Source organism: Cyprinus carpio, unplaced genomic scaffold (genome assembly GCF_018340385.1).
Source record: "Cyprinus carpio isolate SPL01 unplaced genomic scaffold, ASM1834038v1 S000006585, whole genome shotgun sequence".
In the NCBI taxonomy this organism is placed as follows: domain Eukaryota; kingdom Metazoa; phylum Chordata; class Actinopteri; order Cypriniformes; family Cyprinidae; genus Cyprinus; species Cyprinus carpio.
The window spans coordinates 2,722,070-2,789,438 of NW_024879238.1; the positions used below are offsets into that span (position 1 = coordinate 2,722,070).

The following is a 67,369-nucleotide window of genomic DNA, read 5'->3' on the forward strand; positions in this document are numbered from 1 at the left end:
CACAGCATATTTTTCCGGTTGGGCGAGCGCTTCGCAGACAGCTTACCTCACGCATTAAATAAGCCGCAGGCCAGCAAACCAATGAGAACGCGCTACAATCCTGACAAGGCACAGCGACAGAGCGGAGGCGAGAAAGCTGGAGAATCCACTCGCCCGGAAGCAACCGCAACTGATGTAGATTTACAGAAAATTACTGCTGTTTGGCAAATAAATAATTTTACGTCCTTATTCCTAACTCTTTAAGCATTAAGTTACATTTCAAATAACGGGATCAATTTATAATCATGTTTTATATGAATTTTCCTGTGAACTTATTCTCTCAAATGGCCTGGGCATGCAGAGCATTCGCAGCTTATATGGATGGAACGCCACTGATATATTCTAACAAATAAATAACGGTAATCACTTCAGCTTTTGAAAGTCATATTATGTAATTACAATTTTACAATTAATTTGTACAAATAAATATATTTGGTACACAAAATGTCATGTCAAATCTCATGCACCATTTAATTAGCCAAATTAAAAATTAACTGAATGACATCATTCTGCCTATCATCTCCTTTTGTAAGTCATATAAATGAGAAACAAAATAAAGGTAAGTGGTAAGACGCTTCATTTTTGTATAAACTTTTATTCACAACATAATTTCTCTTAAAATACACTATAGGGTAATGATAATCAAAAACACTCCTGAGCTATATCAAGCTTTTGCAAATCATACCATTAATTAAATAATTTTTTCCACTAATAAAAAGATTTTATCATTAGCTAGCTCCAGACTGGAGAGCTGCTTTAGAACAGAAAATCAGGTTGTAATTCTAACTGAAAGTGACACACTTGTTTTTCATGTTTAAAACTGTAAAGATGCTTGATTCAAGGCAATCTATTGCATAAAGTACTATATAAATATACGTGACGTGACTGGACTTTACTGGAGTACTAAACTGCACAGCTCATGCAAACATCCACATTGCTATGATCAGATGCTTTCTTAACTGCTGCTTTCTCAACTCTGTCATTTTTTGCTGTGTTTATTTCATTATGAGAGGAAAACATGCAGCACATATTTACATATTCATCTAAATGCCACTCAGCAGCTTCAGGTTTGGCTGCGTTTGCGCTGAAGCGGTGTATCTTCTTCTCTTGAATTGCATCTGGGAGAGAATTACTGGGAATTACTGTCTTGCGCTACAGAGCCACACTGGTCAAACCACATTATTATATGCTAGTACATTAGGTCATATGAGATCAAAAGACTACTGTACTCAACAACAAAAATATTTGTTGGCAATTGTTTATTGTCGACGTTGTGTCGATAATGTTGACTAATCGTTTCAACCCTAGTCATTACGTCACATCTGTAAACATAAAGAAGTTGTCCCGGGTAGTAGGCTATATTGCATTTGAGGATCCTGCAGGTAGCGGATCGTTTATAGCCTCTTCTCACAGCAGCTGGAATAATTAAATTTATCATTTTGATGGCGGATTGTAATCCAGTAAGGATTATTTGTTTATGAAACAAAAACTGGGACGCCATGTCATCCGGACTAAAGAGGAACAAGGACAATCCAAGTTGTTATCAGCGCTCAGTTCAGAAGCCTGCAACTCTGATGGTATGGGGTTGCATGAGTGCGTGTGGCATGGGCAGCTTACACATCTGGAAAGGCACCATCAATGCTGAAAGGTATATCCAATTTCTCCAACATGACAATGCCAGACCACATACTGCATCAATTACAACATCATGGCTGCGTAGAAGAAGGATCCGGGTACTGAAATGGCCAGCCTGCAGTCCACATCTTTCACCCATAGAAAACATTTGGTGCATCATAAAGAGGAAGATGTGACAAAGAAGACCTAAGACAGTTGAGCAACTAGAAGCCTGTATTAGACAAGAATGGGACAACATTCCTATTCCTAACTTAAACAAATTGTCTCCTCAGTCCCCAGACGTTTGCTGTTCAATCGATGACTATTTTATTCAAGTTAAGCTATGAAATTCATGTTGTTTGGAAGCAGTAACTTGTTTTAATTGTTATTGTTTGTCCAGTATAAGTAGCCTAAATGTAACAAGAATTTGGCAAATTTTAGCTAAGTGCCAATGGAAAAACCAAAATTGGTCAAAATTGGTAAAATTAGCAAATTGGTAAAATTAGCCTACTGTCCTCCAATAATTTGAGTAGACTCAGCTTATTTACAACACTCAGTTTAGGTTCAAGGCTGTGTCTGTCTATGTGTTCATATTTACCCAATCAATAACAACAGCATCTGTTGGTTTGGGGAGATCTTTCAGGCCTCAGGTACTGCAGAACTCTTCTTTGGATTCTAATATTGAAATGAAAGAGAAAATTCTTCAAATCTACATTTGTGTTCAATGAAGAAAGTCATACACAATCTATTGCATAAGGGTGAGTAGCCTATATGATCAGATAAATTGAATGTAAGACTTTTCTGAATATACCCAATATGCTTTGCTGATTATCTCTCTCTCTCTCTCTCTCTCTCAACAATATCAAATCACTTAAGGCAAAGAAACAGCTCTGGAGCATTTACCAACAATCATCTAAAACAGAAGACTGCAAGGTAACCTTAAGAAAACTCAGTGTTGTGACAGGTAAGTTGCTGTTCACACAGAACATGTTTTTTTTTGTGTTCACTTGCTCTTTCAAAATCTTTGCATTTATTTATTTTTCCCAAACCACTGTTGACCAAAAAGACAGGAGATTTACAATGGAGAATTGTTCATGGTGTTATTGTAGTTAATGCTTTTATTTCTTTAAATAATAAGTGCCCTTTTTTGTGATGACAGAGAGTCCATTTTTCATGCTTTATTAAGATGTGATTAAACTACTGTTTTCTGCTTTAAAGGATGTTTTTTTTTAAATTGCTAAATTTTGCAATTTCATTTTAGGTAGCAAATATGTTTCTAAGAAAAAAAAAATCTGTTTATCAAATGCTTAATTTTGTGGCGGGACAACCAAAAATGGGCATCTATTTGAGCAGCAGAAAGAAAATTGAACAGGATATACAGTACAAAATTTTGTTGCTTGTTTTTTTTATCCTGGTGCAATCTAGATTTTAAATAGGTTTTTATTACTATACATGTATTGATGATCTGCTTTCTTGGGAAAATATTTGGTGCTTTATGATGCTCTGTGTGCCATTTCTTGAAGACTAATTTTTACACTTTATTGAATTGTATTGAGTTGCAACTTGATATTTCACTTGTTACTTGTAATTGTAAATAGGTGATTTTTTGTAAATAAAAGCTTTTGTAAATTAAAAATAAATAAATAAATAAAAATAAGATAAACATGCTTACCTTTAATTTTGTTAGACAAACCCAGAAGAGAGAGAAAGCTAATAATAGTTTTGTTAATTGGGCTGACAGTAGGCCTAAATTAAAAGTACTAAAGACTGTGTTCAGCTTCATAATTTTTGGTATAATTGAAAAAAGTAAAATTAATTGTATTAAATAAAATGCATTTTTATTAAAAAATTTACACTGGGCCCCCCAATAACATGGCCTTATATCATAAATGTATTGTACTAGTAGTAGATCTTTAAAATACCTGTAGCTACAAACACTCCACAGCTGGTTGCATCTTGTTGAACTGTGTGCTCTATTTGGCCAGTTTTCCAATGAATATTGACCAGTTGTTCTTTTCCTTTTTTTGGCGATTCAACCTTATTCTGAAGTACTGTCTGTGTGACAACAGTTTCATGCAGACATCCTGTGAAATTGTTCTAATTTCTCATTTTTTATTCATTAATGTGGTGAAAAAAGACTTACTGGAATTTTTGGGATGCATTCTTCAGCGTCTCAACATCGGTTTCAGCACCTGCTGGATCCACAACAAAAATTTGTTTGGACAGAACATGAAGGTACTAACAGAACACAACACATCCAACTGAATATTCATTTAAAACATCTTGTTGACTTTTTTTAAATGCCAGTATGTTCTGTTAAAATGAAATATTGATTAAAAAAAAAAAAATTAATATGGACAGATATGACATCACTGTAGGCTTTCCTGAGCACTTTGGTGAACAGGGAGCAGCCAACAATTGTTTTTAATGTGGTCTTGTCTATCTCCCACTTGGCTTGGACCTCATCTTCAAAGATGTGGCATCTTTGTCCATGATAAGATTCTCCAAAAAAGGTGAGACTTTTTGCCACACTCTTGCTGGCATGTTTTGCAAGCAAAACCATACACAGGTGCCTAAAAATAGCAAGAGCTTCATCAAGGGAGACAGAATTTTGCAACCTGGCAAAAACATAGGTAGCAAATTTTTCCAGACCCTCATCTGCTGTCTTTTTTTTTTTAAATTGTGGATGATACAGATTTGATAACGTGGGCTGAACACAGGTGTAACAATATCATCCCAGGTTTTTTGGGTTTTGGCAGATGGCAAAGGCTTTTTCCAGATATGCAGGCACACTTTCTTTATTGAAGGCTAAAAAGTACTGCCTGCATAATAGCCCAGCTGTGGTCAGTCTCAATCTGATGAATGTTGGTGCTTTTTTTACTGCATCAACCAGAATGTGATCGGTGGAATGGAATGTTCACTAGAAAGCATTTCACAGACTGGCAGTGGTGCAGCATCTCTTCCTTCACCTGGCAAGGTTAGTGTCTAGTATAGGATTTTTTTTTTATGTGGAATTTGTGAAATCACACTTCCCTGTTGCATCTAAGTAAAGTGCAATTGGGGATTTTTGTTTTAACCTGTTAACCAATATGCTGATTCCTGTCTCCGTGTACAAAAGGATCCACTTGGAAATGCTGGACATATCCTGGTGTACAATAGGATGCAGTGTCACACTCTCTTTATTATTGACTGTGTTAGCTGTGTCTCAAGCAGAATGTTGTCATGAAGTTGTATGGCTTTTTTAATTTCATGTCAAATCACTTTGAGGATGTTTTTATTGAGGCTATGAGTGATGTTAACAGGAATCAGTTCTTCAGCAGGTGTGTTTTTTAAGTCATAGTACTCTGTGCTCACTCCTCGAAGCACACCTTTTGCAATTCTCCTCCCCCTTCTGACATTACTGGCAGGTTGCAAGAGTTTATCTGTTTTTTTGATGCAAAATCTGGCCAGCACAGCATACAGTCACAGGTATGACTGCTTGATATTTGATGGTTTATTTTTCATTGTAAATGAAAAACCTTGCACAACAGCTTGGAAAAACACATCTCTAGCACGTACAGAAAGATAAGCACAAAGATGCTTTCTGCTCCCTACAGATCGTACGTGCTGGTATGTGAATCGAAGAGGACAGCATGGATTTTTCTTCCGAAACTGCTTATGCATATAGTGAGTCCATGGCGGTCTTCGTTTATTTAAACCTTTAAGGGGTTGAATTTTCCTCCAAACAGTAGGGTGAAGTATGATTTGAAATTTGGTTGGGATCTGTGGCATGTTGCTATATGATTTTTCCCCCTGTTCTGTTTCTGTTTGCCCTGTTTTTTGTCTTTTGTGTTGTCAGTTCAGAGTGATAGTGGCTCTCACTTGAAGGCATTTCAGCAATATTTTCTATCACCTGAAAGCTCTCAGACTCTGTGTCTGTCTGTCCACATCCCTTAAAAATAAATGCACCCCCCTCTCCATCTTTAACTACTACTTTGTTCTTCTTTGTACTTCTTTGATTGTTTGTGGGCTTGATTTGTGTTTTTTTTTCCTGTGGTTTATTTTCATTTTTGTTTGCTTTCTCGTCCCAGTTCTAATATTTCTTCTGTTGTATGTCCATATAATGAAAAGCCATTGTCTGTTCTTAGGAGTGTTTTTCTCCGAAGATACTGTTAGCTAATCAATGCCATATTTGGGAGTTGTATGTAGTGTATGAAGTATGAAGTATGTTTTCAGTTTGGAAAAAGGTTTCAATTATCTCTTTTTCCTCCAGCAGTGTTCCACAGATCTTTTCGAGAAGCTCCTTTACCTCTTTAAGATTTTGTCATCATAGAGTGTTTTTTTTTTCAGCATTGGTGTGTCTAGACCACACTGTGACAGTTAAAATATAGATGTAGCAGTCATTAAAAAAAGATTGAAAATTAGCAAAAGCATGCAAGCGTTTGTGTTAATCCTGTCACCTGTAATGCTTTAACACAAAACACTTACAGGCCTTTGCTAATTTTCTATCATGAACACCAATTTTTCTACCTGAATAACAATGCTGACATATTGGTGAAAAAACCTGGATTTAGTTCAATTTAAAAAATTTATGTATTTTTGAATGTATGTGTGTGTGTGTGTGTGTGTGTGTATATATATATATATATATATCTATATAAAGTGACGTGACATACAGCCAAGTATGGTGACCCATACTCAGAGTTCATGCTCTGCATTTAACCCATCCAAAGTGCACACACACCACACACACACACACACACACCGTGAACAGCCAATTTTTTTTGCTGCTGTGCCCGGGCAGCAGTTGGGGGTTTGGTGCCTTGCTCAAGGGCACATCAGTCGTGGTATTGCCGGCCCGAGACTCAAACCCACAACCTTAGGGTTAGGAGTCAAACTCTCTCTCACACACACACATTATTTGTTTTTTAAATTTATTATATTATTTTATTATTATTATGTATGTAGTCGTTGTTGTCTTTGTATGTGAAAGATGTGACGTCCGTGAAGTTTGCACCCCAATAAAAAGAAATAATCACCAAAACTATGCCATTCGTTTGTGCTGCGTTTGTGCTGATTTGTGCCGCAAAAACGAACGTTTGTGCTGGTTTGGTGTTTGAGATATTAAACATTCTTTTTTTGACCATGTGACATCACTCTCCACCCTACGTTGCCCAAATCGTTCCAAACCAGCGCAGTTTGTTTGTGCTCGATTTGTGCCCGTTTGTGCCGTTAAAACGAACACTGTATCTATTTTCCTTCCGTAGATATAACCAAAATATTTTCGGAGGCTGTGACGTCACTCTCCACCCCAGTTCGTCTAAATCACACAAACTGGTGTCATTCGTTTGTGCTCGATTTGTAAACCCTTTAACTATTAAAACAAACCCTATAAAAAAAACCTAAACTTTTAAATAACATCTACCCCAATCTCCAAACCAACAGTGAATCCAAACCCCACCAAAATCTGTCCCAATCCCTCCAAACTGGTGCCATTCGTTTGTGCTCGATTTGTGCTGTGCGAATAATTCAACGGCCCGGAGTCAATTATTCCGCTTATACTACGGTTACCAAACCTCAAGACATCGATAAGATGATATATTTAAAGGGATTCATCTGGTTTTTGTACTTAAATCGCTATTGTGAGTAGGATTATTTCTTCCGCATCTCATCCAACGCCTCTTTTGCTAATTCCAAAACATAATTTTAAAGCTGGTAACGGAGGCTTGAGCTGTTGATAGCATTCTAATGCCGTTATTAATAAAGTTATTAGAAAGAGAGCGAGAGACAGAGACACCACACAGAGAGAGAGAGCTTGTTTGAATTAGGCTAACTTACCTCTTTGTGTCTCTAAACAGCGCTATCTCCTTGCTAGTGAGAAATGTCATGTGTAGCCTTTAAGTTGCTACACTATATAGGCTAACTGATAAAAATCGTCAAGGAAGCGCTGACAACACCTTTTTGTGCAAACTGCGTGACCGTTATTACAGTTAACTATGCGAAGTGATATGGAACTGCGATGCAGTCAAGAGAGACTCCTGGAACTACGTTTGCCGTGCGTTTCCCAGAAAATAATTTAAAACCACAGAACTTTCCCCAACAAGTAATAACCAAGCATTAAAATACCTCATAGCATAAAAGAAGTTATTATTGAACAATTGCAATTAGCATCTTAGTTTGATGTGTGCACTGCTAGGCCTACCTCTGTCCATCTCTCTCCTCTCCAGGTTGATGTGCTGCTTTGCTGGCTAGCTGTTCAGTGGTTTCTTATTTTTGTGTAGTTTTATGTTAAAAAAATAGAAATAGTAAATTAAATACATAAAAAAAACCTGTAATTGTGCAACATTAATGTCTATATAAAATACCAAAAATATAATGCACCAATCATGTTAATACATTGCCAATTCAGAATATTTATTTATTTATTTAACAAGAATTGGGTGATTCCGATGTTTTAAAGCAAATGAAATTAATAGTTTAATTAGCTCTATAACATGATAAAGATCTACCAGTTGTTCACGATTGAAGGGTTAGCGACCATTTAAGCCACAAAAATCCTGTATAGCGCTACAAATAAATATGTGCCTACAGTTTTGTGTACAGTTTTTTTTCCACAATCTAATACTTTTAGTAGGTTATATATTTGAATGTATGTATAAACATTATCACATAATAATTACTGTTATAATTACCTAGGCTTACTGTGGTGCAATATCAGTCACCTGAAGAAAGCAAACTTACAACTAAAACTTTCATTTAAAACAACTATTTTAGTAAACATTTTTTTAATTATAAATTACTCATAAAATTAAACAAAAAAATAAATAAATGTAAGAATGAATTATTGTGTTTTTTATGTGAATGGATTTATCTATTTTGCTGTTGATATTTTAGTGTTTACTCTTTCATGTGTGCTTATTTCAGCTTTGTGATTGGTGTGCGAAGATATTACAGCTGGTGTGACATCATCTGGTCACATGACCAGGAAGTGATATAGATTTGCATATTTGACAAATTCACCAAAAATAGGCAAAATCATATTTCCAAATTCCAAGTCGTGTAAGATGTGTGTCAGGTGTGTGTGAGGATATTACAGCTGGTGTGACATCATCTGGTCACATGACCATGAAGTTATATAGATTTGCAGATTTGGAAAATTCACCAAAAATCGTCAAAATCATATTTTCACATTCCAAGTCATGTATGATGTGTCAAAAGTATTAATGAATGTTTTACAGCTGCTATAAAATCACCTGTTTTTATCAGTTAAAAGAAAATATCGGAGTACTATGTAATAACAATGTAACAATGCATCATGAATATCCCATTCACAGCCTAAAATGATGTATTAATGATTTTCCACTAAATTCACAGCTTTACATTTGTATGTTGCTTTGCATGTTTTTGAATCTTGGAATGCATATCTTTTGTATTATTTTTTATGCACTTTTGAGACAGTCCCTTAATTCGATCTGCGAATGTCTAACGAATGTCCAACATAAAACCAACTTTACCACAGTACCTTCAGTCAGCGCGCGGTCACAGCGTCCAGAGAGATTTAATCAGAAGAACGTAAGGAAGAATGTACAGAAACATTTTATGTTAAATATTGTAATGGATGTATTTGAGTGGGTTTATGTTGTAATGTAATGGATGTATTTGAGTGGGTTTATGTTGTAAAATTAGTCTAGATATCTTGATAAAGTGCTAACTGCTACGTAACGTTACATTTTTAAAAGTTAGCTTTTAGTACAATGTACATGTTTATTAATTAATGTTAGTTTAGCTAGCGTGCTTTAGTTGTTAACATATTCCCTATTGACAAATCTGCAGACAAATTCTGCTGATCTGATTTCAGAGTCTCCAAACACTGCAGCTGACTTCTGATTCACTGGAGACAGCCTTGGAGGAGAAATGGTGTGTCTTCATTTGTTAATAGATCATGATTTTCAAAGTGCAGCGTAAATTTCACTGTTCATAATTTTTATAAATCTATAATGTATTTTGTTTTATTTTGAGGTGATTTAATGTATATGTTTTAATGTGTATATATATTTAATTACTAAATCACATATACCAAATTTTGCCATTCTTCTGGAAAACTGCTGGTCTTTAAAGAACAGTCATCAATCAGGTAACTTGAATACCATTCTATTACTAAAGTTATATTTTATTTAGTTACTAAATCACTTTGACTAGCTTTGTTTAGTTTTTTCTCAATTATTAATGAAGTTTATTTTATCAGATAATCCAACCAATTAGCATCAGAGGAAGTCTATATGTCACCCCTTTTCTCACCTCCCATTCCCAGGCGACAGCAGGCCAAATATGCTTATTCTGTATATTATATATATATATATATATATATATCTATATATATAGATATATATATATATAATATATATATATATATATATATATAAATATATTGTGACGCATGTCCCGAAGCCTCGCTCTCATCAGCGCCCCACTGGAAACAGAGCAGGCACACCTGCACCTGCTCATCACGGGCTGAGCGGCCACACATACACCCCACCGCAAGACTCGCTTATAAACCCTGCTACCCGGAACAGAGGTGAGAGATGTCTCCATAAGACTTGGCTAAACTTGTCTTTCCCTTTGCCCGCAGAGAGCAGCGTGTGACTGCCAGCCCCAACACCACGGGAGAGCACGGACCCACACTGCACCAGCGCATTGACAAGCCAAGACGCAGAGCACTGAGCACCAAACCGCCTCACAGCAACGCCTATCACCACCCGTCCTATTAATAAAATCCACCCTTTGGGGAACTTACCCTCATCCTCGAGTCGTGTCCTCCTTCACCCCGCCACACTGGTGGAGAATGTGGGCAGGACAGTGAAGAGGACACCGATCCCTCCCCACACTGCGTGCTATGAATTGGACTGGTTTGGATTGGTTTTTGTTTATTTTTTTTCCCCCACGTTCCTTACCTCACATATTTTCTCTGGTTCCCCAGGTGGCGCTCCTCCCCCAACGATGGAAGAGCTGTTGAAGCAGCATCCGCCAGCAGCAAATCGTGGAGCACATGGCCGCCCAGCAGGGGGGGAAACCGAACCGTGAGTTGGCCGCGCTCCGCCTCGCCACAGCCATAACTTCTCCTCCTTAGCTTCTCCCCTAACAGACCTGACCAGGAAGGGGCAGCCGGAGAATGTCTCGTGGACCTCCGAGACGGAGGAAGCAGCGTTCCACCGGATCAAGGCGGCCTCACCACCGAACCGGTCCTCCGTGCCCCCGACTTCACCGCCCCTTCCTGCTGCAGACTGATGCATCCGACACCGGGTTGGGAGCTGTTCTGTCGCAGGGCCACGACGGTGAGGAACACCCGGTGATGTTCATCAGCCGAAAGCTGACCCCTGCAGAACAGCGGTACGCCACGGTAGAGAGGGAACCGTTGGCCGTCAAGTGGGCAGTCCTGGAGCTCAGGTACTATCTCCTCGCCACCCAACCCACCTAACATGACCGACCACGCTCCCCTGCAGTGGATGGCCCGGGCTAAGGAGACCAATGCCAGGGTGACACAGTGGTTCCTCGCACTCCAGGACTTTAAACTTCACCGTACAACACCGAGCGGGGACGGCCAATGCCAACACCAACGCCAACGGACTCTCCCGCCTGTGGTCAGCTTTCGCAGGTCTGTCAGGCTCCACTCCCCGCCCTCCCCCAATCTCCCCGCTTCTCCAGAGGGCTAGTCAGCGTCGCCCTGGAAACAGAGCATGAACACCTTCACCAGCTCTCATCAGCGTCGCCCTGGAAACAGAGCAGGCACACCTGCACCTGCTCATCAAGGGGCTGAGCGGCCACACCTCTGCGCCCCATCAGCCGCTGGGCTTTATAACCCTGCAACCCGACACAGAGGTGAGAGATGTCTCCACAAGACTCGGCTAAACTTGTCTTTCCCTTTGCCCGCAGAGAGCAGTGTGTGACCGCCAGCCCCAATGACCACGCGAGAGAGCACGCACCCACACTGCACCAGCGCACCGACAAGCCAAGACGCCGAGCACCGAGCACCAAACCGCCTCACAGCAACGCCTATCACCACCCTTCGGGGAACTTACCCTCATCCTCGAGTCGTGTCCTCCTTCACCCCGCCACAATATATATATATATATATATATATATATACACACATATGTGACCTTGTGAATTTCTGTATAGTTCAGCTAACAAAATAACCGCCTTTTTTCATTACATTTGTATTATCATGTTATGTTTCTTCATTCTAACTTGTGTTTAAACAATGAAAAACTGTAAAATGTATTTAGAGAAAGTGTGATTTATTATATTTTTTTTACAGGATCCTCTGTTCTTAGACCCAACCATTCATCTGAAGGACTGTGAAAATATTAACCTATTGAACCACCGGTGACAGTTTCCCCATGATAAATAGAAAGGACATGGCAAAAGATGACAGGGGTATTGATATTTCACTGAAATTAAATATCATTTATTTAAATTTAGTCTGCTAGTCAGAATTATAGCTGATTAAATAACAATAAATAATGTTTAATGTTTGTTTTTGGATAGTGTTCCATGAGTCCTTTGTCCTGAACAGTTCAAATGATCCTCCAGATCCTTCACTTTCTCAGGTTTTCCAGCAACTTTTGCATATTTGAACCCTTTCCAGCAATGAATGTCTGATTTCATATCTATTTTTTTATACTGAGTACAGTTGAGTGACTCATACACAACTATTTCAAAAGGTAAACGCATTTATTGATTTTCAAGAAAGCAACAAAATTTATTAAGAGAGACAGGGTGTGAACTCCTTGAATTGGATGATCAGGGAAAACTACTCATTTTTTCTGAAAATCAGTATTAAAAAAGTATGTAGCTTCTGAAGGGCAGTACTAAATGAACAGATATGATCTTTAAACAAAACAAGAAAAATGTACTTATCATCCTGTTCAAAATGTACACCCCCAACTCTTAATGCATTGTGTTACCTTCTGGAGCATCAGTGAACAATGTTTTCACCTTTTATAATAGTTGTGTTTGAGTCCTTCAGTTTTCCTCAGAGTGAAAAGATAGATCTCAAAATTATTAGTCATATGACAAATATGCAGAAGATGCTGGAAAAACCAAGAGAATTTGCGGGGACTTGGAGGATTTTTCTGAAGAACAGCAGACAGCTGAAACGCTCTGGACTCATGAAAAAACTATCCCAAAACATAAACAGCAGCTGTGGGTCATCCAGTGTATTTAAACTTTTTAACATTTTTATAAATTATACATTTTCATTTTTAAAAAAATCAGTAAATGTAAATATCTATTATGTAAAATTGCTTATTCATGACGTTACTAAATAAAAATAGCATACATTATGATCCCTCTTATTTTGTTAAAATGATTGTATATTCTGCTAGGGCAGAGATAGGCAAACTCAGTCCTGGAGGGCTACTGTCCTGCAGAGTTTCGCTCCAACCCTAATTAAACTGACCTGAAGCTAATCAAGGTCTTCAGGATTACAGGAGCTTTTAGGTGATGGTCCTTCATCCAGCAAGAAATGTCTGTTAGACAAGCTGAGATGCGAGCAGCTACCGATGGATCATCAGGATGGAATGAGAGGTAGAGCTGAGTGTCATCAGCATAGCAATGATATGAAAAGCCATGTTTCTGAATGACAGAACCTAATGATGCCATGTAGACAGAGAAGAGAAGTGGTCCAAGAACTGAGCCCTGAGGCACCCCAGTAGTTAGATGTTGCGACTTGGACACCTCACCTCTCCAAGATACTTTGAAGGACCTATCTGATACGTAAGACTCAAACCACTGGAGTGCGGTTCCAGAGATTTGCCAGTAGGGTTGACAGGAGGATCTGGTGATTAACCGTGTCAAAAGCAGCGGACAGATCAAGCAAAATAAGTATTGAAGTTTTGGATTCCGCTCTTGCCAGTCTTAGGGCTTCAACAACTGAGAGCAAGGCAGTCTCAGTTGAATGTCCACTTCTGAAGCCAGATTGGTTGCTGTCAAGGAGGTTGTTCTGTGTGAGAAAAGGTAGAGACTTGGTTGAATACAGCTCGTTCAAGTGTTTTTGGCAATGAAAGGAAGAAGGGAAACACGTTTACATTTAATCTTTCATTGACAAGATATAACCTTATAGAACCAAGTTACAGTTCGTTACAGCTCTTTAGAGACAGAACCTTTTTTGTTTTTTTATAAAAAGTCCCAAAAAAATTACACAACTCATCACATAATGTAAATCATATAAGAATGTGTGAATAACTAAATTTTGACAAAATTGTCAGATAGAACCTTATAATTCCAAGGTGGCAAAATGTTCATAATGATGGACTTAAATCATTTGAACAAATAAGAAATTAATTTATGCTCCCAAGGTCTGATTTATTTTTATAATATATTTGCAACTGAGACATTTCTTACAATGCATAAAGAATTAGAAAGTGTCAAAAAACCCTCCCCAATAGAGCTCTTTTATTATTATTATTATTATTATTTAAATTATTAAGAAATAGAAACAAAAAAAAACTAATTTCTAAGGTATAGCTGTTATTCCTGTCAAAAGATTTCAAATAAACACTTTACAGAAAAAGGCGAAATGGGAGGTCGAAATGAATAGAAAAATTCCTCTGGAGACTTGGGATGAAGCGTGCGGTGAGGCACATCTTGTGACAAACTCTAATATCTGGAGGGAATTCAGAAGGAAGATTATAACTAGATTTTTTTTTTCGAATCCCACAGATAATAGCAAAATGGGATCCTTCCTGCTCTGAGAAGTCTTGGAGAAACTGTGGACAACATGTTGGTAACCACCAATATTGCCTTTATTGCAATGTTACATTTACGTTTACATTTAATCTTTCAGCAGACGCTTTTATCCAAAGCAACTTACAAATGAGGACAATACAAGTCAAACACAACAAAAAGAGCAACAATATGTAAGTGCTGTGACAAATCCCTGTTAGTCTAACACAGTACACATAGCAAGATTTTGTATTTTTTTTATAATAAATATAGAGGGAATAAAAAGTAGATATAAAAGAAATAGAATAGATAGAGCTAGGTTTAGAAGGTCTATTTTATTTTTATTTTTTTTTTACATTTGACTATTCAACCACACTACAAACCTGCATACTAACACTAAAGACATATTTATTTTTTATTACCAGAATGTGAACGAGGAAAACAATTATCAATATCACAAATAAAAATCACAATATTCTGTAAAAGAATGGCAGTGTGATATTTTGTCCATATTGCACAGGTCTAACACACACACACACACACACACACACATACACACACACTAGTACATGCACAGCTGTTCAGATGTTGCTGTTTTTTAAACAGGGATTATTCAGATGATCACAACTATGACATCACAGTCAGCATTCCAGAAGCTTTAGACCAGCTGAACCTTACAGACTCATAGCAGCAGCAGAGACAGAATATCAGACTTCCTCTGATAAACTGCCATCTTGTGCTTAACCAGTAGATTACCAGAATACCAGTAGATTAGAAACAGCTCCGGCTTTTCTTCTACAGCATCACTTGGAGACACGTCCAGTTCTGGCCTGAACACAGGTCATCAGGTTGAGATGAGACGGGGTGTTAAAAGAAAAAGAGGGAATTCTAGCTGATCAGAGAGCAGAGAACGAAAAATGAGTAGATCAGACCACCGCTCTGCTTCTGATTATTCAGTGGATTCCCTCAGCTCAGGCTTTTCTTCTCTAGCACTACTTGGAGACACGTCCAGTTCTGGCCTGAGCTCAGGCAGTCAGGTTGAGATGAGACGGGGCAGATCAGAGAGCATAGAGCGGGGGGGGAAAACCGAGGAAGATCGGACCTCCAGTCTGATCTTCGATTGATTCCCTCACCTCTGCCATGTCTTGCAGGTGTATTAGTACCCCACCAGCAGCATGTGGGGAGACAAATATGAAAAACACCATCAAATATCAATAACAACCTACACTGAGGTCAGATCTGGAGTATCACCTGTGAAAGGCTCCAGCAAAGATGAAGAACAGCCTGGACTGTCTCTCCTCAGTGACAGTGAGGTACCCCAATAATATTAAGGTCACATCTGGATGATCAGCAATGAAAATGTACATGATAGATGATGATAAGGCTGGGCCATCTTGCTGGTTAAACTGGATCAGGGTGTTAAAAGAAAAAGGGGAGAATTATGGCAGGACAGTGAGCAGCAAACGGAAAAAAAAGATTAAAATTAGACCTGACTGCCACCTGACTTATCCTCCTGCATCACATGGAGACGCATCCAGTTCAGACCTAAGTGCAGGAGGACAGATTGAGAGAAAACAGAGCAGCAAAAGAAAAAGAAAGACTGACAAAAGAAGCAGATCAGAGATCACCAGTCTGATTCTTCGATTGATTCCCTCACCTCTGAGTTCTCTCACCTGTACATTAGTGGTACACTATTAGCATGTGTGAAGACACATAAAGTCTTCTAAAATGAAATGGATAAGGTTTGCACAATGTCTTGATCAGAATGATACACATGTAGCTGTTCCACTGTCGCAGGAGCCCTCAGTTGTTTTGCTCCAATAACACTTTAATTAAAAACAAATTACAAAAATGTATATTGTACATTTCTGTACTGTTTCACTTATTTGATGAAAGACTTTTGTCCTATTCAGACGGTCCAGATAATGATTGATCTGCTGACTCTCCTGTTTGGCATTGTGTCTCCAGGAGAGGCTACATGTATCATCCATCTTTGTTCTTACTGGTATTCCTTACTGGGAATCTATCACTGTACAAATATTATACAATTTAGTGTTCTGTCTTTTATAATACAAGCTAAATATTTAAAAAGAATACTCAATTTTGGTCTTTCTCTTTCCTCTCGGTACATTATCGGAGGATCAGTCTGCATTGCTGCAGAAAACAAACTTCAGTTGCTAGCTGAATGATTCTGACAGGCTGCAGTCTAAGAAATCGTATCTGACACTGATTTCATCCACTGTCCACTAGAGCCTGACATTTTTTTAGGAATCCCACAGGAATTCCACGGGATGGAAAACAAAATCATTATTAATCACGTGATTGGGACGGGACAGGAAAAAATGTCAGCGTGAGTGGGCAGGACCGGGAATCATTATAACACTGATAAGATTACGTGGAGGATCTTCTCTTGAAGATCATCTCCTGCAGACTGGACACTTCTGAGACTGTTGAAAACACTCTTCACAGACGCTATGACTATATGACAGAACAACAGGAGAACTGAAGATTTCATGACAAAACAGGAACAAGAAAAGGTCTTCTAAGATAGTGAATCAATTTTCACGTTGAGCTCCAGCAATCTAAACTTTGCTTTCACTCACTGAATGATGTTTTAAAAGTGAATCACAATGAGAAACTGCACATCTGCTGCCTGTTCAGAAACAAACTCTCAAAAATCCTGTAGTGTTTCCATTCAATTTTCAAAGATCATTGATATTGTTTTGATTTGTCCACAAATTCAGGAGAGATAGTCATAAGTGGAATAACGAGCCATTTCCTTGTGTCTGGAGCTGTAAAGAGGATAAAGTTTTTGTTTGTCTATTGTCTTTTCTGAATGTGCCCCATGTTCTTTGACCCTTTGTTCTGGAGTATGAATGATTGTCTGTCATCAGATGTATGCTCATAAAAAATCATAAAAAGTCCAAGGATTCCTATTCTTCATAAACTTTGTGATTCATTTTTTGACGAATCTGCATGTTTACATATCACATCTTTATTATCTCATAACATCTCTCTTATTTTTAAAAAGAGATGAAGCCTCCACCTTTCACTTTCTAAGAAGAGCTTTCAACCCAAGTGTTAAGAGTCCCCAGTGGAAAGTTTTGAAATATAGTCTACAAGGCCATATTAACAGTTTATCAACACATGATTGAACGGAAACAGTTTTCGAAAGATTAAGCTTAAGGTTTCAGTTTATTGATAGAATTGATAGAAAACTCAGCATCCGTCAGCTCCACGAGGTCTCCATCACTGCTGGATCCTCCGGGTGTCACCATATCATTCAATTTGTTTTATTTTTTCTTTTGCACCATTTCTGTTCTTTGAGTTAATTGTGTCAATCCGGTTCAGTTGTCTGTCATTAATTAATAATTAATCTAGTCTGCATCTTCAATTTCACAACTCCAAATTACCGAAACACTCAAACATATGAAATACAGAGAGTGATTCAAATCATCATTATAAATGGGGCTCTTCAGTTATATCATACATTTGGAGTGAGATTACATCGAGAGGGGGTTCGGCGAAAAAATTGTCAGCTGTCTGCAGGAAGTAGCTGCCACTAAAACCGGACGGCAGCTGTCACTTAAATCGGAAATCGGAGGAGGCTGCCAGCGGCAGCAGGACAAACAAATACTTATTTAAAAAAGTATTACAAATTATTATAAATTTATATAAGTATAAAAGTCTGTATGTTTATTTATGAATGCATGTGTGTACATCAATGTTTGTGTGAAATAATGAAAGATATGCACACACACAAACATACACACAAACATATATATATTTATGAGAGAGGCACTTATTACTAGGTGAATGTTGTATATTTATTATATAGGCTATACACACACACACACACACACACACACACCTGCCTAAATGACCAAAAAGAGACCGTCTCAGCAATGACCTTTATTTAAAATCATATTTTGCTGTTATATTTTTTTTTTTACATTTTTATTATTTTCAAGAAACAAAAAAATTTATTTATATATAATAAATAGTAGCAGTTCAATTTGTAACAGGCTTGGTATGTTGTCAAAGTCAGTGCTATACAATGTAAACAGTAATAAAATACATCCAGTAAGCAAGTAGACGAAACTGTCAATCAGAAATCAGAACCACTAACAACAATCCTGAGGTATTTACAAGACTTTTAGATCGGAAAACTGATGAGTTATACGAGTTACTCCCTCCAGCATCTTGCACCAGTCACTGCGGAAACCCTGGATGGGTGTTTTCAGAGAGTAAAAGCCTTGCATCTCTCCTCGTTTTCCTCTTCCAACATAGTCAAGTCAAGTCTCCTTTATTTATATAGTGCTTTTAACAATACAGATTGTGTCAAAGCAAATTTACAGCATTAAATAGTCAATAATGCAAAAGGACAATAGTAAACACTCATTTTTCAGTTAACCCTCTGGGGTCTGAGGGTGTTTTGGGGGCCTGGAGAAGTTTTGTCATGCCCTGATATTTGTGCTTTTTTCAGTTGCTCATAAACATATAAATGGCTAAAGTCTAATAACACTGTAATCAGCACAAACTGGGCTACAATAATATGTGAGCACCATGTATGTACATGATTGTGTTTTTGATGAACCGAACGCAGCATTTATGTGTGGTTAGTGAAAAAACTAAAATTTTGAAAGTCACTGAAATAAGGTCATAAAACACATACAGAACATTTGTTCACAAGACTGTCCAAACCTGGAGCTTGTAGTCTAGAAATTTTTGCCTTCAAAAATTATGTGAAAACCATCTTGTTTACTCATCTCACAGAAAAACAATATATTGATTTTAATTCTTCTAAGATACTACTTTTGTTTTGAAAGGGCAGGGCATATGCGAGTAGGCATGATTCATGGACTATCAAATTTTTGTGATTCACACCTGAGAAGACAAAGCCCGCATAATGAGCCTTTCAGCCAGGTGTGTGGACTGAGAGAGAAGAGAGTTACAAGAAGGAATCTATGAGGACAAAATAAATTTTGTGTGTATGTATATATCTATATATATATATTTTTTTTTAGTTTATTAAGAATATATTTAGCTATCACACAAACTTGAGATTCACTGCGAGTGCAGTTAAAACAGTTTATTATTAGGAACAATCAAAGCTGACTTTTTAGCACATTACTCCAGTCACATTTATCCTTCAGAAATCATTTAATATTCTGATTTGCTGCTCAAAAAAGAAAAAAAGGTTTTTTGATGATTATTATTATTATTATGTTGAAAAGAGCTGAGAAGATTTTATTTTCAGGGGTTTTTTTTAATGAAAAGAAAGTTCAGAAGAACAGCATCATTTGTAACATGATAGATGTGTTTATTATCACTTGTGTGCTGAATAAAAGTTTTAATTTCTATATATCCTGCCTCCCAGTAATGATGCTGAAAAATGTAGCTTTGATCACAGGAAATCAATATACATTTTTAAAAAATATATTCAAATAGGAAAGCAGCAGTTATTTTAAATAGTAAACATATTTCACAATATTACTGCTTTAGCAAATTGACATTTTTCACCTTCCCCCATCCCCCCGGAGCTCAGTGCATTCGACCATTTTGCACAGCATGGGGTCACATATTGATTGTTGTGTTGCTGGTTCTGTTCTGAAGATGTCAGGTCTCTTTTATTCAGGAAAAATAGAGGTGATGTGGCTCTTTTGGTCCTTCCCCTTCTTCTTCCTCCACGGGTATACAGAACTAGAAAAAAAAAGTTTGTTGGAGCAAACTTTAAGTTGGTTGAGATAGCCTGACCAGAAAGTTTGAAGAAGTTTAAAGACAGTTATAAGTTTAAAAGTAGTTCGAAGTTTTAAAGTAGTTTAAAGTTAGATTGATAGATTCGTTGAAAGAAACAGAAAGATATATTAGTTTAGAAAGAATGATAGATAGCTTTAGTTAGAAAGAAAGAATATTAGTTGAGAAAGGCATGATAGAAAGGTACGTTAGATCGATAAGGACCTGATATAGATAGCTTCAACAGAAAGAATGCCTAGATAGATTGCGTAGTTCCAAAGAGAAAGAGGTACTGGGGGAAGAGATAGATTCGAGGTTGAACGAAAAGACTCGATTTAGATAGATTAGTTTGAAAGAATGATTGCAAGAAATAGATAGTTAAGTCAAAAGAAAGAATGATAGATTAGTTTGAAAGAAAGAATGCTAGAATAGATTAGTTAGAAAAAAGAAAGATATATTAGGTAGAAAGAAATGATAGATTAGTTCGAAAGAATGATAGAGAGATTCGTCAAAAAAGAAAAGAATGATAGATAGATTAGTTTCAAAAGAAAGAATGATAGATAGATTAGTTTGAAAGAAAGATGATAGATAGATTAGTTAGAAAGAAAGAAGACTATATGAGTAGAAAGAATGATAGATTAGTTCAAAAGGAATGATAGATTAGTTTTGAAAGAAAGAATGATAGATAGATTAGTTAGAAAGAAAGAAAGAATATTAGTTAGGAAAGAATGCATAGATAGGAATTAGTTCAAAAGAAAGAATGATAGATTAGTTTGAAAGACGGAAGAATGATAGATAGATAGATTGTTTGAAAGAAAGAATGATTAGATAGATAATAGTTAGAAAGAAAAGAACGATATATTAGTTAGAAAGAATGATATAGATTAGTTCAAAAGAATGATAGATTAGTTTGAAGGAAAGAATGATAGATAGATTAGTTTGCAAAAGAAAGAATGATAGATAGATAGATAGATTAGTTTGAAAGAAAGAATGATAGATTAGTTCAAAAAGAAAGAATGATAGATTAGTTTGAAAGACATGATAGATAGATTTAGTTAGAAAGAAAGAATATTAGTTCAGAAAGAATGATAGATTGATTGTTCAAAAGAAAGAATGATAGATTAGTTTGAACAAGACAGAATGATATAGCTAGATAGTTTGAACGAATGATAGATTAGTTAGAGACGAAGAAGAATGATAGATTAGTTAGAAAGAAAGATAGATTACTTAGAAAGACGATAGATAAATAGATAGAAGTAGAAAGAAGATAGATTTCTTTTTTTTAGTTAGAAAGAACCGATTGATTAGTTAAGAAAGAAAGAAAAAAGATGATGAGAAGAAGAAATGATTAGTTAAACGCAAGAAAGAAAGAAAGAATAGATTACTTAGAAAGAGATAGATAAAGTTTCTGAAGCTAGATAGATAAATAGATAGATTTATATATTGAAGAAACTGCAAATGTGGCCCTGGATATGCGTAAATTATATGCGTATGATAATGAGTAGGTTGTTATGCGTAGATAACGGATATACGTAGATAATGAGTAAATTAAAATGCTATTATGAGAAACAATTGCCCTGCTCTTCCAAATTGCACAAAAATTGTATTATTCAGAGACAAAAAATCTCCCTTACAGAATCAAGATAAATACTTTACGATTGTCACTATAGAGTGGTAAGTCCCGCCCATCCGTAAAACCCCACTGGACCTCTTAGGTTGAAAAAATCGTGCAATGTCATCAATTTATTAATGTGAGAAAATAATTATTTTCTGGTCACGTTTGAATTGTGCCATGAATGTGAAACATATGTGGTCTGTGATCTTTAATATAATTTTCGTTGGAAGAAGGCTACGCAATTTAGGGGGAGAAGTAGAAGTTTGATACGGTTTAGACTTTGTGTGAGCGGACTTTGTGTTGGACTTACAACTAGTTTTTTACATCAGACGGGAAATCTGAAGAAAGAACAAGAAAAGAGAGCCCATTTGGTTTGAATGGTGACAGTGGGTTACAACAAACACATCAGGCATCTCGATCTGTCTCCATAGATTATCGCGAGCTATTCGCACCGTGATTTTGACAAGTGGCGGGGAAAATTGTGTTAGGCGGGGAGGGACGTTCACATAGGCGGACATTAGTCGTTCTCGTTATGTCCTTCCACCACTGGCTAGCCAAAGAATCATACCATATACTGTCAAACTCGTAACATGCAAAATTATATAAAAATTCACAGAGAACCTATGTCACATTCATGGCACAATTCAAACCGGGACCAGAACATACTAATAATTATTTTCTCACAATTCACTTTTTTTTCAACCTAGAGGTCCAGTGGGGTTGTTTACGGCTGGTGGGACTTACCAGCTCTATCCAAGTGAAAGTGCAAAGTAAAGAAAAGTGTTCTGGGAATACTGAGCTCATACCCAATCAGATGATCGGTGAATAAAAAAACCCGGGGAATCGCGGGGATGTTGTACCGCGGTACATGCCCGGTTCGCTCATGTACACTGAGACATTTACTATCTAGTAATTGCTGCCCTCTATTACTCCACTCTGAGCGACTCTCTGCCTCCTCACCACGGTGCGTCTCGGGGGGCTGCTCTAATCACTCCGCCCAAGTAGCCACTCCGCCCACTTAACGTTCGCTGTGCTCCTACGCCTAGAAATAGAGTGTCCCAGTCATTTATACGATAAAATGGGCCCCTCTGGTCTCAATAGCCTTGTTATTTGTCCACGCTGTGACATACAGATCATCAACCTTAAATAGGAATGTTGCATTATTTTGTCACTTCTTATTGGTGATTACTATGCACCATTATCCATTTACATCCAGTCTTTGGGCTAAGCTATGTAGCGGTGGGTGCTCAAAATAACAATTACAGAACGCACAGATGAAAAAATGTAATGTATGGACTTAGCTAACTCTGGGGATACTGTGAATATCTTAAGTCCTCAAAATTCGAGTGTTCCTTTAAGAGAAACGCTTTCTTCTTCCCTAATTTTAATCGCTTTAGATAAGCCTCTAAAAATACATAAATAAAAAGTTGTTTTCATCACATCATGTTCAAACTTAAATCACAAGCTTGTTTAATTTGGCGGGTTCTGTGGCAAGTCAAGTACCCCTCTTAGATGTATAAGCTATTTCATTGAAAACAATATTATAGCGTACGTTTGTCGATCTAAAAATGGTATTGTTTATTAACAGCTGTCAACCAATGTCGTTCAATACGCAAAAGCGTGTCAGAACTTATTTATAAAGCGCATTTTTTATTTTGCTCGAGCTGCGACCGCGACCAATTATGTGCACCCCGGTATATATAATATATATATATCCTCCGTTTATTTTAATTAGTTAATTAGTAGTTGATTTATCTAAAGGCAATTTTTTAAAAGGCATTTTTATACCTATTATTAAATATGCTGTCCCTTTCCTGTCAATGTTTTGATATCAACCAATTTAAATAGCTTAATTTTAATATTTTGTGACGCTAGTTAGATTTGGTCTGAACAAACTATTTGACAGAAAGGACAGCATTTTAATATGTTAAAAATTGCTTTTAATCCACCTAATTTAAATTTTTGTTTGGCAACTATCACAGTTTCTATTCATTTCCTGGAGGGCCCCAAGCCCACAGAGTTCAGTTTTTCAACCCTGCTTCACACACCCGCCTGCAGTTTTCAAATAAGCCTAAAGGACTTGATTATCTGATCAGGTGTGGTTTATTAGGGTTGAAACTAAATCTCTGCGGCCTGTGGCCCTCCAGGAGTTTGTCATGTCATTTAAGTGTGATTTTAAAATAAAAAAACACACTTTTGTTTATCTATTAAAAAAATACTGCGTGTACTTCCTCTATATAGTAGTCTATAAAATACAATTACTGTTATGAGTCGTTAATGTTATGTAATTAATTACTCTCTATTTCTTTATTCCTTATACAACCTTTGAAGAGTAGACATTTTTCTACAACAGGTTGTAATAAGTCATGAAGATTAAATATCATTAGCCTAAGTCTGATGCATTTTATCACCTCCCGACCTACCATATAACAATGACTTTGAACATACGTGGTTCATTAAGAATCAGAGCAACATTACATTTGGTTATGGTTAGGGAGGTGATTAAAATGCATCCACTTAGTTAATGACTATTTAATTTACATTTTATGGAAAGCCTAGAAAACACTTAAAGCAAAATGTCTTAAAACACTTTTATTGTATACTAGTTAGTTTAAAGGACCATTACTGAATGAAAAAACAACTAATAAAAATGTGAAAAATTCATGACTGATAAACACTAATAGAACATGGAACTATTAAAAACAAAAAAAGTCAATGATTGGGGAAAAAAAAAAAAAAAAAAAAGAACATTGTCCTCCAACATCTCGCCCCAATGGTTCAGTGCTCGAAGCCTTTTATTTTGTGAGCTATGTAATTTTTATTGGTAAGAGTCATCATCAGTGATATCGAGCATTAGCGCTGCAGGGGACCGTGTATTCTTCATAGGTGGTGACAGCAGAAACTGATCTCACCATCTCCATCCGACCCCCATGTGTTGCGCTCCCACCTCAACTGCTTCAGCGACAGTCTCGAAATCTAATACATGCACGAAGTCGCAGCAAGGCTTATATATCAAAGACATGGTCCATTACATGAACACCACATAATGTAGTTTACCACATAGCGACCAAGAAACATGATTCTGAGCATTATTTTATCTTTTGTATTTCTACATTTATTAAAACGTTTGAAACTGAAAGTTTTGGAATGTTGTATTAATAACTAACATTATGTGTTACACAGATTAACAAGTACTTAACAAATGTGTTGCCTAATTGTTAGGTACCTTAGTCCACGCCTACATAAGATTAACTCCTCGTTCCTAATTCTACGTGTTACAATATAAATTATTACCAGAATATATAAAAGTGTAATCCACTTGGTAGACACTCAGGAGTGTGGAAGATCACAAAGATCAATTTGGAGAATAATTAGGTTAACATGATCTACTGTTGTTGTACCTCCCCAGCTGAATAGCTGGATTAGTTCAGCTTGGGAGAAGGTCTGAGACCTCGCCCTGATCACAAATCTCAACCTATACCCCAGGCTGAGCTGGACCAGGGCCTCAGCATGCCAGAGTGCCACCTCCAAACTTCTGGCCCACACCGAGAGAACAGGTCTCTGTGGCCTCTCAGACATCCACTCGGGTCAACCTGGGGACCTGCAACTGCATGATCACAAGGGTAGATTGTTTTGTTAATGCCAATGCAAGTGAATCAATTATATGCTTTGACATATCAAATAACATTTTGCTTTAAAATCTGAGTACAATGCATCGTTAAACAAAACGTTACCTAATCACCTGTAAGTTATTAAACATTATCACTCTTCACTTATGAAAAAAATGCAATAAAAATGATGGCAGGAATATCTTAATAAACATTCTAAAATTATCAAAACATTTTGGCTATAAGAAAAGACAATGGGGGGGGGACTCTTTTAAAAAGTTAAATTTATTAAATAAAATGTTGTTATATTTTGCTCACTTTTTTCATTTCTCCCTGCAGGGATATGAGCCCTCCCCTTGTGAACAGTTCCCTGCTCTTTCCCCAGACTCATCGCAGTTGGTGGATGGATGGGTACCTCTGGCGACCTTTCTGCCTCCTCTGCAACTCGAAGGAAGCCGTTTGAAATTTTTCGAATTGGGGTTGAGGATATCACTCCCGTCCAAATTTGTGGACAGGGTGGAATTTTTTATAATATAGGCCCTCCTGGTCTCAAACAGTGGGCTTTCACCCTCCCAAAACATGAGTCCCTAATGCCCTTACGCCATCACTGAGGGCACTTATTGTATTGGTTTTGGTACGGACGCTATTTTAATTCACGTTTTGGGGACAACTCGTACTGGATTTAGCCGACAGTTTGTACGATTGTCCAAAGTGATCGGGTGGGCGAGGCCTGCTGTATGTCGAACTTACGCGAAATTCTGGAGGGCAGAGAAAGAGAAAGATGATGAAATGAGTAAAGGTGATGACACAGGCAACTTGAGCATGTTGGCGGCACTTTCTCATTAAGATGGCAACAAATTTCTCTCTGGTATCTCCAATGTGAAAAGTGCCCACAACACAACAACAAAAAGTTGCCCCATGTATCCGCATCTTAAAACAGAAAAACGCAATGGCAATCATCAGGCAAATAACTTTACGACCATGTCCAAAAGATTGCAACATTCAGTTGGTTTTTAGTGCGTTGGTGTCAATAACTCAATTTAGAGTCACATAAAATTTACTTCAGAAAACAACATTTTCCTGTCAGAAATACTCCTCTCCAGAACAAATCCTGTCATAATATAGTATCTGTATTGTCATGTTCTTCATTACAGTAAAAAAAAACAGGGAAACTATATTATGACAGGATTTAATAAAAATATTTTTTACCTTAATTCAAATTACATTAATTTTTTTTTACTGTAATGAAGACATGACAATACAGTAATGTAATTTGAATTAAGGTAAAAAATTACTTAAGAAACTACATTTTACTGTCAGAAATACTCCTTTCTGAACAAATCCTGACAGATTATTTAATGAATCCTATATTGTCCGCCTGTCTTGTAACCATCATAGGCCTTATCACTTTCATTTTATTGGAATAATTACGTTTTTAGTTGTCAAATTACAACTTTTAAGCAAAAAAAATTGTAGAAAAGTACACAGTGACTTACCTCAGAAAATAGGTGTAGTTCTTGATGAATGATCCTTGATGGGGGGCAGGGGTCTTTTATTCTTGGCAGCAGTCCAATCAGAGATATCACCAAGGCACATGATGACCTTTGGCCAATGATTTTCTTTTCTTGTGTGCATGCAATAGACCTTATGTAGCCCCGCCCTTTTTTCAGCGCTGCTTGGGTCTGGTTAACTGTAATTTGTTGTTCTGTTTGTTTTTTACAGTACATTGGACGCCTGGTGGAATGATTTTTTAAATAAAGTTGTTTTTTTTATTGAAATTAAGTGATTTTAATGATTTTATTTCTTGTTTAATGTATGCATTAAAATAACTCATTTTTAATGATTTGTATTCATTATAATAATGCACGTATTTAAATTAACTTTTTTTTAATTAATTGTATTTATTAAGTAATGTTTTTAAATGAACTTATAATGTATTTAAATGAACGTATTATTAATTAATTGTATTTACTTTAATGTATTTAAATTATTTTTAATGAACTTCATGTATTCTAATGTATTTAAACTTATTTTTATGCACTAGTATGAGTGTTTATTATAATGGATGTATTGAAATTAATATATTTTTTCCAATTAAAACTAACCTCAGTTGACTTCATTATAATTTACTCATTTTATATATGTTGGTGTTCTTTAGTGATGTATTAAAATTAATTAAATGTTTATACAATGGGGACAATTTATATAATTTCAAACGTACAAAAATAAGATGACCGTTATCAGTTTTTCAGCACGTGATTGATTATAACCAATGAGACTGCTGGAGCTGCGCGCGGGAAATCATCTGCTTCTCTCGTCGACGACGAACTTTCGTTGCTTCAGTCAGGTAAGTGTTATGTCTTAAAATTCGGAAAAATTATCAAAATAGTGGTGAACTAATTAATTGGATTAAAAGTAAACTTATTTTAGCCTGATTACTACTGAGTATTATGATTTATGAGTAACATATTACTTTCATAAATGCTGTTCAAACTTAAAGGCCTAATGCTGCCAACTAGCCACTAAGTTAACGTTATTGCTAACTTATTCTCAGAGGTAACGCTAATTTCTAAGTTAATTTATGTTTTAAATGTTTATCTTAAACGTACAGAATTCATTTTTTCCGTCCGTTTTGTTAATTTTATTTATTGTTATGAAGGGATGTGACGTTAATGGCCGAGCTATGGATATAAAGGCCAGGCTAGGTCGATATTGTGTACATTTTGAACATGTTTGAAGGCTTTACGTCTTAAATACAAACATAAACGAAGCTTTATTCCATGTAAATGTAATACATAACCTTAAGCCTGGCTCACACTACAGGATTTTTAAAATCCTAACCGATTATGAAATCTGGCTGCAGCACACACATTAGGAGAATCTTCGCTGATTATCTTCAATCTTAAACATGCACACACTACAAGATTTGTAAATCGCGGTGCACCAAACACAACAAGATATTATTCAAATAATAACAAACATCAAAAGCAAAAAAAAAACAAAATTTAAAGAGACAAATGTAAACAAAATGGATACTGTAGCGCGACAACTTGCTCCATCAATACTGATCATTTGTAGCGAGAAAAAAACAAAAGTGGAAGAGCAAACGATTGTGGATGAGAAAATGGTTGGGGAGACGTGGTCAACATGGATTGACAGTTCTTCAGCGAGAATTGGAGGTAAGAATTTACCTAACGTTACCAGTATTACGATCTGTTAACGGTGGTGTGCTAGAATTTTTACCATTATAGCGTTAATGGCTGGCTAGTTCAAAAACGGCATTGTCACCTGTTGCAGTGTAGATCTGTGCTGTAAAATAAAAAAAAAAATGTATATTATAAAGAAAAGTGTATACATATTCTAATTTAGAGACAGGATATGTGACAGGAATGATTAGGAGTGTGTACTGTGTTGCTGTAAAAGTGGTGACCAGTAAATTTTCACTGAATGTAACGTTAAAACCTGTTAACAGCTCTCTCTCTCTCTCTCTCTCTCTCTCAAACACACACACACACAATCATCTATCTATCTATCTATCTATCTATATCTGCATTATACTTATTATTAGAATTAGTATTATTATTAGTGGGACTCAAAATGGCTATGTAAAGTGTAATGTTTATAAATAAATATGGCTAACCCAAAGGTAAGCTAAATTAAAATGTGATTTTTGCTTTCACGTATAACGTTAGTTGGAGGACAGTCTTCAAGGAACTTCTGCGGATGACCTCAGATGAATTTGCAACCCTGCTAGGGAGACTGGAGCCACTGATCACCCGAAAGGACACCAAGATGAGGCGGTCAGTTACGGCCAGGGAGAGGCTCAGATTCTTGGCAACAGGTTTGTATAATAAATGTACAGGGTTTGTCTCTTATGTTTTCATTTTACAGTAATGTCAACTTTCTTCTGTTGAAGGTGAAACCTACAAATCACTGAGTTTTCAGTACAGAATTGGGGCTACTACTGTATCTGATATAGTGAAACACACGTGCAGCCCTACATCATGTCTTGAAATATCATTAGTATCACAACAGCAAAAATTCTGACATACAGTATGTACAAATATGAAGATAAGCAGCATAGTTCTAAATATTTAATAAGTATGCTTGACTGGGGAGAATTGATTGTACAACTTAGATCATGCTGAAATGGGTGGGTTATAAAAATGTGTGTGTGGTGGTGGGGGGGGGTACTTTAATTAATTTAGCAATTCAGTACAGGTTGAGATTCAGCAGTTACTCTGGGAGATTAATTGTTGAGAAATCGCTCTTGTTGACTATTGTAAATAAATCTATTGTAATGCTTATATATTTGCAGACACCAAAATCAAAGGAGGAATAGCAAGCAATTGCCAAGAACTTTATGGAGAAATGGCAGCTTCCACATTGTCTGGGTGCCCTTGATGGCAATCATATCTATATCCAGCCCACAGCCCACAGTGGCAGTATGTGGCACAATTATAATGGCAGATTTTAAGTCCTCATGATGGCAGCTGTAGATGCCAATTATAAATTAATTTACATTAGTGTTGGCACTCAGGGCAGGGTCTCAGATGCTGGGCTTTTTGCCCATTCTAATCTGAAGAAAGCACTGGACCAGGGTCTCCTGAATCTTCCTCCCCCAGAAAAGCTTCCCGGTTCTGAAATTGTGCTACCCTATATGCTTGTGGGGGATGAGGCGTATCCTCTCAGGAGAGACCTTATGAAACCTTACCCCTTCAGGCAGCTGGACCACAACCAGAGGGTCTACAACTACCAGCTCTCACGGGGACGCAGAGTTGCAGAAATTGCATTTGGCATCCTCACCAATAGGTTTAGAGTTTTCCGCTCCACAATCCTGCTTCACCCAGACAGTGTCACCAAGATCACTCTAGCATCAGCATGCCTCAACAACTTCCTCTGTGATCGCCGTTCAGAGGCCTACATGACACCAGCACTGGTGGACTGGGAGGATGTAGACCACAGAGACAATGAAAGGACAATAAACCATACAATTTCTGCTAACCATCAAAGTTACCTCCTAAAATTGCAATCACAAACATACACATTACAATAGTAAAGTAACCAATTAACAAATTGAGAACCGAGAAGCTGATGATACTGCGCATGCATGATTTAGCATGAAGCAGACTGACACACAGCGCGTCTGAACCGAACTGGTTCTTTTGGTGATTGATTCTGAACTGATTCTGTGCTAATGTTATGAGCGCGGGTAAACCGAAGACTTGAATGAAGGGCAATCTTGCGAAACGTAAGTTTATTTAATAACAAATAAATCGCAATGGATTATGTATAGTAAGTGGATCATGGTTTCTGCGCTGATGACACCTAATTTATTTACTTTATATCTTCAAGACTTAAATCCTCGTATGCACATTATTGCTGTTACTGTATTTGGGTGCGTTGTTGCAAAACTTAATTGTAAACTTTTCATGATTATGAGGTTTTTAACTGACTAAAGTTATGATTACTGACTTTATATATTTGAATGTTTGATAGACTTTTACGTCCATGACCATTACGTCATCGCCAATGACGTCATTACGTCGAGCATAAAAGAACCGGTGAACCGGTTTTTTCAACCGGTTTATTGAATCGAACCGTCCGAAAGAACCGGTTCGCCGAAAAGAACCGAACTTCCCATCACTAGTATGTGTGTGGTTGTGAGTGTTTGAGGAAGAGGAGGGGAGGGGGGTGGACGTTTGATACTGATACATTGTTCCCTTATATTTTGACAGACATGTAGCAGATGGTTACTGATGCTTCAACAGTTTGTTTATATTTGCTAGCCTGGCAGCGCTAGCAGCTTTCTATACTCACCTGGTACGAAAAAAACTGACGCGATTTCTCCCCAGCTCTTCTCCTTATCGCCACTTTTGTTACACATCTTATAACACATAAAAAATACACACACATTTTTTCCACACATCAAAACAGTTCGCCTCCTCCATCACCGAACAACAACGATTCGTAACAACAGGTTTTGCGGTCGCCATTTCAAAATGTTCGTCACTTCCGTCACCTCGTAGACTTGTTTCGTATTGGCTATTGTGAAAATACTGACGTAATCAAAGCCGTTATCATCCTGATTTAAATCCTACATATCAAACATGTTTGATATTAATCGGGGCCTCAACAAGATTTCCCCACCGATTCTCACAACAAGAAAATCGCGATCGGTGAATGCCTCACATTACCAGATAATCCGCGCCAAACATCAGGCCCGATTGAGGCGCTCAACAAGATTTTTGCTCCGATTCTCAGGAGAGGAAAATCGGGGCTAAATCAGGCTAAAAATCTTGTAGTGTGAGCCAGGCTTTAGAACAATAAGTTAAATGCATCACCTTCTCATAGCCTGTCTCACCCTAGCATCGCTAACCGGCAGAGGAGCAGCACTGCCTCCAGCCCTGACTGCTGTACTCTCTCTCGGTGCGTTTGGGGCCGAGGACAGCTCCAGGGCCAATAACTGCACAAAAGCCCGAGCTGCTACCTCACACACAAATGCAGTGAAGTTCACAGACCGCAAGCAGTTTGTAAATCAAGATATATTTGTGTGTGCATCAGAAATACATTTCTGGAATCTTGTCCTGTGCATTTCTAAATCTTGAGTGCATTTGTAAATGTTGTTTGCATTTATGAATTTTGTGTGCATTTATGAATTTTGTATGCATTTGTGAATCTGTGCTTTTTAAATTTTGTATGTGCATTTGTGAATTTTGTGCGGATTTGTGTATCCTGTGTGTGAATTTATGAATCATGTATTAGCTACGGCCTGACCTCTGGTAGGGAGATCTGCTGGATTGGCCTTGCCTTTGCAGTCACAAATAGACCGGCATATTGTGTCAAGTTACGCACTGTCTTTGCCACCACAGGAACGGGAACAGTACCATAACAAAACTGTTTTAGTTAATGGGAAGTGTCTGCATGATCCCGAGCTCATAACAGAATGGGTAGACAATGTCAGCAAGTGGCCAGATATTCACTGGGCCGCCATATACAGCTATCTGGTGGACAAGCCGAGTGTTTACACGCGAGAAAAACAGAGCCTACAAATCGCTACACGCTTATAATTACGTAGTCTGTGGGCATGTCCACACGGTTTTATATAGCGATATAGGCGATGTCTTTTGTGTGTTAAAAGCGGGGGTTTTACCGAGCCAGCGCCAGGGGAAAACACCTCTATATGTACCAAGCCTGGGTTGTGATCAACAAAAGGGAAGGCTACATCCATACTGCAAATTGCACCTGCATGGCAGGGTAACGTTAATTATTTACCATTGGAGACGGATGCACTGTAGACTGATTTCCTTGACGTGATGTGTTTATTTCCCTAGAAAACTGTCACGATTACTAATCACTTATACCTTGCATCCGTCACCTTTCCTCCAGGGTAGCTACTCCTAAACTAAACGCACTTCGAATTTTCCTGTGACATCAACCGTGAAGGGGTCTATTGAGTTCAGAATGTCTATAAATGCCTGATCCCAATACATCTTTTTCATTATCAACATGGCTCATGGTTTATTACAGTAATCTTGGGGTGCAGACTCATTTAAAATAATGTAATCATCAGGTTTAGCCAGGTTTCTGTCCAACAGAGTGCATCTAGAATATGATCAGTGATCATATTATTTTCAAAAAGTGCTTTAGTAGAAAGGGATCTGATATTCAATAAGCCAAGCTTTATCATTTTGTTTATCCGTATTGCATCTGTTTTTTATTTGTTGGAACCTCAGTTAAATTGTTGCTCTTAAATTGGTTTGGACGTTTTTTTGTATTTTCTAGTTCGGGGGAACAGACACAGTCTCTATAGTGTGATATCTAGGTGAAAGAGTCTCTATGTGCTGAGAATTAACTGACTTCTGTGATGTGAGGCGGCTAGCAGACAGTCGGTTTTAGCCAGTCTGTCTGCTTCCTGACCTGGGCCCCAGTTGGTCAAGTACAAACTCTAAGACTATGTTGCCATATTTCTAGAGAGAAGAGCGGCACCACCCCAGGAGGGATGAAGACCATCTCTTTTCAACAGGTCAGGTGTGCCCCAAAAGCTCGTCCAATTGTCTATGAAACCTATGTTATTCTGCGGGCACCACTTAGACATCCAGCCATTGAGTGACGACAGTCAGCTGTGTATCTCATCACCACAGTAAGCAGGGAGGGTACCAGATTATATTACAGTGTCTGACAGCGTGCTTGCAAGTTCACACACCTCTATAATGTTATTTTTAGTGATATCCGACTGGCGAAGTCGAACATCATTAGCGCAGGCATGAATAACAATCTTACTGTATTAACGTTTAGCATTAGCCAGTACTTTTAAATTTGCCAAGATGTCAGGCGCTCTGGCTCCCAGTAAACATTGGACTATGGTGGCTGGTGTCTCTATATTCACGTTCCGTACAATAGAATCACCAATAACTAGAGCACTTTCACCAGGTTTCTCAGTGGGTGCATCACTGAGTGGGGAGAACCTGTTTAATGTTTTGATCGGAACAGAAGAGCAGTGTTTTGACCCGCGACTGTGCCACCTCACAGTCACCCAGTTGCCCTGCTGCACAAGGCCCTGTTACTGGAACCGAACAATGTACAGGACTCCCTGAAAGGTGATGAGTTTGACTTACGAATTTGCCCCTTTTTTTTAACAGTCAGGTCTTCACATCTTCAGTGTCTTTCTTGAGTCTACCAGGGAAGGATTTGATGTTTGAGGCACTCAACCCAGAACTCAGAACAAAGCTTTTTACAGTTAGTCCTTGTTGGTCATTTGAGTATCAATAGGCAAATCAAATCTTTCAGTGACTGCTACGATTAGTCAAATTTTTTACTACTGCACAGTACAGAACCCATGTTGCGCATGCGCGACTGAACAAATCATTCCCAGAAATGACTATTCGGTCCTGAGTCACATTAAAGTTTCATTCAAAAATGAACAAATCATTCAAGAACGACCCATCACTACTTTGTACGAGACAGTACAAAGTGTAGAAAATTGACAGAAAGTGACCAAAGGGGTGACAACTTACAAAAAAAATCTGTTGAGACAACAACAGGAGATTCAGGGAGCAGGTTTGTGCAGCTCTCCAGTCCTCCACGTCTGTGTAAGCGGCCGACGCAGATCAAGTCGCTCCAGTGTTGATGCATGTCTCAGATTCATCCGATTCAGAGATCAGTCTGGATTGTGGTGAGTCGTCATTACCTTTTGATATTTCTGCATTATTTTCTACTTCTCATTATTTCGGTTGTGAATCTGATACTCTTCACTTTCCTTGGAGTGACTGCTTGTACCTGATTTACAGTGGCTCTGAATCCAAAGGATAGGATTCTTTAAATGGATCTTATTTGATCTGTTCATTTCAGACGATAAAAGGAAAGTGCAGCCTGATGTATATCCATGTTCTTTCTCCTGTGTGTTTTTTAGGATCTAGAGTGTGTCTCTTTCTGGTGGGAGAGCTTCTAGGATACGTGAGTTTTGGCAAGGTGTATGAGGGAACCCACATATTTGATGATAGAATTAAGGTAAAGCACTTTTATTGACTTGAACCAACATTTTGCTCAAGATGCAGAGATGTGTGTCCACTGTCTTGATTTAAAACAGATTGTAGAGCTTGGAAAAATTAACTGTGCTATTGCCATTCACAGGTTGCCAAGAAGTACATCCACAAGCACAAAAATGACCGCTGTCTTCATGTTGTAAGTTGACAAATCTAAAGATTGATGTGCTGTAAATACCTGTAGCTAACTAACATAAAGCAGAAATGAATTAGACAACAAAGATGTAAGTGCACATCTAAATACAACGATGTCCATTATTCTACAGATCTTCTAAGTGACGAGTTGCTCAAAGCCAACTGTTTGTCTTTTGCTAGGCTGGTCATTCCAAACCTGTCATCGCAGAAGTGGCAATGTTGCTTAGGTTGCGAGAACCTCCATTGTGCCCCAACATCATCAAACTACACCACTGGATTGAGAAGAAGAGGGAGCTTCGTGCTAATTATAAAGTACCCTCAACCATGCAGTACCTTGCATCAGTAAGGTCATCCTGGTGACTGACCCCAGTTTGGAGCTCAAACTAATTGACTTCCGTTGTTCTTATCCAATCAGCAGTGAGGGCCTTCTCAGCAGTGAATACCGAGGTGTGTTTGTGTTACCAAAGCAGAGTGCAGTGTCATTGATCACAGTATTGTCTTTTTGACAACAGCATTGCTCAACACAAAAAATGTTTGTCTTACAGGAGCACCACTCTTCACCCCACCTGAGGTCATAAGGCACAGCAAATACCACGCTGACCCAGCGTATGTCTGGGCAATAGGTGTTGTGCTGTTTGAAATCTTGCACGGGTTTTTGCCATTTGGAAGCCAAGACGAAATACTGCGTGACTATGTTAAAGCAAAACCCACTTTATCCTCAGGTAAATTCAAGATTATTTGTTTAGCGCTTTTTACAATACAAATCATTACAAAGCAACTTTACAGAAAATTACGTTTCTACAATATTTAGTAGTAGCTTGTAAGTGGTGACTGTCAGTTTATGTGCATATGACAGGAATTTTCAGAAAAATCAATACAAGACGTAGTCAACCAGAGGATGAACACTATTAACAGCAATTATTATATGATTGCAATTACACTTGTAGCATCATCTCTTTCTCAAATGGATCCAGACTGGAGCTTGTGTAAATCCTAGTTACCACGGGATGTAAACCGTGGTAAAACAGAGAAACAAATAGAGACCTAATTAGCATAGCTGCTGTTCCAACAAAGTAAAATTAATTAGTTTAACCCAAGCTAAATAATAAGAATGCGCATTTGATCAGATATAACTGCAGTCACAATTTAAGAGATGCATTATTCGAATGCTTGGCGAAAGAGGTGCGTTTTTAATCTAGATTTAAATAGAGAGAGTGTGTCTGAACCCCGAACATTATCAGGAAGGCTAATTCAGAGTTTGGGAGCCAAATATGAAAAAGCTCTACCTCCTTTAGTAGACTTTGCTATCCTAGGAACTACCAAAAGTCCAGCGTTTTGTGACCTTAGCGTGATGGATTGTAAAGTGGTAGAAGACTAGTTAGGTACGCAGGAGCTAAACCATTTAGGGCCTTATAGGTAAGTAATGATAATTTGTAACTGATACGGAACTTAATAGGTAGCCAGTGCAGAGACTGTAAAATTGGGGTAATATGATCATATTTTCTTGACCTGGTAAGCACTCTAGCCGCTGCATTTTGGACTACCTGTAGCTTGTTTATTGAAGATGAAGGACAACCACCTAGCAGTGCATTACAATAGTCCAGTCTAGAGGTCAGGAATGCATGAACTAGCTTTTCTGCATCAGAAACAGGTAACATGTTTTGTAGCTTGGCAATGTTTCTAAGATGGAAGAATGCTGTTTTTGTAACATGGGAAATATGGTTTTCAAAAGACAAGTTGCTGTCTAATATAACACCCAGATTTTTGACTGTAACACTACATCCGTCTAGTTGCAAAATGTAGTCTACTAGATTTTGTGTACTGTTTTTTTTGGTCCAAATAAGTAATATCTCTGTCTTATCTGAATTTAATAGGAGAAAATTGTTGGTCATCCAGTCTTTTACATTTTTAACACTCTGTTAGCTTAGATAATTTAGAAGTTTCATCTGGTCTCGTTGAGAGATATATAGCGGAGTATCATCAGCATAACAGTGGAAACTAATCCCGTATTTTCTAATAATATTACCAAGGGGCAACATCAGTGACGTAGCGTCTGGGCATGCAGGGTATTCACGTGCAAATGGGCCCGGGCCAATAGGGGGCCCGCCCCAGCTTTTAATAAAAAATTTTTTTTCAATTTAATTTTCATTTGTGGCCGCAATAAATATACACTCACCTAAAGGATTATTAGGAACACCATACTAATACTGTGTTTGACCCCCTTTTCGTCTTCAGAACTGCCTTAATTCTACGTGGCATTGATTCAACAAGGTGCTGAAAGCATTCTTTAGAAATGTTGGCCCATATTGATAGGATAGCATCTTGCAGTTGATGGAGATTTGTGGGATGCACAACCAGGGCACGAAGCTCCCGTTCCACCACACATCCCAAAGATGCTCTATTGGATTGAGATCTGGTGACTGTGGGGGCCATTTTAGTACAGTGAACTCATTGTCATGTTCAAGAAACCAATTTGAAATGATTCGAGCTTTGTGACATGGTGCATTATCCTGCTGGAAGTAGCCATCAGAGGATGGGTACATGGTGGTCATAAAGGGATGGACATGGTCAGAAAACAATGCTCAGGTAGGCCGTGGCATTTAAACAATGCCCAATTGGCACTAAGGGGCCTAAAGGGTGCCAAGAAAACATCCCCCACACCATTACACCACCACCACCAGCCTGCACAGTGGTAACAAGGCATGATGGATCCATGTTCTCATTCTGTTTACGCCAAATTCTGACTCTACCATCTAAATGTCTCAACAGAAATTGAGACTCATCAGACCAGGCAACATTTTTCCAGTCTTCAACTGTCCAATTTTGGTGAGCTCGTGCAAATTGTAGCCTCTTTTTTCCTATTTGTAGTGGAGATGAGTGGTACCCGGTTGGGGTCTTCTACTGTTGTAGCCCATCCGCCTCAAGGTTGTGCGTGTTGTAGCTTCACAAATGCTTTGCTGCATACCTCGGTTGTAACGAGTGGTTATTTCAGTCAAAGTTGCTTTTCTATCAGCTTGAAGCAGTCTGGCCATTCTCCTCTGATCTCTGGCATCAACAAGGCATTTTCGCCCACAGGACTGCCGCATACTGGATGTTTTTCCCTTTTCACACCATTCTTTGTAAACCCTAGAAATTTTTGTGCGTGAAATTCCCAGTAACTGAACAGAGTGTGAAATACTCAGACCGGCCCGTCTGGCAAATCACCTTTCGCCACGCTCAAAATTGCTTAAATCACCTTTCTTTCCCATTCTGACATTCAGTTTGGAATTCAGGAGATTGTCTTGACCAGGACCACACCCCTAAATGCATTGAAGCAACTGCCATGTGATTGGTTGATTAGATAATTGCATTAATGAGAAATTGAACAGGTGTTCCTAATAATCCTTTAGGTGAGTGTATATATATTATTTTAATGCATATCATGTGTAGTAATTTCAATGTCTAATTTCTCCGTCATTTCTTGTTTGCATTTATAATTTTTTTTTGCACTCCGCCGCGGCTGCCGTAGACTACTACGCCATCATTTATTTATATGACGCATCGTCGCGCCAAAAAAAAAACAAAAAAAAAAAACAACAGTGTGAGAGGTTACTATAGCGGCTATCTATGTGAACATTAAGGATGGACAAATATAAACATAAAAGTGGGGCCTTAAAGAGAAAAGAGAAGGTGGAGAAGTTAGTCACGACACAAAAACTACAAAGTGAGAGGGAATTTTTTTTGCCGACCTAACGTTAGTGCGAAGGACAACAACGACGTCGAAGGTGAGAGGGAAGTTTTGTCAGCTAATAGCAGAACAACAATGCAGCTGACAGCTTGATGAGGTGCAGAGAGTCGGGGAGCGAAGAAGCAGTCGCAGACGAGCCAAAAGCTGGATATTCGGTGGGAAATATGTCACCGGGTTACCCAACAGATAAAGTAAACTATCCAGACACACTAACAGATGGGCAAGTAAAGCATTTTATTGTGTTGCAAGGTTCATGCAAACCCCACAGTCCATTTCCTCGAGATCCATTGCAAGAAGACCAGTGCTTTTCGACGAGTTTTTACTCCACCACAACAAAAGCTGGTATTCAGCTACCACAATCTTGGCTGTGGAACTAGCCTAAGCTTGATGCTGCATATTGTGAACCCTGCTGGTTATTTGCAGACCGCAGTCACAAAAGCTACAATGTGGCATGGACACAAGGAATTAGAACATGGCAGACCCTGTAAAATAATATTTCCAGGCATGAAAGCGCAGAGTGCCATGTAACAGCTTGCATTGTTTATGATCAGTGGCTTCTGCATGGCACTATTGATGAGGCATCAGAGAAGCAAATCTGTCAACAAGTTAATTTTTGGAGGCAGGTGCTAGACCGCATATTTAATGTAAACTTAAAAAACGAATAAAACAACAAAAAACTACGAAAACACCACGAAGACACTAAAAGTGTAAATAAAGGTAATTTTCTCTCCATCATCGACCTACTGGCCAAGTATGATCCATATACTGTTTAGCTGCTCAGTCGCCCTGCTGGTTCCGTTAAGTATCTCAGCCCATATAGGTATACTCTCTGGATTGGTGTGCTCTCTCAGTCTGTCCAGAAAGAAATCATCAGTGAAATTAAGGCTGCGCCGTTTTTCTCAGTGATCATGGATACGACTCAAGATGTATCTAAAGTGGATCAGATGAGTCAAATCTTTCGGTATGTAACCATAGAGAGAGATAGCCAGGGTGCTGCAATGGATGTGAAAATTAACGAGTCTTTTCTGGGATTCTTGCAAATACCTGACTCGTCCGCTGGCACAATAGCCAATGAAATTATATGTTGGGTTGAGGAAAAAAGCCTTGATATTTCAAAATGCCTTGGCCAAGGATTTGATGGGGCTGTGAACATGAGTGGCATATACATGGGAGATCAGGCAAGGATACAGAAGAGACAGCCAAATTCCGCATATATACACTGCGCTGCCCATAACTTAAATCTGGTCCTCAATGATTCAGTCAAGTCAATAACAGAGCTGACAAAGTTTTACAACAACATGGAATAATTGTATGTGTTTTTGCGCACAGTATAAAGAGGTGGAATGCATTGGTTGAAATTACTGAAAAACCCACTCCAGGTGCGGATGTCACACTGAAAAAACGGTGCGCTACTAGGTGGGCATCGCGCAATGATGCCGTGTCTGCACTCAGATACAGATATGTTGACGTGTTGAAGGCCCTGGCCAAAATTTCGCTTACCAGTAAAAAGACAGATGAGTGCAACAAGTCTATGGCTTTGAAAAAGCTAATGGAAAGATTTGACTTTGTTTTTTATTATAGTCCTTCAAAGTGAAGTCCTGGAACAGACCATGGTCATTTAAAAAATGCTACAGGCAAAGGTTGCTGACCTTCATAAAGCTACAGAGTTACTCGACACTGCCATCGTGGAGTTGACAAGGTTCAGAGAAAATTTTGAGGAGGCAAAAGCAACCGCAAAATTCATGGCTGAGAAGTGGGGAGTGAAACAAACCTTTGAAAATGAAAGAATTAGAAAGGCAAAGCACCATTTCAATGAATTCTGTCAGGATGAACGTTTGGCTGATGCTGAAAGTTACTTCAAGGTAAATGTATTTTACACTTGCCTAGACATCATCATTTCCCAGCTGAGTCAGTGATTTTCAGCTTTGTGATCAGTTGGCGATTTGTTCATAGTGGTCCAGCCACACATACTTGCAACTGAGAAGAACGCTATATACGAGGGGGGACAGAGCTTAGTGGAGAGATACAACGAAGACTTGTCTCCAGCCCTTCCACAACAATTGATCGCATTCCGTGGCGCCTTTAAAAGACAAATCTCTGGGAAGAAAACAGTTCAAGATCTGACCAATTTTTTGATTGTTGAAAACAATTCTATCACATCTAGCTTCAGTGACATGTGCACCGTTTTATTTCTCTTTCTTACCATCCCTGTTACTGTTGCTTCAGCGGAGCGCTCATTTTCAAAACTGAAACTAATAAAAAATTATTTGCGGAGCACCATGTCGGAAAACAGACTATCGGGACTGGCAATTCTTTCAATCGAGAATGCACGAAGCCGTGAATTAAACACCACGTTCATCGTGGATGAATTTGCCAAAAGAAAGGTCCGGAGGATATATGCAACTAAAATGAGTGAGTAGTTTTGTGTTTTTTCAATTTTGGGCCGCCGTGCCAAGATCAGTAGTTTAAAAGTGTTTTAAAAAGGGTTTTTTTTTTTTTTTGCACACCTGGCATCCCACTCAAAGTTGTTCTTAAGTTAAGGGGTTAAGGGGGCCCGTAATTTTTTTTTTGCATATGGGGCCCGGGACTGACTTGCTATGCCACTGGGCAACATGTATATTGAAAATAGAAGGGGACCTAGGACGGATCCTTGTGGCACTCCATATTTTACTGATGATAAATGAGATGACACCCCATTTAAGTAAACAAAATGGTAGCGATCAGACAGGTAGGATCTAAACCATCTTAGAGCCTGCTCTTGAATACCTGTATAGTTTTGTAATCAATCTATGAGTATGTCATGATCTATGGTGTCCTAAGCAACACTAAGATCAAGTAAAACTTGCAATGAGATGCAGTCTTGGTCTGACGCAAGAAGCAAATTCTTCATACAGATCATTTTTTTTGCAGGAAGGAGCTCAATTGAGCAGACATAACTTTTTCTAAAATCTTAGACATAAATGGAAGATTTGAAATGGGTCTGTAATTTGCCAGTTCACTAGGATCTAGTTGTGGTTTCTTAAGAGGCTTAATAACCGCCAGCTTAAATGGTTTTGGGACGTGACCTAAAGATAACGACGAGTTAATAATATTGAGAAGCGGTTCTTCTGCTACAGGTAACAACTCTTTCTGTAATTTAATGGGTACAGGATCTAATAAACATGTTGTTGGTTTAGATGCAGTGATAAGTTTATTTAGCTCTTCCTGTCCTATATTTGTAAAGCACTGCAGTTTATCTTTGGGTGCGATGGATGAAACTGAAGTGTTAGACGCTGTAGAATCTACATTCGCTATTTTATTTCTAATGTTATCTATTTTATCAGTGAAGAAATTCATAAAGTCATTACTATTTAAATTGTGAGGGATATTTAGATCGGGTGGCATCTGGTTATTTGTTAATCTAGCCACTGTGCTAAATAAAAAACCTTGGATTGTTTTGGTTATTTCAATGAGTTTGTGGATATGCTCTGCCCCGACAGTTTTTAGAGCCTGTCTATAGCTGGACATACTGTTTTTTTCCATGCAATTCTAAAAACTTTAAAGTTTTTTCTCCATTTGTGTTCAAGACTACAAGTTTCTTTCTTGAGAGAGTGAGGATATTACTGTTATACCATGGCACAGTACGTTTTCTCTAATCTTTTTCAATTTGATGAGGGGCAACAGCTTCTAATGTATTAGAGAAAATAGTGCCCATGTTGCCAGTCATTTCGTCTAGTTCATGTGTATTTTTGGGTACAACTAGCAGTTGATACAAATCAGGCAGGTTATTTGCAAATCTGTCTTTGGTGGCTGGAACACTAGTTCTGCCCAGACGGTAATGCTGAGCCATATAGTTAATATAAGTGCACGATACAAGGAAATGATCTGTAACATCATCACTTTGAGGTACGATATCTTTATCAGTAAGATTGATTCCATGCGATATAATTAAATCTAGTGTATGATTAAAACGATGAGTGAAGTTCGACGGTGACTTGACTCTCGACCCGTGAAGCTCGACAGTGACTTGACTCGTGAAGATCAACGGTGACTTGACTCTGGAAGATCGACGTTGACTTGACTCTGGAAGATCGACGGTGACTTGACTCTGGACGATCGACGGTGACTTGACTCGTGAAGATCGACGGTGACTTGACTCGTGAAGATCGACGGTGACTTGACTCGTGAAGATCGACGGTTAACTTAACCGTGAGTTGTTGTGTTTACTCGACCCGTGAAGCTCGACGGTGACTCGACTCGACCCGTGAAGCTCGACGGTGACTTGACTCGACCCGTGAAGCTCGACGGTGACTTGACTCGACCCGTGAACGGTGACTTGACTCGTGAAGATCGACGGTGACTCGACGGTGACTTGACTCTGGACGATCGACGGTGACTTGACTCGTGAAGATCGACGGTGACTTGACTCGTGAAGATCTACTGTGACCGCCATCGACCCGTGAAGCTCGACGGTGACTTGACTCGACTCGTGAAGCTTGACGGTGACTTGACTCGACCCGTGAAGATCCACTATGACTGCCATTTTTCAATTGGGTTCTTCTCCTCCCTTCCTTTCTCTTCTCTCTATCTATTCCTCCAACAAATAACTGAGTGAGTTCTCTTTCTCCTCCCCCCTCACACACACACAAAATAAGGAGTCAACACAAAACAAAGCATAGTCCAAAAACTTACAGACTCAATCAAAATCATGTCTGGTAAATCAGAATAGTCAGTGATGGCTAAAAACTCTATAATATGGTTTTCCAGTGATTGTGGGTCACAATCTCCTTGTTTGCTTAAGGGCAAACAATCTTCTTCTTGTGTCCATACCTGACAAATGCTCCTCTGGAAAGCTGCTGGATCCTTGTGTGGCCGAGTATTCTGTAACATTTGAGCCAACGAGACATGCGGATCCATGTGCAAGCTTTTATTGGTCAGAGACGTGGTCATAACAGGCATGGGTAAAACGATGGCAAACAGGTATATAAGGGGCAAGACAAAAGAATAATCCTAAAACAGGCATGGTCGATCTCCAGCGAACAGTATCCAGACAGGGTAATCCAAAGGGTAAATCCCAAAACACAAAAGCAAGAATTAAAAAACCAGGGTAAACAATCCAAGAACATAACATGACGGTAAGACAAGGCAGGAAAACGAGACAACATGGGCTAATCAATACTCGGCAGTTTGAAAGTGATCTAAGTGAGTGTTATATAGTGAATGTGTGATGGGTTACAGCTGTGTGCAATCAGTGCATTCAGTTGTATGTGTGTAATTAGTGCAATGGATGATGGGAACTGTAGTCCGGGGTGACATGCAACATTTAGTGTGGTGCAAGAGTCCATGTAGTGAGTGGGTGACCTCTGGTGGTGAGTGAATGGAAGTTCATAGACCAGATCATGACAAAGAGACATTTTAGCATAGTTTTTATTTTGTAAACCACATTTAGTCCTGTTTTTATTCGTCAAAAATATTGCATTATACATTTATAGTCATCTTCACATGACCAGCATTTACGTTGCGTCTCATCTTCGTAACGTGATAAAGGTTAGTTGACAACGATATTTAGTCATAATTTTTCGTTGACGAAAGCAACACTAGTATTTACATAGTAACTAGTTGTGTATGTAGTATGTAACCAAAATGTAAGTACACATTGGTACATAGTATCTACAGTTCTAATGTTTGTGTAACTACACACGTAACAACCCACTGAGTGGTATGTGTAAGTACAAATGTGTAACAGGACATTGGTAACAACACTTTTTGGTAATGAAAGTACAAATGTGTAACTGGACTAAAAACATGTATTGGTAAAGAAAGTGTTACATTTCATATTAGATTTACAATGTAATTACTCTGATGTTACACAGCAGCGGTCAGTAAGTTAGGCTTTACATATAAATTGTGGTTGGTGTCCAGAATGTTACACTTTATATTAAGTGGACAGTTCCTGAGGAGTTACCATGTAAGTGCATGGGTATTACAGTGGTGCACCAACTCCATCTCGAGATCCAACTCCTCCCACATTACATATCCATAAACCTACCCATCTCCACCCCCTGGATCAAATGGTTTCAAATTACTCTTACACATATTGTTGTTACAAAATGTAGTTATATATGTCCCTGTTACACATTTGTACTTACAAAAAACATTCGGACAATTGCTACATGTGTGTAGTTACAGAAATGTTACAGCTGTTGATACTATGTACCAATGTGTACTTACACTGTGGTTACATACTACATACACATGTAGTTACTTCGTAAGTACACAGGTATTAGGGACACTTAATATACAGTTGGACCGAAATTAAAAACTAAACACCCAAAACTGTATATAGTAACATTATGAAGACAAAACTGTATGTTGATATGTGTAATTCTGCAGGGAATGCGTGGTGACGTAATGTGTGTCATTAATCAATCTATGTATCATGTAAAAGAGGAGCATGAAAGGAAAACACCTAATTCATAACATTATCTTAATCAGAATAAGGTAAATAATTTGATTACAGATGTCCATGTAAAGGTAGTTTGCGAAGACAAAGATGTGCTGCAAGATGGTTCTGGTGGAGAGAGCATGTGTGTCTACCATGACATACTGACAGTGGCACTGCACAGAAGATGGGTGAGGTCAGGGGCGGAGCCAGGGGGTGGCCAGGGGTGGCCATGGCCACCACCCACTCAAAACTGCAGTTTTTGTCCCTTTTTTTGTTGACAATAAATTAATTTATTAAGATGCGGATCGCCGTATCTCTTTATGAGCACATCAAACGGGAGAATTTTCAGACGCGCACTTCAGCGTCAGGCGCGAGTCAAACTTTAAGGTGATTAAAAAAGCGGCAAACTTTGCATGTATACGCACTTTACGCAGCATGCAAGAACGTCGCTCAAATGCATGTACTAAAATATATTCTATAATTCGAGAATACATAAGGCACAAACTGATATGTATTTTTATTTGTAATTTAATGCACAGATAAATGTGAGCACAGTGCACTTATACTAGTATAATAAGTGCATTGTGCTCACATTTATTTGTGCATTAAATTACAAATTTTACAAATCTAGTAGAACATATGTGAAAATGAAAATTTATAAAATAAAATAACAAATTTTATATCCTGGCATTTATGTCTACTGTTGACTTCCAGCCTTTTTCACATCTTTCTGCGTGTTTCATCCATTAGTATGCAATATTGGAGAGCAAGCATTTGGGAGTTTTGAGAAGCTAAATGAGCAATAAAGCTATAGTGAGCCCCCTTTATAAAAATACCTGGAGGTGAGGAATAATACAGAAATGGTCATATTCACTCAGTATTACTTGATCTAATTCACAAATATCTCAATTACAGTTTAGTAGAAATTAACTGTACTCAGTTGTGTTTTTTGGAACTAAAACAGTCCAGTACATTATAGTCAAAACATTTTTATATTGAAATAATGAAGATTTCTGTGCCACCCCAGACTGGTGGCTGGCCCCCTCCCTGGGCCACCCCTATGAAAAACATCCTGGCTCCGCCACTGGGTGAGGTATAGCCTAAAGTTTTCATTCATAGAGAGGGGTAGGTGTGGGCGATTTACAGGTAGACGCAGGACACACACACAGGGTTTTGGTACAGTGTTGATCCGCACCAGGCACCAGAGTGTGATTGCTGTATCACACCTGCCAAAAAAAGATCTGCACCAAAGGGGGAAACAAACTTGGGTTCGATTCAATCAAACCAAAAAGGACACGTATGAATACACCCTTAATGATGAGTGACAGAATTAACTGTCAGTTTGCTATTTCAATATGCTTCCTCAGATCAGTGTTGCCAACTTAGCGACTTTGTTGCTAATTTTAGCAAGTTTTCATTTTCGAAAAAGTGACGAGCAACAAATTTAGCAACTTTTTCTGGTGTTATTGGAGGCTTTTGGCAACTCTGACGTAAAAGCACATATCATTCTTACTCTTTTCAACGAGCAGCGGCTGCTGCTGTGGGCCTCCCCCGTCCCAAAGCACTCACTGGCAGCCCAGTCCTCGCGCAGCATTCCCTCTCAGCTGCAATCAGAGCAAATGTTCTCCGCTCCACATCCAGACTGCAAATGAATTGCGCGTGTGGGAAGCCGCCGCTGGCTGCTCCCACCCTGAATGTAAATGTGAAATGTTCTTTGTCTAATGGACCGGTGTTGCCAAGTCCGAATTGAGCTACTTTCACACTGTAGCCGCAGGCTGTTTTTCATGTCCCGGGTTGAAGCGACCCCAATAACGTGTTATTCAGCCCCAGGAATGCGAATTTTACCGGAGGATCCCTGCAGAAAAACTTATATTTTTGTCCCCCCCTTAATGCGATTTTTACCGGAGAATCCCCCTCGAAATGTGATTGGGCTAGTTTTGAGTAGCACTTGGGCAGGTTTTGTTGCAAAAACCTGGCAACCCTGTAATGGACCAACCTTAATCATTTTACATGCAAATATAGCCGAAATCACAATGCAGCCCACATCAAAAATACTATAGTAATTTATAGTAAATACTTTAGTGTTTTTGAACCATACTATAGTAAAGTACTTGAATTAATTTGTTGTAATTCTATAGTTGCTGTGGTAATATAAACAACTAAAGTAATATAAACAAATTACTTCACTGAATACTGCAGCCATTGGCATAAACCACTTAGACTAGTCTTAAAAAAAAAGTAAGTCATCTATTTTTGTTTTAAGACTGGTTATAACTTTTTAAAACCAGTCATAAAAAGGGAGAATGGTTTAATTTGAATCCAAAAGGTAGGTCAGATTACCTCTTGGATAGTTACTAGTTGGTCTTAACTTAGCGGCTATGTTTATGCAACTGGCCCCTTTACTATGTTTTCTACAACTATAGGGTACATTATTCTACACTACACTACATTTTACTGTTGTAAAAACTAAAGTATACTACAGTATTAATAACTCAGTTCTCTATGGTTAATACTACAGCATGCTTTAGCATTCATTAAAGTGTAAAGCGTTGTAAATAATATAATATATACAGTATAATACACCTTACTCTAGTATGGTTCAAAAACAATATAGAATTTACTATAAATTACTATAGTATTTTTTCATTTGGGAGTTACTGCCTTTTCATTTCTTATCTTACGTGCATTTGATTTTATCAGACAATGACTCAATTATAAATCAGGATTTTTGTGCAGATTAATGCTTTGTAAGGGAGAGCTGTGTAGTCTTAATGGGCTGCATCATGAATATGCTAATTACCGCATGACATCATCTAGCGCCTTTTCAAGCTGGCTTTAGCTACTTAACGTTGAAAGAAGTTGGCAATACTGCCTCAGATTCATGAACACAAACATTTTGGGTTCTCACACGTCAAGCACACGCTTGAGCTTCTGTTTACCATATTTAGCGCATGTAAGATGGTAGAAAATAAAGTACTTCTCAAGTTAAAACTAAATTGTAAAAAGTATGAGTTTTTCTTCAGAAATGTAATCAAGTAAAAGTACAAAAAGTGTTACTCCTACTCCGTAGTATCCGCCTGTCACGCCGCGTTCTCAAGCCCACACGCCTCTGCTCACTCAAGCCCGCCTCTGCTCACTCAAGCTGGTCTCTGCTCACTCAAGCTGGTCTCTGCTCACTCAAGAGCGGTCTCTGCTCACTCAAGCTGGTCTCTGCTCACTCAAGGCCGCGGTGTGTGATGCTGTTTCGTTGAGAAAGCGAAACTACTTTGTTTGGCCTTCCAAAAAAGGACACGACTAGAAACATGTTTATATCACGTTTATAATGGGTTTTAATATTCATGTCACGTCGCTCCGGCCGGACAGGGCATCACAATAATGTTAAGGGGGCTGTGGGGATTACAAATTTATAAAATGTTAAATCTAGGTTCCAACGTAATAGTATGTACATTGTGTGTTTTTTCATTTTGAGGTTAAAAAAAGGATCAAAGCCCAGGTGTCTGAGATAATGACTTTTTGTCTTTTTTGCTATTCCTTGCCATTTGGCTCAGGGCACAGCTGTGCCTTTTGTTTCTATGATAATATGATGGTATGGGCGATACTGCCAGGCACCTCTGTATTTAAATGACACTGTTATACTGATAAGATGGGAAAATGGCCAGCATCAGGCTGATCCCTGTATTCAATTTGCATGCTTTGTTTAAATTGTCTCCACCTCTACTGTATGTATCCCTCCCATTTGAATGTATAAAAACTCCAAAGTATCACTGCTTTGTTTAGACTTTTGATGACTGTAGCGCTAAGCAGAGCATTCTCAATAAAGAATTCTGCTGAAGATAACCCAAGAGTCTCCTGGTCTTCGCTTCTGAGTTTCCAACAGGGGGTAACATTTCCATCACACACGCTTGAGGTATTCGGCCGATCACAACGCACTTGATAGCTGGCCAATCACAGCACATCTTGTTCTTCAGAACGATGAGCTTTGTAAAAATTGATCGTGTTTCAGAAGGCGGGGCATAGAGGAGAAACAATACTGTACAATATGTGGAAATAAATGTTTTTTTCTAACCTTAAACAGCATAAAACATTTAATTACACCAAATAGACAAAATAATGTTCTTTTTCAGCAGCATCACATGAACCCTTTAATTTGTGTTCTGAAGATGAACAAAAGAATTAATGACAGAATTTACATTTTTGGGTCAACTATCCCTTTAATTTTACACAAGATGTGAACTAGACCACACTCTATAAAATTCTTGAGTCCAAAATGTCTGAGTCCATGTTTAATCCATTGTTAATAATTAGACTCAAGCTCAGACTCAAGTCCAAGTCCAAGATCGAGTACCCAACACTAACGGTGCCACACAGCACCTTCTCAATAAAGAATCCTGCTGAATATACACTAGTGTCTCCTGGGGTCTCATTTATAAATGTTGCTTATGGACAAAATGGGCATATAAATACGCATAAGCAATTTCCACGAACATATCTGTATTTAAAAAAAACTTGGTGTAAATATGTACGCACTGTACGAACATTCTAGACCATGCGTACACAACTCTTTGGGAGTGAGAAGTTATGAAGTAAACGATGTTAAACTGTTTTTTCATTTCAACAATGCATTTGCATTAAATATTACACTCTCATTAATGGTTTTCCTGTTTTAAATCACAGTGATGAGTGCTATAGGTCCATGATAAATCATATTTAAAATGAACTGCAGATCTCATGATACAAGAACATATTTTAGCGAGAACAATGGTTGATGCGCACTTATGGCAGACTCTGCTGGATTCGGATGGTCAAACGGTCCATTGTCCTGTTTGAATAGGTCCCAATCATAATAGTTTACTGCACAAACCGCAGCTCCACAGAGGTGTTGATGTCACGTGAAGACATCTCCACAACATTATCAAAAACACCACTGTAATTAAAGGATACAACTCAAAGAAAACGGTAAGATTTGCACATTTCATTCTTAAAATACTTTCAGCATAACTACATTAATTTAATTTGATTTGAATGCTTTAAAACAAATTACTTTTTGGCCAATGTAAAAGAATGAGATCAACTCTATTCTAAAATAAATCTCAGAACTATTTTAAACCGTTTTGTTTTTAAGGATATTTTCATATATTTATTACAAAACCATAACAAGGATACTGTATAATTTTAAGCAATAAAAATTAATGTGCATGGCACAAATGGCATTACAGTCTGTATCTCATATTTCCTTTATGTCTCTGTGTTAAATGTGGTGTCATGTGGTTGGGAATATGCATGGAATGATATGAAGATCAGGTTATGCATAGTAAAACTAGGTGTTGTAAGCTCCATATATGGTTATTTCTGGGAGGAGACAGGGTGGAGATGCACGTACACACAATCTTCCCCTGACTGGGATTTATAAAGGGATTTTTGCACAGGTTCTGGCAAAATCATTTTTAAAATCTAGCTTTTGTGCATACATACACTTTTAGGATGAAATCTACGTAGAGTTTTATAAATGAGAGCCCTGGTCTTCACTTCAGAGCTTCCTACACATCATAACATTATTACATGATTCCTGTCTGTGAAACTCCTTCCACACTGATGACACAAAACAGTTCTCTCTCAAATGAATCCTTGTGTGTTTGATCAAGATTGTGTTGAAAATATGCTGTGTAGTCTCATGTGCCTGTTACGGTTTGATACTTGAGTAAAACTTTTTCCACACTGTTGGCAGGTGAAGGGCTTCTCTCCAGCGTGAACTTTCATGTGCTCTTCAAACCTTCCCTGTAGATCGAAACTCTCTCCACACTGAGAGCATGTATAAAGTTTTTCTCTAGTGTGAATTCTCATGTGTTTGTTAAGGTTTCCTTTTCGGCGGAAACGTTTTCCACACTGATGGCACACGTAATTCCTTTCTCCAGTGTGAACTCTCATGTGCACTTTAAGGTTTCTATTTTGATCAAAACTCTTTCCACACTCAGGGCAGGTATAAGGCTTCTCTCCAGTGTGAACTCTCATGTGCACTGTAAGGTTTCCTTTATGTGTGAAACTGACTCCACACTGTTGACAGGGGAAAGACTTCCCTCCAGTGTGGACTTTAAGGTTTCCATGTTCATGGAAATTATTTTCACAGTGAAAAGGGGTGACATAACTTTTAGTTCCTGTTTTATGAGCTGTTTTCTGTGAGAAAGTCTCTTTAATCTGTGGCCAACTGAAATATTCTTCTTCCTTTTTAAAATCATGATGAGTCTCATATTGTCCTTTCTCCTTTCCGTTTCATTCGGTACTGTGCACTCCTCTTTTCAGCGGCATGAGGTCTATGGTGGAAAAAAAGAGGTAATAAAAGTTAGCACAGTTAAATAGCAGATAATGCAACGAACAACATCAAAGCACTGCAACTAAATGACTGTTAAAGGAAGCGCTTCAGTCATGGGAATTGCGAGAGGATCATCAAGTCTGTGTCACAACTGATAATGCAACGAACAACATCAAAGCACTGCAACTAAATGACTGGACGCGGTTACAGTGTTTTGCTCATCGTCTTCATTTGACGGTTTCGGAATTGAATGTTGATGTTGAGATTATTTAACCATTCTATTGAAAATCAGGAATTTCCACAATGTATGATGGCAACATTTCTTTAATTCTTAAGGGAAAGATTAAATTGATCCAGCATCAGATGAAATCTGAATTCAGATCTTAAATTTTTTATCATAAAATCCTTGAAATAGAGTAAATAAATGTAAAAATTTCAAATCTAAAATTATTCACTCCGATTAGACCGGTTTCATCTCAGGGTGCTTTTCCTATTTTAATTGTGAGACACTTTATGAACATTTTATATTCAAAGTATGATTATAATTTAAATGTCACCATCTTATCTGTCAATGCTGAAAAAGCATTCGACCAAATTGAATGGAATTATATGACTTCGGTGCTCCAAGAGTTTGATCAAGGTGAATCATTCTCTCTATGGGTGAAAATGCTTCATGCCACTTTATGCACTCAGTGCTTACCAATTTCGATAAATCATCACAGTTCACACTACATGGAGGCACTAGGCAGGGGTGTTGCCATTGCTATAGAGCCCCTTGTGGTTGATACAAGAAATAACTCACTTATTTAATCTCCTAAAATAGGCCACTTAGAACACCAGTAATGCGCGAAGTGTTTTTGCTAGTTTCTTTTGAAGATTGTTGTTCAGATTGCAGACTTATAAGTGCATTACCGCCACCTATCTCTCAAATGGACCATTGACACTCTATCTACAATCTCAATCAGGACTGTCAATAGATAGGTGGCGGTAATGCACTTATAAGTCTGTGATCCGCCATAAAGAAGAAGAAGAATGCCTCACGCGCTTGCTGCTGTGAAGCACGTTCAAAACAGTTTTAACAGTTCGGACATTGTGCGAATCAGAGGTAAAAAAAAAAGTATATTTTGTGTCTTCACACATCAATGACAAACCAATCATTTTGTGTCTTCACACATCAATGTATCATCACGAGCTGCAGGGTTTAATATGGATTTGTCTCTTCATGTTTTTTTTTTTGTTACTCTCATAGATTTTGTTACCATTTGCCATAAAGGGTTGTAACGGTATGAGATTTTCACGGTATATGCTAATCGTCATAATAATTGCGGTTTATGGTATTAAACAATCAAAGATGGATGAACAAAATGTTTAAAATTAATTTGTTTATTCAAATTTCATTAATCAAAAACAAGAAAATTTAATCACTGATTATTTATTAGTTTAATAACTTATATTTATCATTAATTATTCATACAAATTCATAAATTCTGGTTTTAATTTTTCTAGATTCTGTACTTTTATGACAATACAAATATACTAATCAAAAATGGTGGTAATAAAAATGTATAAACATTTAACAATTTATTTAATATTTGAAAACCTTTATTTTATGTTTTTGCAAAAGGGCTACACAACAGAGATTTACTAAATTAAAATGAGGGGGAAAATTATATTCTTTAAAAATGTTTATGTAAATTGTTATTAAAATATAAAAGCGTACTTTTATTTTGACGGGTTGTAGTGAAGAGCTTTAAGTTTTTTTTACAGAGGTTTTCTCAAATAAAATTATGAAATGATTATTAATTTTTCTCTCAGTGAGGCTCTCAGTGTTTGTGTTCACTTCCTCAGATAGTGAGACAGCAGGCACTGTTAAACCAGGCACTATAAGCCAAGCTGGCGCATACTTGAGTATGTAGTACACGACACAACGCTGCTCGTTCAGAGAGAGATATGCAAAACAAACAGATTAGCCTATATATTTATATAACAGTGCTTTTGTCATTATTTAACTGCTTTGTTTTTTATTTATTCATCAATCCATCAAATCACACATTTTGTGTGTCATCTGTATTGTAGCTATCTACTATAAATTCATTGTCATGACTACATTCTGGGATTCCCTCCGACTGTTTCTCATCCTCGAAGCATCCTAAGTGTATATGACTTTCTTCGTTCAGGCGAATTTCAATCGGAGTAATATTAAAAACTTCCCTGGCTTTTTCAAGCGTTATCATTTACAGGGGGTGGGTGTTTTCGTTCCACAGTCCAAAACACATCAAATAAAGTACACACATCCACAATAAAGTGTGCCTCACACGGCTCTGGGGGCAAGAAAAAAATATACATATTTCAAATATAATGAATACTTTTCTATCACTTCCAATGACTGTCACACGTAGAAGCCGTTTTGGAAGATGACGTAGGACGTTGGCGATATAAGCCAAGAGGAGACTGGTTTTCCTTGGTCAAATAAGAAAAACTTTCCTTTCTTTGCTCCTGTAAACAAACTCGTGAGACTAGCATATCTGAGGCGTTAACAGATAGCAGAAGTGAGAGAAAAGTGTTTATTACATTTGAAATATACGCGAGCTGTCTGTTTCTGAGCGTTACCTGCTTATATGCCTCAAAATGCCTGTCTTTGCAAGTATCTTCATAAAAAGGCACAGTGCTTTTTGCAGCTTCATTTGCCTTGAACGAATACACACACTTATATGCCTCAAAATGCCTGTCTTTGCAAGTATCTTCATAAAAAGGCACAGTGCTTTCTGTAGTTGGGTCGAATCGAGGTCATGTTCACCCCTTAAATGAACCTTACAAACCGTAGTTTGTCTGGAAGCGGACCGAGAACACCTCTTTAGCTGGGTCTCGGTGTGGTTTTTTGATGTGCACCAGAGTGCCAACGCTGCATTCACACCTGCCCAAAATATCTGCACCAAGAGGGGCACGAACTTGAGTTTGATTCAATCAAAACAAACAAGACATGTGAATACACTCTTAATGATGAGTGACAGAATTAAAACGTTTTAAAAAAGGCCACTTTTTGTGTTGTGTATTCAATGCCCATGTCTGAAATATTTTAACGTTTAAATATTTATTTGGGGCAATCAGAGTTTTTTCTCCACTATTATTGTTATGTAAATATTTCTGATTAATAAGAATCATTTATGAAAAAAAATATCATGCAATCATTTAGATTAAAAAAAGAAATTCATTGGCAGCCATAATTATTACTCAACATGTCATCATCATACCATTTATCCACTCCCTGGTAAGAACATCACTAAACATGATTCACGATTAATTTTACATACAGTGTTTATTTAAAAAATTTTTGGAGAAATTGTAACATATATTTGAAAGAAAGAACAGCAGCCAAAATATTATGTAAATTTTCACTTTTTTGGCACTCAGTCTTGTGCATTCAGCCATTATACTACATAGACAGCTAATAGCCATATCAAAACTCAAAAAGTGCCGTCAAGAGTAATGAATAACCTTTCACAAACATCAGGGGGGGGCTTTCAGATTCGTGAACACAAACATCATTGGTTCTCACAGATCAAGCACATGTTTGAGCTTGTTTACATATTTAATGTAAGAGGGTATAAAGTAAAATGCAAACAAAAAATTAAACATGTACTTCTCAAGTAGAAATTAAATTGTAAGGAGTAAAAGGTATGAGTTTTTTCTTTAGAAATCTCCCATAAGTAATGAGTACAGTAATTAAGTTAAATATAAAAGTATTTTACACACCTGGACATGCTTCAAAAACATCATGGTTTCCTGTAGAGCTTGACATTTTAATAAGCATCAAATGAGAATGAAAACTAACCTGTTTGTGTCTCAGTATCTTCTTGTTTGACTCTCAATGTTTCTTCAATCTTCACGTCTTCACTCTCCTCTTTAATAAACTCCATCTTTCTTTGTTTCTCAGTATCTTCTTGTTTGACTCTCAATGTTTCTTCAATCTTCACGTCTTCACTCTCTTCTTTAATAAACTCCATCTTTATAACAGTGTGTGGATCTCAGGAGTTTTTCTGTGTTTGTACAATCTGTCATGTTTAAGATGAGAATAATTAAAGATAAATCAGTCCAAACTACATCACTGGGTGTGTCTCAATCAGCTCCCTAGTTCAGTAGTCAGCACACTGGTAAGGGACTCAAAAGAGTGATAAATTAATGTCCTTAAAATCACATAACTACAGTTTCACAGGCAAGGCTTAGATTAAAAATGTAAGTCTGAGCTGTTTCACCAAAAAGAAACTTGCACTGACTGATCTTAAAATATATCAGTGTCTTTGTTTTATTTCAAGACGCACAACAGTGTTTTTTCTAAGACACCTTTATAAAAATTACTTAAATATAATGATGCTATAATGCTTTTTCACTTTTTCAACTTTAGTTATTCTGTATTGTTGCTGTTTGAGCAGCATAAAAAAGATCTGCAAAGTTACAAAGCTCAAAGTCCAATTTAAAAGGAGATATTTTATTTAACAGAAATCACTTTTCAAAAACTACAACGAATATTTTCCGGGATTTGTGATCTCACAAAGATCGACAAATGGGACGAGACCTGGTTGAGCTGCACTAGAAGGCAACGAGTGTTATCACTATGTCAAAGACGTGCTAGTGTTCCCAAGACAGACAAGCTTAGAGTGGTTACAATCATCCGGGTTTAAATCATGCTCAAATTTATTTGATTTTGACACAATATTTACAACTGAAGCTCACAGCAGGCGACTGTGGTAAGGGTCGTGACATTTCCTGACCAGCCGCCGAGTGCTGCCAATCACAACACAAACTGGCGCAGCTAACCAATCACGGCACACACTGGCCCACAGCTAACCAATCACGGCACACACTGGCGCAGCAAACCAATCACAACACGCACTGGCGCAGCTAACCAATCACGGCACGCACTGGCCCAGCAACCCAACCACAACACACACTGGCCGCGCTAACCGATCACAAACACGCACTGGCGCAGCTAACCAATCACGGCACGCACTGGCCCAGCTAACCAATCACGGCACACACTGACCCAGCTAACCAATCACAACACGCACTGGCCCTGCTAACCAATCACGGCACGCACTGGCGCAGCAAACCAATCACGGCACACACAGGCCCATAGCTAACCAATCACGGCATGCACTGGCCCAGCTAACCAATCACAACACACACTGGCCCAGCTAACCCATTCACGGCACGCACTGGCCCAGCTAACCAATCACGGCACGCACTGGCCCAGCTAACCAATCACAACACGCACTGGCCCAGCTAACCAATCACGGCACAACGCACTGGCCCAGCTAACCAACCCACGGCACACCACTGGCCCAGCTAACCAATCAAAACACGCACTGGCCCAGCTAACCAATCACGGCACGCACTGGCCCAGCTAACCAATCACAACACACACTGGCCCAGCAACCCAACACCACACACACTGTGCCCAGCTAACCAATCACGGCACACACTGGCCCAGCAAACAAAAAACCAATCACAACACGCACTGGCCCAGCAACCCAACCACAACACACACTGGCTGCGCTAACCCGATCACAACACGCACTGGCGCAGCCTAACCAATCACGGCACGCACTGGCCCAGCTAACCAATCACGGCACGCACTGGCCCAGCTAACCAATCACAACACGCACTGGCCCAGCTAACCAATCACGGCACGCACTGGCCCAGCTAACCAATCACAACACACACTGGCCCAGCAACCCAAACACACAACACACACTGGCCCCAGCTAACCAATCACAACACACACTGGCCCAGCAAAACCAATCACGGCACACACTGGCCCAGCTAACCAATCACAAACGCACTGGCCCAGCAAACCAATCACAAAACACGCACTGGCGCAGCAAACCAATCACGGCACACACAGGCCCAGCTAACCAATCACGGCACGCACTGGCCCAGCTAACCAATCACAACACACACTGGCCCAGCTAACCAAATCACGGCACACACTGGCCCAGCTAACCAATCACGGGCACACACTGGCCCCAGCAAACCAATCACAACACGCACTGGCCCAGCAAAACCCAACCACAACACACACTGGCCCAGCTAACCGATCACAACACGCACTGGCCCGGCTAACCAATCACAGCACGCACTGGCCCAGCTAACCAATCACAGCACGCACTGGCCCAGCTAACCAATCACAGCACGCACTGGCCCAGCTAACCAATCACAGCACGCACTGGCCCAGCTAACCAATCACAACACACACTGGCCCAGCAAACCCAACCACAACACACACACACTGGCCCAGCTACTACCAATCACAACAACACACACTGGCCCCACAGCAAACCCAATCACGGCACACACTGACCCAGCTAACCAATCACGGCACACACACTGGCCCAGCTAACCAATCACAACACAGATTGGCCCAGCTAACCAATCACAGCACGTCATATTCCAGAAGGTGGGCCTTCATTTTTATGATACAGGAACTATTCGAGCTGTTCATGCCAGACTGGGGCGAGAGGTGTTGTAATAATGTGAAAAATAATTTGTTTTCAATACAAACCTAGTATGAGAGCATGTTCTATTACACCCCCAAAACAAAATCAAGACTTTGTAAAACAGCATAATAGGACCCCTTTAAATAATTGAATTATGGCTTAATCCTGGTTTAACCGAAGCCCTGTCTGTGAAACCAGACCACAATTAGACAAAAACATTAAAAACTGGGCCACAACAAATTGATACAAGAACACAAATTACAACAGACATTACATATTTATGCATTTATGTTTGCATTTGTATTGTAATATTTGTAATATAATGTTAGGTAAAAAAATGTTAGCCTGAATGCATTGTGAGTCACTTTGGATAAAAGCATCTGCAAAATGCATAAGTTTAATTTGATTTAATAGTTTGTTTATCACATTTAATCTATTGCACATTCCTCAAACATTTGCTATGGATTTGTAAAAGTTTGTCATTGTTAAACGCGTTTGTGTTTAAACTGTTTTGTCCAGCATGCGTCGCTGAATCAAATGACTCAATTGACTCGGAATCGTTATGAACTGATTCTCGATTCTGTTCCTCGTGTGTGGACGCGCTTTACTCGCTCAAAACAACGTGCACAGACGCTACATAACGCGCAGTAATGTTAATGAATTAATGAATTAACTTTACATCGCTTGTAAAAACTATAAAACAGACTTGCGTTGATACTGTAATGTTTAAACACTCACCTTTCTTCAGCCGAGTCACAACAGATGCAGGATGCTGCCTTATGACGACACAGCGCCGTACCAAAATAAAAGCCTCGTACCAAAATAAAATTCCCGTTCACACAACAAAACAGTATTTCAAGAGTAATTCATAGTGGAATTATTGATTAAATACATTTGGGATATAACCATTTCTAACCATTTAATATATTACAATTGTAACAATATAGAACCATTTATTTTTCCACAAAAAAACATTAACCAATGTTTTATATATATTAATTTTTGTGTTTGGGAAGACAGTTAATATTTTTTATTTGATGTATTTTCTAGTGCCATAGCCAAAATCTTGTGTAGGCCTTATTATTTTACTGTTTAGACAATGAGCTACATGTCAATGAAGATTGAATCAAACTCAAATACAAAAAAATATTCAACAGTATATAGACACGTTGTGATGTTATTAATTGTAAAAATGAATTGTGCAATGGTAAATTCTTTGTAATTGCAGTTGCCTTCTAACAACATTAGCGTGATCAATACCTGCAGATTTGTACATCAACCTTGTAGGGTTTATAATGTATTAATTTCTCAGTGATCTTTTCTTACAGTCCAGCATGAAATCAGAGAAAAATGATTTTATATGACAGACTTTATTTATAACGTAAAACAGACGTGTTTCAGTGGAACAACCTCAAATTATCTGACCGGTCTTACACAAACACTACTATAATCAGTCTGAACCTGTTAGCCAGCATTCCCCCCATTATGGACTCACAACCTAAAAAGTGCTCTACCTAACTTAAAATTTTAACAGTTCCTTTCTTCAGTGTGTTACACACATAATTTTGGTGTCTTTGGAAAGAAGACCTGGAATCAGATCCTGGAGCAATCTAGAAAAAAGTAATAGGTTGAAAAGTCACACGTCTCATGAGTTTCTATTTCAAATCTGAAGAAGATACCATGAAAAATGAGATTCCTGCAATCATTTTTCTGAGACTATGTCTAGTCCCCCCCAGCCCTCAAATATATAAAAAATATTTACCTTTACCTTTAACTGTATTGAAGGGTTCTACAAACTATTTAAGTCATTAAACCATACCACTGCATCTTTTTTTTTCAGTTATAAAACACTAGACAGAAACTTAGACATCTTATAAGTGTTTTATTTGAGCACTAGAAAAATACAATAATAATAATTTGAGTAAGAAAAATAAAAATGATTTAACTTTGTATGCCAATTATAGAACATCCTGAGATTGCTAGAAATGCAGCATTTACAATGAATTACAATGAAAATACGTGCCTGATGGCCACTTATAGAGATGGTAATCATATACTAATGTGCCATAAAGTCAATAAAATCACACTCTATTTATATATATGGTGTGTTCACATTGATAGCTGTGATTACACAGTAATAGCGAGCTGATTTGCGCTCAAACAGATGATGGTAATCCTACAGATACAGGCACATTCAACATAAAACACGCTCCACAATATATATAAAAAACTGTAGTAAAATTAAAAAAATAAAGAAAAAGGCGATCGCTAAGTTCCGCCTCCATCATATAACAGGTGCGACAGAGCGCGCGTCACGAGAAAGCGCCAGAATTCAAATAAACAAATCTTCTGCTTATCTTTCACTTTTATTTTGGTGGATTGTCTCATTGCTTTTGTGATACTGTACGCTACAAAACCATGCCGTTTTTTTTTATTACCAAGACGCAGTTTCTGAGCGTGAGTTATTCCAGAGCGGACACAAACAATTCTGTCCCTGAAGAACTGAAACGTAAAACAAAGGAATTATCATCGATATTACAAACGTTATTGCTTCGTTGGACTAAACGTGCTCCGTGAGATGTCGTTCAGTGGACCCTTACCTTCCTAACTAAAGCAGAATTTACAGCTGTGGATGTGTTTATGACTCGTTATTACAACGAATCTGGTATGTACTGCATTTTTCATTCTTCATGTTTTGATGTGTACTGCTTACACAAATCTAGCAAATACATTCCTTATAAGCTTTCCATTGAAAAACAGCGATCTGTTGTCGATGCTTGAGGCTTAGATCTTTACAATGATATATAGTTTGTCAAGATTAAATTTGTCCCGTTTAATTTAATCTATTCGTAATTATTGACACGTGCAAAAATGGGGAGTTCAGGACGCCGGCGTCAGGGTGCAGGCTAAGAGGTTTAAATGTAAAGTTTGTGTATTTTAATGTAGTAATTGTCCATGGCCCAGGTGAAGGGTTAGTTTGCCCAAAAATTAAGATTCTGTCATTAATTACTTACCTTCATGTCAAACCAAATGCTTAAGACCTTCGTTCATCTTCTGAACACAAATAGAATATTTTTGATGGAATCTGATAGCTCTCTGACCCTCCCATAGACAGCAATGTAGTTTACACAAACAAGGTCCAGAAACATAGCAAGAACATATGTAATACTATACTCTCCAAAATCACATAAGAGCTCAATTTATCCTCTTAGGACCCTTTATATTTTTGTGAATTTCTCTAAAACTGTACATGCCACAGTTTCACCATCACCACTCCCTCTCCTTGGTCTTCAGAAAATGTCTGAAATGAAATTTAATGACACTCTTATGGAACTATGATAATATTGTAACTATCATTTAAATCAGTCTAATTTTTAAATTGTGACTTCAAGCAGCACCAAAGTCCTTTAAAGGGTTTTCTATCCATTTTTTTTCTAATTTCAAAACAATATCACAACCAAATTTATATTTTCTGTGGGTCTGGCTTCCGGTCTCAACTGCGTCCACTCCGTCCTGCTGTTTTTAGCTGAACAACACAAAACGTTTTACTTATAGATATTGAAAGTTGGTGGGTCTTATAATATTATTTTAATATTTTATCTTAATTAAGAGCACACTGGTTTGAAGTGCAAACCGTTTTCCTTTTATTGCACGTTGTTATTCTCCTCATTATTTACCTATAGCGGCTAATGAAGTTGAAGAAAAAGGTTTATAGTCTTTGGCAACACTGAGCATACCGATCAGTGTATGACATCAAAGCACACGGTACTTTGTCATACAATGACTGGTCTGCGCAGTGCAAACAAAGCCAAAACGTCAATATTTTAGGCAATATAGAAATCCAGGCCAGTACGTGTCCTGGGAAAATGGCACGTTTGGTCACCCTACTCTGTAACCAGAAAAAGTAATTAGAATACAGTAAGTTACTGTGTAACATGTTATAACCATCTCTGGTCATTTATAATGTATACCTAAAACACTTTCTATAGAAGACTATAAACAGTACAGTTTTCATTCATGTGATGAACACCAGTCAGATGATTCTTCACAAAAACACAATTAGTTTCAGTTAGTCTGATATTACAATCAGTAATTTGGTGCTGTTACTACAGAAAACAATGATCATTTTTAATAATGTATTCTTTAAATATGCTGGTGTTGAGATGTAATAAAGGGAATAAACTGCTTTCTTAGATATAATTTCAGAATCTGAAAGAGCAGTTTTACCAAATGTGTTTACACACACAATAAATTTTTCTTGGTGTTAGGAGCTTCCAGTACAGAAAGTAAAAATAATCCAGACATACATAAAATTAAGATTATACAACACTAATATTAGAGAGAATAGACAATAAATTATAAATAACAATAGTAATGAAAACATATATAAAAAGGAAAATGTCCATAGAAAGAACTGTGAATGTGCATATGTGCTATTTACAGATGAAGGTTTGCTGAGTTATTTACAGATGTGCAGTACTGAGGTGTGTTGTTCAGAGCTTTCTGACCCTCCATAGACAGCAATGCAACTAAATGTTTCCAGGCCCAGAAACGAAGGACATCACATGCAGAGGAAAGCACCTGCATGCGTCGTGGTCATGACCGGACTTAACATTGGGCTTGAGAGGGCTGCAGCCCATGGACCCCGCCTGTAAAAATTGTACTTCTTATGAACTACAAAGCATACGTTTGTGTATTTTGTGTTACTCCATTATGATGTTTTATTTTAGGGCATTTGTAGTGTAGGTATAGGGCCCAAACATAACCTCAAGCCCAGGGCCCCCGCCCCCCAGGTCCTGCCCTGGTCGTGGTACTCTCCATAATGGTGGATGATGTGATTTGGAGGAGAAGAATTGTTGAATAAAGTCATTATTTTTGTGCACTAAAAGTATTCTCGTAGCTTTGTAAAATTACGAACTCCTGATGTCACATGGACAGTTTTACCGAGGTCCTTTCTTTGTTTCTGGGCCTGGGAACATTTCAGTTGCATTGCTGTCTATGGAGGATCAGAAAGCTCTTGGATTTCCTCAAAAATATCTTAATTTGTGTTTTGAAAATGAACAAAGGTCTTAGGGGTTTATAACGACATGACAGAATTAACATTTTTGGGTCAATTATCTCTTTAATTTTACACATGATGTGGACTCAACCACACACTCCTGAGTCCATGTTTAATCTGGGCCTGGGAACATTTCAGTTGCATTGCTGTCTATGGAGGATCAGAAAGCTCTTGGATTTCCTCAAAAATATCTTAATTTGTGTTTTGAAAATGAACAAAGGTCTTAGGGGTTTATAACGACAATCCGGTGTTGATAATTGGACTCAAGCTATCTCTTTAATTTTACACATGATGTGGACTCAACCCACACTCCACCCAACATGTTTAATCCGGTGTTGATAATTGGACTCAAGTTCAGACCCGAGACCAAAACAGAGTCCAAGATCGAGTACCCAACTCTAACGGTTCCACACAGCACCTTCTCAATAACCAATCCTGCTGGGGGTCACATTTATAAATTTCACGTATGGACAAAATGAGCATATAAATATGTGTAAGCAATTTTCCATGCACATATCTGGATTAAAAAAAAAAAAACTTGGCGTAAATACAGGCAGAATCTACACACTCTGGGACTATAAATCGATGCAGAATCGATTCGTGGATCGATTCTTAGATTTTCAGAATGCATCGCGATTCCTCTGGAATCGATTCTGAGCTTAGATTTTAACAGCAGATTGCGCTCTAATCTAGTTTTTATCTGCACACTCAAATGCTCATGAAGAAGAGTGCTAAAGAGTGCTTGTGCGTTCGGCTGAGTCATGTAATTTCACTTCATCTTAAAATGCTTTTATGATGCAAGATTAATGTAAACAGCCCACTGTGAACACCTTTGTGATTCGCTTCAACCTTTTTGAATTTTATGAATGATTATTTTAGGTTCAAGTGTCTGTAAGGATTTGGAAACAAGCAGAGTATGGGTGTTTCTAAAGCATGCAGTGCCATCTGCTGTTCAAAACTAAGCTCAGAATCGATTCAAGAAAGAATGCATTAGGAAAATCTCAGAATCGATGCTGAATCATTTAAGACTCTTACCATAAACTCCAAGTTTTTAACTGGAAAAATAAACTAAAAACTAATCCTTAAATTTAATACCTTTTAAGACCTTTTTTAAGACTCTTACCATAAACTCCAAGTTTTTAACTGGTTACATAGGCTTAAGCCTAGTCCTAGACTAAAATGCAAGTCTGAACTGTTTCAACTGAAATAAACTTGCACTGACCAATCTTAAAGTAGATCAGTGCCTTTGTTTTGTCTCAAAAAGCCCACATAAATGTTTATAAAAAATACTTAAATGTCCTAATTGAACTATGGCCTAGACTGTGAACCAGGGCCTTTAACTTACATTTACTGCACAACTAAAGTCTTACTTTGTGATAACTCCTTATCAATGCAACATAATTCAGAAGGATGCGAATCCTGTGACAAACCAATGCAACCCAATAAACAAGAATTAGACCAATAAACAAAACACCTGACAAAACTTATTGAGGAGGGAAAATAAAGCAAACCATAGCTGTTTTGTGAAACACTTCTCATGACAAACACCTGACTGGTCAGACAGTTTGCCTGTGATTACGAAATGCTTGATTTGATGCAGACTTGAGACAAAGTGTCAGTAATACTGCACCTGATCAGGTCTGAATGATCATGGAAGGTAAAATAATGATCACAACTATTACATCATTTTAATTGTGCATCCCGTGCTAGTAAAAAACAGCCCAAAGTAACACAAAGACCATGTCCCGAACATCAAAATATGTCATTTCCATCCCTAAAATACATATTTTACAGTCCCTGTTATGCAGATTGACCATAAACACAGCTCAAAGGCTTCCTACTAATGGCCCTCTTTCACAAAACATTTAGCACAGTTTTATTACCGGTAGAATGCAAAATGTAATTTATACAATATTTAAAACCTTTAACCAACGGGAAAAATCAACTCATGGCAAGAGTTTAAAAGCATCCCAATTCACAACCCTGCATCCAACACAAGCTGCAGGAGTCAGATTTGATTGATCATGGGTCGAGAGTAAGGAGAGATAAATGACAAGATGGTGGAGGATTTGTTCCTCAACAGATCCTGAGCTCATTGACAAATATCTTTTATCGTAAGGTGTGCTCCCCCTTTAAAAAAATGCAATTGCAAAATCGAAAGTGAACTACGACTGCGAGCGCTCATTTAAAAAGCGATTTAAATACCCTAAATATTGATAGTGGCTCCCTGATGCATGAAAATTATATACATTATTAGAATGTTTGTGGGAGCGGACACAAAAATCACGGGAGTGGATGGGAGTGGGCAGTAATGGTCCTGTGGAACACCCTGTGTTAATTAACCAACAAACCCCGCGCTTTCAAGCAGCAGAGCAGTCAGTCTGTCAGTGTACGCCGTAACAGATGACGTCTATAAATAAACTATATACAAATACACAATGAAATGATATTACAAGTAGACTCCTGGTCTTCACCTCTGAGCTTCCTACACATCATAACATTATTACATGATTCCTGCACATCCAGGGTCCAAAGATGCTCTATTGGGTTGAGATCTGGGGGGCCATTTTAGTACAGTGAACTCATTGTCATGTTCAAGAAACCAATTTGAAATGATTCGAGCTTTGTGACATTTACCGTCTTTTACCAAACATGCTCCTCGCTCCAGTCAAAACTGCTCACATACTCTGCTCAGCAGCATGTCTCTATGGCAAACGTGTGGGGGGAAGGTTGATCCCATTCTGAACTACTGGAGCCCTGAGTGGAGCGTGAAACACTGCAAATCCCCATAACACAAACAAATAAAGAAACTTGCTCAAAATACTCATAAAAGAGTCTAACAATTGTGTATTTCGTCAGCTTATTTTTGCTAATAATATGAAAAAAAAAAAAAAACATCTGATCATATGATCAGAATGTTAAAATTAACAAAAAGCACTAAGATTGCAAAAAGGTCTGTCACGTGCATAGCTTAGGCTAATGTTTTGAGTCTCCCGCCCTCTGGATTAATGGCTTTGGTGACAAACATTTTAAACAATGCGCCCTTCCCCCATCTCAGACTTGTCAAGTGTTGCAAGCACTGTTAGTCTTTGGAGAGGGTCAATGAGACACATGAAAGAATGGTTGGGTGAGTGCTTTTTATACACACAAGATAATGTTAACATTATACATTGATATATAAATGGAACACAATCGGTTTGTTGTTTTTCTTTGTTTTTCTTTAACATTTTTATTTTATTTCATTGTCTTTCAGGAACATTGAATGGCAGTAAAGATTATGTACAGTTATTTATCTACTAATACGGAGCCATAATGTTACATACAGTATCTCGGTCAATTCTTTCAAGCTGCTTTATAGCTTAACCACAGTTTGCAACATCAGCAGTTACTGAAATAAACTGAATCAACACAGATCTGCTGATATAAATAAATAGGCCTAAATAAATAGCAAAAACCAAGATTGAGTTTGTACAGTTCATTTGAACTATAATTTAATAATTTATGTTATGATGTTATACAGGTACAATGTACAGATGCCTATATGTTTTGCATAAAGTAAGTATAAAAAATAAACAAAAACAAACAACCAAAAACAAACACTCTCACTACACTATTAACTTAACTCAAAACAAAAAAAAAAAACAAAAAAATCAAATTAATTGTGTAGCCCATTGTGGAGAGTCACATTAGGCGCAAACTATCTATAGCAGAAACTTTTTATCTTAATAGCCTAGCACTTATTGAATAACAAAATGTTGATTATTGGGATATTTTTTTTGTTCGTAATTGTGTAGTTTATGGCATGACATTTCTTTTTTGTAATGTTTATGAGCGTGTTAATGGATACAAACTGCACAATTGCAGTTTATCAGATTGTTACATAGCTATAATTGCATGATACAGTTGAAACATTAACACATTAAAATCATCTGATAATCATACAGTAGTTAACATGAACCCTTTGTAAGTGATGTATTACCATTACATTGAACCAATCCCAATGATGTCACACAACTGATGTAACATAGGCTACTAGAATAAATTGGAGCTGTAGCCTACAGTATACATTAAACGGCAGAACTTAGTCTATTCAGTAGACTAGGAGGAACTCCAACTCCTGGAAATCAGACTTTCGCCGAGACATTTAGCCATGACGAAGATTTCTTCCAAGATGAGCGACAAAAACAGGTCTTTGTGGAGAGCAGGGCACTTTCTTTCTGACATCAGGGCTTTCCTGTTGCAGTCAGATGTGCATGTCTCCGACAACACTATAAGATGGCACTTGACTCTTCGTCGTCGAACTCATGTGACTAAAAAACCAACTGTATTGAAAATGAACAGGTACTATTCAAGAGTTTATTATT

The 67,369-nt window shown here is 38.1% G+C and overlaps 1 pseudogene; it reads left to right on the top strand.

The window, feature by feature from the left end:
- Window positions 1-35,071: 35,071 nt before the first annotated feature.
- LOC122144069 lies at window positions 35,072-39,209 on the top strand (annotated as a pseudogene).
- Window positions 39,210-67,369: the final 28,160 nt, after the last annotated feature.